This window comes from Grampus griseus, assembly GCF_964374135.1.
Source record: "Grampus griseus genome assembly, chromosome: 4".
In the NCBI taxonomy this organism is placed as follows: domain Eukaryota; kingdom Metazoa; phylum Chordata; class Mammalia; order Artiodactyla; family Delphinidae; genus Grampus; species Grampus griseus.
The window spans coordinates 127,195,497-127,267,585 of NC_138997.1; the positions used below are offsets into that span (position 1 = coordinate 127,195,497).

The 72,089-nt window shown below is 37.0% G+C and overlaps 1 protein-coding gene across 1 annotated transcript; it reads right to left on the minus strand.

Moving 5' to 3' along the window:
- Positions 1-16,207: 16,207 nt before the first annotated feature.
- On the minus strand, positions 16,208-56,718 carry ANKRD50 (ankyrin repeat domain containing 50). The gene is made up of 4 exons (XM_082653517.1): positions 56,009-56,718; positions 29,198-29,427; positions 19,435-22,982; positions 16,208-17,914 (listed from the first exon to the last, which is right to left on the minus strand). Exons 1-3 carry the CDS (start codon positions 56,518-56,520, stop codon positions 19,438-19,440), a joined length of 4,287 nt encoding a protein of 1,428 aa, XP_082509643.1. The 5' UTR covers positions 56,521-56,718; the 3' UTR covers positions 16,208-17,914; positions 19,435-19,437.
- Positions 56,719-72,089: the final 15,371 nt, after the last annotated feature.

A 72,089-nucleotide genomic window follows, 5' to 3' on the forward strand; every position in this document is an offset into this window, starting at 1 on the left:
CTTTTTATAATTGTTTCAATGTCAATTTCCTGGTTTTAATAAGTGTACTATGTTTATGTAATATGTTACCATTGGGAGTATCAGGTAAAGAATACACAGGAACTCTGAACCATTTTTGCAAAAGCAAAATAAAAAGTTTGTTTGTATTTGAGCAAATTCTTGCTCTAATTATTAGATTGATTTCTTCATACAGAAACTTAGACCTCTTAGGTATTTAGATATGATTACAGATAGTAGGAAACTCAATACTACTGTTTAGTCTATGCACATTCAAGGTTCATAATGTATTTCATATGTGTCATGGTTGTATTTTCATATAGCATGGTTATCTCTCTTCACTTGAAAAATTGGATTAAAAAATTGCAGACCACTCTGTTATACACTACTCTTTTCTATACTGATCTCTGACAGGAAAACAGAAGCATCTCTGTTCACAGTGTGACAGGTTGAAAAAGGAAATACGATCCACTGTCGTTTGAAATAATCCAAGTTCACTCTGTATTCCCTTGTGGGGAAGGAAGAATGTCAGAATAATCAATGTGAAAAGTGGAACAAAGAATCTTAGACATTGGGGTGGGGGTGGGAAATCATTCAGCTTGGCTTAAGAAGATCTATCATATGATTGAGACTAAGTTTTCTGAGTCATTCTGTTAAAGGCAGAAGTTGAACTAGATGACCCAAGGCAGTGCTTCACAAGCACAACTGATTTTCAGAAAATATTGGGAAGTTGCTAAAGTGATTCTGATGGCCAACTGGGTTTGGAAATCCTTTGATCCAAGGTAAATTTTACATTAAAAATATTGATTTAAGCAGGATTATAACAACATTAATTTCAGCGATAATGTTCCGAACTAACAACCAATTACTTGAAAAACTGTGAGGGTTTTTAAACCAATCCATACGTGTATTTTCAAAACTTAGAGGAATAGTTATTCTTATTTAAAAATTGTTTTTTATCCATTAGAAATTCTGGATCACGTTCAAATCGTCATTCTCAGATGAAGAATGTATTTGACTGAAATATATACTAAATAGCAGCTTTAGTACAATGAGGTCAAAATTCTCTTTGATATATTACAAAGTACTGTGAGTAATTCATTACTCAAGATTTGAATAGTGTCACTACCAAAAAAGGAGGAAATACTTTGTCATAGGATAAAGCTTCTATATGACTTTATAAGCGATTACACATTTCTTGCTTAATATGTTTTATTTTATATTCTCATTTATTTTATATTCTCATTGCTTAATTTTCAAAATTGAGAATTTTTTTCCATTAAAATATGTTTTAAATTGTTTAGGTAGAACAATTTTAACTTGTTTGGGTAGAAGTATCTACCTTTATGGGGCTAACTGCTTTAAATCCTGACTTTTCAATCTATATTACTGTATGCTTCAGTTAAAAAAAAGTTTACCTTCAGACTGTTTTTTCTTTAATACTAATTTTTACACTTTAAGCTATTGACATATTTTTAAAACAGAAACCAAGAACTGTTTCTTCAAATATTCCTAAGAGGAACATTACAAGAGAGATAATAGGCAGGATAATGAGAGATGTTGCCCACACTTGCCCATCTTCTCCCATTAAGGTTCTAGGGTGTCACTCTTAGTTCAAGGCCCACACTTGCACTCTCATCACTGCCCTGTGGGAAGGACTGGGATCTGCACTGACAGAGAATGGCTTTTTTTCCTCCCAAGAAGTACCTGTAACTTGGACAGAGAAGACATCTGTATCGTACAGAGTTAGGCTCCATGGGGAAAATATTTCAAAGCACAATGGCCACAGTCTTCTTCCTTCTTAGGAAATTATGAAGGGCCCAGGTACTACTCTGGGAATTAACCAAACAACAGCTCATTCAGTGCAGCATCACGGGTTAGAGCTCTGTCATTTGGCGATGGCGTAGAGCTGATCTCGGTTGAATACCAAACTGAGCTCTGCCTGATTTCAACATGTTCCTGTATCTTCTCCATAAATACATTTATATAATTCCTCAAGTTCTACCAAACAGATGGAGGCACAAATTGTCAAAATGCCCACCCTGTTCTTGGTGTTCTAAGCCTGTCTGACCCAAACAAGTGACAATCGGGGGTTGAGGACACCACCAACACCTGCACCGTCACCACCACTTTGGTCTCTCTGAATCTACAAAACCCAAATCTTTCAGCTCTTTGTCCTTAATCTTTATCCTCTAGTCCTTTTGAACTTGAGTTTTAATGTCTTTGACATTGGCTTTCCTTCCATCTTTGATTTGAATCAGACGTTCATCTATCAATGTTTCTTTGCCTCTGTCAGCTCATCCTCTCACCTCGCTGGTAGACAATTCTCCCTAGATCTCTCATGTTTCTGCCTGTCTTGTGACATATTTTGTTCTGCACTAGCTTTTCAAAGATGTTTGTTTAGCAAACAGCCTTGGAGATAGACTATCTCCTTCCAGTTCAGAGGGCAGATTCTTTGCGGCCCAAAATAATAAAGACAATGGCTCTCTCCGGGGTAAGGATTGGGCAAGTTTGCTAGCAGCCCCTTTATAAGAATGAGGGTTTCCCAGGCTCTGAGTTCCTTAACTTTGATGTACAACCACTGTGCATGTAGAATCTTTCTGGACCTGCCTCCCTATCATCCCTGTAGAGCTTAGGGACAGGGAGAACCAAAGCAAACATGAAGCTCATGCTGCCTGCTGTGGTATGCGTAATAAAGTCTTTTGTCTCTGATCCAGAAGTCTTGTGTCTTCTGCTGGCATCTGTGAAACTGTGGCAGGCTTGTGACTTGTGAGCTTGCAAGTAGAGTAAAACCTCAGAGCTTTCACAGTTCTTGATACATCTCAGTTTACATAAGCAGTATAACTGGCATTTTCTAGTTGGGGTTTCCTAGCACTTATTTCCCTTTCCTAATAACACCCTGATTCCCTCTTGAGAATTCTGTATTTCCTATTGGATACTATCTTCAAAAATATAATTAGATGTCCATCTTCTCCCTCTTAAGAGACGGGGATGTGACCCAGGCTAACCTCACTGGAACTTAAACAGAGTAACAAAGACAATGAAAGCAATTGGCATTTATTCATCCCTGCAGTGGCTCCCTAAACAAATATTTCCTGCTATTTCTAAACATCCTTTTTCTAGAATCTAGGGATAACTTGAACTCTGCCTATGTCCAGGCCAGGTTCTTCACATTTCTCATGAATGTTTTTAGTTTCTAATTTCCCCCAAATACATTTCCTTTGGCTTAAGTTGACACATTTTCTTTTACTTTCCACCTTGATACACATTTTCTTCTTCTATTTCACCAATTTTATTTCATTTTTAATGGGCTATATTCCCCACTGATTCAACTATTTCCATTTTAGCTTCTATTGAAATTTACATCAAATGACTTATTACCAGGTCTCAGATCGAATGCCTATATTATTGCACCAAAAGAACTTATGGTGGATTCTCAGAGAAAGGGGTGGTTAGCTGGAGGAGGTGATGTGTTGGCGACGTGGAATGGGGCTGACAACCCACACTTTTTTTTTTTTTTAATATTTTACATAACAAATATCAGGTGAAAATGTAATCTCAGTTCAAAAGTTTAACAATACTAAATTGATATCGTACCAAATAGAATTTTTAAAAATTTTTTTCTGTTAAAAATATAATCTCATATCCAAATTTCACAAGGAACCACTGTAATACGGAGAAAGGATTCCTAGGAGAAGGAGGCAATTTTGCTTGATGGAAAGTATCTGGGTTCTGAGGTTAGCAAGAGCTAAGTTCAAATCTGAATCAACTGTCCACACTTGTTCTTTTGAATCCATGAAAACTGCTGGGTTTCCATGTTTGCTGAATAATTAAAAGGCACACGTATGTTTTCTTGACTTTAGTGACAGCTATTAAGTTCTTCTTAAAATAATTAACTGAATTCAACTTAATAGTCTCCAATACAAAGAGGTCAGGTCAGGTTATCAGCTAAAAGCAATCAAGCAGTCAATCACATATGTTCAAACTAGTAAGTGATGAATAATTGGCTTGTTCTTCTGTGGTATTCAATACAAACTGAGTGACTATAATACAAACAGATGGGAAAGCAGGAATAAGAAAATGCATACTATTTTGTACTGAGTTTGATCCCTCTTTGAGCTTGGTTAAACCAAGAGTGTGTTTTAACAAGTGGCCTAAAATAGCAGGATTGAAATGTTTCTCAGTACCATGCAGCTGTTTCTGAATAAAAAGAAACTGCAATAAAAAGAATAGTAATTGAACGCTTACTATGTACAAGACAATCTAAAAGACACAAAGATGAGTAAGACTCAAGTCCTTTCAAAAAGAAGATTACAGTGGGAGAAAAGAAGACAATTTGTTTAGCATAACGAAGAAAAAGAACAATAAAAAACAAAAAATAAAATACAACAGTAATGAAAAAGAAGTGTTTCCTGGGGCTTCCCTGGTGGCGCAGTGGTTGAGAGTCCGCCTGAATATATTCAGGACGCGGAGGGGACGCGGGTTCGTGCCCCTGGACGCAGGTCCAGGAAGATCCCACATGCCGCGGAGCGGCTGGGCCCGTGAGCCATGGCCGCTGAGCCTGTGCGTCTGGAGCCTGTGCTCCACAACGGGAGAGGCCACAACAGTGAGAGGCCCGTGTACCGCAAAAAAAAAAAAAAAAGTTTGACACCATTGCTAAGTAGTAGTATCATATTAGAAGTTCTCCCTAAAGGAAATTGAGTTCTCCACTTACTTGGAACAAACCAGCCAGTTTCTCAAAATGATTTGAATCTCCTTGAGTGTTAATGATTTGTGTGAGTGGATATATGAGTTTGATCTATCGTTATTGTACCTATGTGGATATACCCTCATGTTGAATGCATGTTTTGTGCACACCATGTATTATTTTCTGAAGTCCATGTATTGAGTTGAACATTCATGCACATATAACTAACTTGTGTTTTTCCTTCATATATAGTTAATCAAAGTAAAGAAAATTACAAAATTCAACTTATCTTGGAAATTCTGATAAAAATGTAATATTAGTATGAGAAATTCTCTTAATTATTATGGCTAATTTATCTCCTTTATCATGTTCTTGAATTCAATTTTTTAAAAAAATGTACCGTATGAGTCAGGATACTTTAGAGAAACAGAATAATAAGAGAAAGACAGACAGAGAGATACAGAGTATTTTAATAAATTGGCTTATACGATTGTGGGACTGGCAAGTTTGAATTCTGCAGATCAGGCCAGCAGGGTAGAGAACAGGAGAGACTGATGTTTCATCTTGAGTCCGGAGGCATCTGGAGGCAGAAATTCTTCTTTCTCAGACGACCTCAGTCTTTTTCTCTTAAAGTCTTCAACTGATTGAATGAGGTCCACCCACATTATGAAGGGTAATCTGCTTTACTCAAAGTCCACTGATTTAAATGTTAATCACATTTAAAAAATATCTTCACAGCAACATCTAAACAGGTGTTTGACCAAACATCTGGGCACTATAGCCTAGCCCAGTTGATACATAAAGTTAATATCATATGTAATAATGGTGCTGTATGTGTCTAATATAAAACTCATCCTCAAATTCTTAAGAGAAAATGTTCAAAGTAATGCGCAAATACCCACTATGCTCCAATTCCTAAACTATTGAACTAGGCTAGATCACAAAGGCTAGGTGTGGTTAAAAGACAAGAATGATGAGTCATCTGTTTACCATTGTTTCCGCTTAGATTTATTACCAAATCAGTAAATAAGCAGTTCTGGAAGTACTCAAATCAAATATGTGAACAGACATGACTCCCAGCATCTCCCTTCCCTCCTACAAAAGCATAACTGATGTGATTTCAGTGAGTAGTGTGTTTGCACTCTCAGTGCTGCTCAGAGCCACACACTCACCTTTCACAATATTGGCCTTGGAGAAAGCCACATCCACATTCAGTGGTCCACCTTATTATAAGGAATTTCTTGCTGTGCCATTTCCATGTGATAATTCTTATAATGTCTGGCCATGGCTGATCTTTACATTTAAAAAGAAATAGTTCGAGATTCAGAGTGGTGATAATAGTCAAAACCTAAGAATCTGTTAATGTTAGATACATATCTAACACTATTATCACTAATGGGATTTTGAATAAGTCCACAAACACTCTTTAAAATTTCCTCCCCCAAATTATGTTATTGTTTTAACATAGTACATTATTAAATAGCAGATTTAAATATGAGTATTTTCATAGAGGTTAAAATTAGGTTCAGAGTGTTGAGTAAAGATAATCAGATGACTGAATGGAATCTTTAGGAAATTTTAAATAGGTTGAAGCAAGCAGGTTATTAGAGAATTATTTATTAAGAATTTTAGCCTAATACACTGAGAAAACATACAATATTCCATTTGCCATAATGAGGCATTTATCAAGTGTTCATTGCAGCACTATTTATAATAACCAGCACATGGAAGCAACCTAAATGTCCATCAACAGATGAATGGATAAAGGAGATGCGACACATATATACAATGGAATATTACTCAACCATAAAAAGAATCGAAATTGAGTTATTTGTAGTGAGGTGGATGGACCTAGAGTCTGTCATACAGAGTGAAGTAAGTCAGAAAGAGAGAAACAAATACCATATATTAACGCATATATATGGAATTTTAAAAAGCGGTACTGATGAACCTAGTAGCAGGGCAGGAATAAAGACGCAGACATAGAGAACAGACTTGAGGGCATGTGGGGGAAGGGGAAGCTGGGATGAAGTGAGAGAGTAGCATTGACATATATACACTACCAAATGTAAAATGGATGGCTAGTGGGAAGCAGCTGCATAGCACAAGGAGATCAGCTCAATGCTTTGTGACCACCTAGAGGGATGGGATAGGGAGCGTGAGAGGGAGGTCAGGGGAGCGGGGGATATGGGGATATATGTATATGTATAGCTGATTCACTTTGTTGCACAGCAGAAACTAACACAACATTGTAAAGCATTTATACTCCAATAAAGATGTGAAAAAAAAAAAACAAAGAAATGAAGAGTGCTAGAAATGGTAAAAAAATGGGTAAATATAAAGTTTTGGGTTTCTTTTAATCTTTAAAAATAGCTGAATGTCTAGAGCAAAAATAGTAAGAATACATTGTGGGGTTTAAGTCATGTGTAGATATAAAATATATGATAACAATAACACAAAGTGTGGGAAAGAGAAAATGGAAACATATTATTATAAGGTTGTTAAACTATATGTAAAGTGTAATCTTATCTGAAGGAACACAGTGATAAGTTAATGATGTATACAGTAGACCCTAGAGCAATCATTAAAAAACAAAATTAAGAGCTATAAATAATAGCTAATAGTTGGAATAACATGGAACCATAAAATGATACTCCAAAATAAAACAGGAAAACAGAGAACAAAGGAACAAAGAACAAAGGAGACAAACATAAAACAAGTAGCAAGACAGTAGACAAACTCAGTTATATTAGCTATATTAAATGTAAATGATCAAATATTCCAATCAGAAGACAGGTTGTTAATTGGATAAAAAGAAGCAAGGACCAGCTACATACCATGTATAAGAAACCCACTTCAAATATAAATAAATAAATAGGTTAAAAGTAAAGGAGATTAGGATTGACATATATACACTACCATGTGTAAAATAGATAGCTAGTGGGAACCTGCTGTATAGCACAGGGAGCTCAGTTTGGTGCTCTGTGATGACCTAGATGGGTGGGATGGTGGGGGAGATCCAAGAGGGAGGGGATATATGTACACGTATAGCTGATTCACTTCATTGTACAGCAGAAACTAACACAACATCCATCATAAAGCAATTATACTCCAATAATAAAAAAGCAGAAAGTAAAAGGATGGAAGAATATACCAGGAAAAAAGACTTTGAAGAAAGTTGTAATGGCTGCATTAATATCAGACAAAAGAGACTTCAGAATAAGGAATTTTGCCAAGGATAAAGGGGTACATTGAATAAGGATAAAGGGGTCAATTCATCAAGAGGGCACAATGGTTTTAAATTCATATACAAAATCTGAAAGATCTGAAAGGAGAAAGACAAATCTGCAATTATAATTAAAGATTTTAGTACTCCTTGTTCATTCAATAGAACAAGTAAACAAGAAAACGTAAGAGCTGAACAATACTTAACCAACTTGACATAATTGATATATATATATAACATTTCATCCAACAACAGTATAAGTGTTTTTTCAGTTGTACATACATGAAACATTACTAAGATAGGTGTATTCTGGGCCATGGAACAACCTCAACAAATGTAAAATGATTGAAGTCATAAAAAGTATGTTCTCTAATGCCAATGGAATAGCCAAGAATGAGTAATCAAAATGTATCTTTCCAGAAAAATCTGAAAGTATACCCAAATATTTAGAAAGCAAACAATACATATCTAAATACACTTGGGTCAAAAAGAGAAATCACAGGGTAATCAGAAGATACTTTTGACTGGATACAAAAGAAAAACAATATGCCATTTGTAGAATGTGGTTAAAGCAGTACTTAGAGGAAATTTTGTAGCATTAAATTATTATATTTGAAAGAAGAGCTCAAATAAATAATGCAATTTTTTTTTCTGTAAATGGAAAGATAGTGAGTAATTTTGGCTTAATGGGTCATACATACAATTTCTGTTGCAACTATTTAACTATATTTTCATAGTGTGAGAGCAGCCATAAGGAATATGTAAAACATGGGTATGACTATGTTCCACCTTATTGGAATAGAAAGTTCTTTGTCAGCCTTTAAAAAATTTTAGCCATTCTTGTGGATATATAGTTAAATCTCATTGTGATTTTAAATTGGTTTCTCCTGCAAATTAATGTTGAGCCTCTTTTCACATGTTTATTTGCCATCTGTATATCTTCTTTAATGTAGTATTTTTGAATATTTTGCCCATTTTTTCAACTAGGATGAAATTAGGTTTTCTTATTATTGTGTAGTACAAGTTCTTTATTTTAGACACAAATATTCATTTGATGAAAATACTATCCTTTCACTATTGAATTACTTTGTCATTTTGTTGAAAGTCAGTGGAACAAATATGTGTAGATCTGTTCATGAACTCATTTCTGTTCCATTGATCTATCTCTATCATTATGCCAATACCATACTATCTTGATAACTTTTACAGTAAATCCAATTTTTTTCTTTTTCAACGATATTTTGACTACCCTAAGTCCTTTGCATTTCCATGTAAATTTTCAAATCATTTTGTTAATATCCACACAAATACCCTGCTGGGACCTTGATTGAATCTATAGATAATTTGGGGAGAATGCACTTCTTATGAATATTGAGTTCTCTGATTCATGAAGACAATATATCACTCTATTTCTCTCAGCAATGTTTTGTAGTTTTCAGTGCATATTTGTTGCACATATTTTGTTAAATTTATCCCTAAGTATTTCAATTTTTTTCTGATGCTTTTGTAAATACTATTTTTAAATTTTCTTTTTCCAGTTTGTTGCTAGTATAAATAATATTTTTGTGTTTGTGTACTGACCTTGCTAAATTCACTTAAATAAAAATGAGTGAATTCTGCAAGATTACCCATAAAAATTAGTACACTAACAAAGAACATGTGTAAACTGAAATTAAAAGCTCAATCTATAATTGCTTCAAAGAACATGAATTTCTTAGATATATACTTAACAAAACATTCACAGGATCTGTAAATGAAAAATTACAAAAGCTGATGAAAGAAATCAAAGATATAAATACATTTACTTAGCTCTAGACTAGCTAAAATTTCCACTGAGAGGCACAGGCCCTAGAAAATCTGAAAAAAAGTAATATGGGAGGAATCATGATACTTTATATTAAGGCTTACTGTATATCTACTGCAATCAAGATAGAGCAGTATTGGCAGAGTAAGAGACACACAATCAAATTCAATCAAATTGAATTCAATCAAATTGACACAATTCAATCAAAAGAACAGAATAGAGAACCCAGAAATAGACCCACACAAAGATGCTGAACTGATTTTTGACAAAGGTGCCAAAGCAAATCAGTGAAGGAAGAATAAACTTTTCAACAAAAGTTGCTGAAAGTAATTGGACTTTCATAGCCAAAAAAAAATGAACTCAACCTAAACCTAAATGTAAAATGTAAAAACTGTAAAACGTTTAGAAAAAAAGGACAAAAGTCTTCAGGGTCTAGGGCTAAGAAAAGAGTTCTTAGATTTGACAGAAAAAGCACAGTCCATAATGAAAAAAATTGATAAATTGGAGTGCACCAAAATTTAAAACTTTTGCTCTGTAAAAGAGTATATGAAAAAAATGAAGACAAGCTACTGACTGTGAGAAAATATTGCAAACCATGTATCTGACAAAGGATTAGTATCTAGAACAAATAAAAAACTCTACATTAAAAAACCCCCAAAAATCCAATTGGAAAATAGGCAAACAACACAAACATTTCACTGAACAGAATATATAGATGGCAAATAGACACATGAAGAGATGTTCCACATCATTAGTCATTAGAGAAATTCAAATTGAAACATGAGCTACTACTATATATTTATCAGAATGGCTGAAATAAAAAACAGTGACAACAAATTCTGGCAAGGATGTGAGGAAATTGGAGCACTCGCACATTGCTGATGAAAATGTAAAATGATATAGTTACTCTGGAAAAGTGTGGCTGTTTCTTAAAAAATTAAACATGCAATTACCATGTGACTCAGCAATTGAAGTCTGGGCATTTATTCTAGAGAAATGAAACCTTATATTCACAAAAAAAAATCTATACACAGATATTGATAGCAGCTTTATTCATAACAGCTCAAAACTGGAAACAGTCCACATGCCTATCAATGGGTGAATCGTCAACTAAACTGTGGCATGTACACACCATGAAATATTCAGCAGTAAAAAGAAAAACAACTACTGACACACGCAACTTAGATAAACCTCAAGGGAACTCTGCTGAGTGAGAAAAGCCAAGCCAAAAACATTACATACGCTATGATTCTATTTATTTAACAATTTCGAAATAATAGAATTATGAAAATGGAGACTGGATTAGTGGTTGCCAGGAATTAAGAATGGAGAGGCTGGACAGGAAGCAGGTGAGTGTAGTTACAAAAGCAACACAAGGGATCCTTGTAGGCACGGAACTGTTTTGTATTTTGACTGTTGTGTTGGATATAGGAACATACACAAATGATAAAACTGAACGGAACTAAATGTGTGCACGTGTGCGTGCGTGCATGCACACACGAGAACGTGTAAAACAGAAATTGGAATAAGATTGGTGGATCTTATCAATGATAATATCTTGCCTGTGATATTGTTCTGTAGTTTCCCCAGATGCTACCATGTGAGGAAATTAGAGAAAGGGTACATAGGGTATCTATTATGTCTTACAACCGCATGTGAGGCTACAGTCATCTCAATGACAATTTCAATTAAAAAGACTGACAATTCCAAGTGTGGGTGAAAATGTGGAGACACTGGAAATCTCATCCACTGTGGGCGAGAATGCAAAATGGTAGAGCCACCGTGTAAAGGGCTTCATTAATTTCTTATAAATGTGAAGGTATACGTACCTCGCAACTCAGCAATCCCACTCTTAAATATTTACCCAAGACAAATGAAATCATATGTTGACACAAATATCTAAATGCAAATAAGATATCTCTAAAAAGGCAAAACTATTAAGAAATCAGACCAGTGGTTGCCAGAGGCTGGGGGTGAGAAGAGAGAATTGATTTCCAAAGGGACAAAGGAACTTTATGAAGTGATGGAAATATTCTATATCTCAATTGTGGTGGTGTTGATATTGTATACATTTGTCAAAACTCATCAAACTAGCCTTAAAAAGGATGAATTTTATTGTATGTGAGTTATACCTCACATTAAAAAATTCAGCAAGACTTATGAATACATGATCAATATACTGAAATGACTTCTATATATAACAAACAGAAAATGAAATAAAAATACCATTTACAACAGCATCAATGAGCAACAAATTATCTAGGAACACATCTAATAGATGCACATACCTCTACACAGAAAACTAAGAGACATTACTGAAAATAATGAAAGATACACAAGTTCATTGATTGGAAGACTAAATGTATAAACAGATCAATTCACCCAGCTCCAAATTGATCTGCAGATTCAATGCAATCTCAGTCGAAATCTCTTGGCAAGTTTCTTTTTGAAATGACAACTGAGAAGCTGATTTTAAAAGTTCATATAGAAACGCAAAAACAATGCTAAGAAGAGCCATGGCAATCTTGAAGAAAAGAGTGGGAGGATTCACACTACTAGATATTAAAACTTCTAAAGCCACAGTAATTAAATGTGTCTGATATTGGCTCAAGGATGGACAAAAAAGATCTACCCATATAAGAATACATGATTTATGACAAAATGATACTAAAATACAATGAGAAATAGATAATGCTGGATTAATTTGATAATTCATCAAGGTAAAACAAAAACCTATTAGAAGAAAACATAGGAGGCTATCATCATGACCTTGGGCCAGGCAAATATTTATACAATAGGACACAAAAAAGCATTAACTTCTAAAAAATATTAAATAAGAACCTCTATTAAAACATGCCATCATGAGAGTGAAAGGGCAAAGCACAGAATCAAGAGAAGATATCTGCATTGTATATATTATAACAAGGATTTATATCCAAAACATAAAAGAATTTCTAAGAACCAAGAAACCCAAGGGGGAAAAAGGGCAAATTTCTTCACAAGTCAGCATATACGAATAGACAAAAATCATATGTAAAATGTCTAATTTCTTTAGTCATCTGGGAAATGCAAATTCAAACCTCAAATGCAATACTAGAATACAATCAAACAGAATGACAAAAAAAAGAGAAAAGAAAAAAGAAGAAAATTAAACAATACCAAGTATTGACAAGGATGTAGAGCAATAAGAGACTATTGTATATGGCTGATGTGTGTAGAAATTGATACAATCACTTGGGAAAATTGTTTGACATTATTAAAGCTAATCATACACATACCATAAGATGCAGTAATTTCACTCATCATGAAAAAGAAATGTACATACATGGACACCAAAAGTATGCACAAAAATGTAACTGCCTGCAGAATTTCCAAGAGCCCCAAACCAAAACAATCCAAATACCCATTAGTAGTAAAATGGATTTTTGAAAGTATGGTAAATTCACACAATGCAATATTATACAACAGTTTTAAAAGACAAACAATACTATAGCAACGAAAAGAGGTACACCACTGTTACACAGTGTGGATAAATTTTAGAAACATAACATTAAGGGAAAGAAAATAGCACAAAAAGGACATATTGTTTGATTCCATTTCTATGAAGCTTAAATAAATAGTCAATACTAATCTGTTGTGAAGAAAGGCAGAATAGTGGTTTTCTTTGTTGGGGGTAATGTCTAGGAAGTGGCAAGGGAGGTTTCTGAGAGTATGGTTACGGCCTACTTCTTGATCAGGGCGATGGTTAAACAGGTCTGTTCACTTTATAAAAATGTATAGGACAGGAACTTAGGATGTGTGTTTCTTGCTGTGTATATTTCAACCTAAGTTTACAAACAAAATAGGAGTAACAGACACTCATTAAAATTGCAGCATCAGTTCTTTTGGGACATACCTTTGTATCAATTTAGAACAAGAGTAAGTAGAAAGCTGGATGTACACAGGGGCTTTTTCTAAACATTAAAAATATATTCTTCTAAGAATATGGTCATTAGAATGTAGCTAAATTTTGCCAGTGTGGTAATGACAGTGTGTATTTAAAAGTAGAAATCTAAATATGCAGTAAATTTCAAATGACTCCATTTTAATATTGGCTAATTCTAATTTTACTATATTAGCAAAACAAGCAAGCAGAGACCCTATCTTAAAGATGAGATTAGTGCATATATTTGCATGATGAATAAAATTTTCCCAGATATTCGGGAATCTGTGCCTTTGATATGTATCTCACTACTATTAGTTGGGTTCCCTCCAACTGTTAGAGCAAAGGAGTGAAAACATTAGTCATTGCCAAGTTCCCAGTGTATTTCCTTGGACCACCAGCTAGAAAATTCCATGTAAGTTTATTTAGTCAACGAGTCTGTTTTAAAATTCCTCTATGTACATCACCCACTTGTGTTTAAAAAAAAATTATTAAAAATTTTTAGAGTAAGACTTTTATTATTCCAACAATTTTATAAAGAATGTGAGGTAATGACTATAGAACCCTGTAATTATTGTAAAATTACCTAACAGAACGTGCCTTGTTGGCCCTTTTAGAAACCTCTGGAGTACAGACACACACACACAACACTGTGTTCTGGTAGAAGAAGCAGAAGTTCTCGAAGAAGTGACATAAGTTTACTGAGTGAAGAATACATAGAAAATTATTTAGAAAATGACCATTGTTTGCAATAAAACCCCAAAATATCAAATTTAAGATGCCCATGATACTCTGAGGATCAAGGAGCACACACACATGCACACAATTTATTGGATTACTGCAATTTCAGAGGCAGGAAACCTGACATGGTGAGATACAGTATGTTTTTGGGGGTGGGAGGAGAATATTAAGTCCTTATAGAAATTTTAGGAAGATACTAAGGCTAGATCTTTTTGTTTTTCTACGTTCCTTTGAAAGGTTTTATATCTCATTTCTTTATGAAATGTTTCCAAAATTCATTTGCTCAGTATGTACTTAAAAGAAGTTAACTTAAAACAACTAGCAGTTGTTTTTACTGCAAGCACGTAAGAATCACTCCAATCACATGGATGTTCTGTTGGTTCAAGGATAAAATTAAAACAAGATATCCTCTGTAAAGCAAATATATTTATTATGCACTTTCATATACATAGGGATTTTTGCTTAATATAATACAAGGAATAAAATAAAACTTTTACAATGTGAAATTCAATGTACATTTTAGGCTATTTACATACCCCAAACCAAGGGAAAAATGAAAAAAGAAAAAGCATTTGTCTGAAACTACATTTGCTGAGAAGTGTAAGTGGAGGACATTAAAGTAAAACAAACATTTGCATAGGCAAACAACATTGGAAAAAGTACTTACTCCTGTTTTTTTAATCAGTGAACTATTATTGGTGAGGATCCCAGTAGGCATGGGGATGAGGGTGAAGGACATGATATAACTGGCTGTACTTTGCAGGACATACTGAGTTCTGGTCAATTTTCCTTCCAAAACCTTTCCTACAAACATGGAGATTTTATTTTTCATTGCTGTATTTTTCATCACTTCCTTTATTATCAACTCATGGCTGTTAGGGAAGCACACAAGGAATGGTATAAAACTGTTACAAGCACATGGTGGCATGGTTGTGTTGTGGCATCAAGTGATTTACAAAATTTAAACATTTTTATTTAAAAAATAGCTCTTTAGGAGTTTTATATTTGTGGGACTATTTTTACTCTCTTAGTGAAGCAGAAGCTATTGTCGGTCATGGTATTAAATAAATCCCCACAGAAACAAATAAGCAAAGCAGGGCATCTTCAGCCCCCTTTTCATCCATATTCTAACTGAAAGCCATTGCTGTTCTATTCCAAAGCTTAATTAATATAAAAACATCCAGAGGAATATTTACTTTTGAAAATCATATTTTTCCAACAGGTTCTCTTCCTACCAACTGTTTCAAGTGTATATAGTATGGATATGAAAACATTTAGCTCTTCAGAAAACATAAATCCCTTATGTAATGAGTCATAACTTTGCCCTTTGGCCACAAGGTGCATTTTTGTAAAAACAATAAAATTAAATAAATATAATTCCAATAATTCAAGGTTTACTAGAAAAACTGGCAGCTTTCAGGGTTCTCTTTCTAAAGAAAAATACACCTAATAAGAAATTGGAGCTTCATCTTCTAAAATTACATAAATGTACTGTATTTGAGATATGAGTAAAGTTGGTTATAATAATAGGATGTGTTCATATTTATTAACAGAATCATTAACACTTTTAAGGCTACTTTGCAAGAGTCCTATTAAGCGTATTTAATAAATGTCCCATAGGGACAAAAATTCAATACTTGAAACATTCACATTCGAGTTATCAATATTGCCATGTCACCTTAATATTAACTGAACTTATCAACTTATCTCCTATTCTTGATTATGACTTACTGATGACATAAACACATAAGTTTTGCTGACTTTAAAAAACAGAAGCAAAAATAAAAGCCTTATAGGAAGATCAAGTGAAACATTTATCACAACCAATTATACATTTCCATTTCTGTGAACAATGTATCATGTATATGTCCTTCATATATGAAGATGACATTACTGACCTCAGTTACTAAGACATTTTCTAAAGATTTTTTCCAGTAGTAGCAATGGTTTTGTGCTGAATCTCCAAATTCTCTTCCCTTATTCCTCCTTATGCACATAGAAAGAACAGAATTTCTGGGTTTTTTTTGTAAGATCCCAGGGCTTTTTCAAAGATCAAACCTACAACCTTGGTTTCTAAACAATAAATTTTAATCTTTCCAGACATGCACACAACCCACTAAGCTAGCTCAACTGGTTTAGAGTCCACCCAGGAGGCTAAAGCTCTGGGTCACATGCTCATGTGAGCGGTCAACTTTGTTTTCCTGGGTTACAGACTTCACCCTTAACCCTGGCATCCATCATTCTGGAAGCGATTGTCCAAAGAGAAAAACAGGAAAGAGTATGTGGACAGAAAAGTGCAAATCCATCACTACCATTTATCAAATAGCAGTTAAAAAAAAAAATACACCTGTGCTATGGCCGATAGGTTAGTGGTGTCATCAGCGAAGGAAAACACGTATTATATTCATCAAGAATATTCATCCAACTAATCACTAAAATTGACCCAATTGATTTTGAGTGGGGGCTATTTTGGTCATGCAGTGATTTACAAAATAGAAACAACTGAGAGAGAAGCTACCATCACAATTTACAGTGGTAGATATTTTATTTAACTGGATGGAAGAGAGAAAGGGTAGTCAATGAATTGTTCAGGGATCAAAAATCTACCCTCAGATAGACAGGTGCATCTCCCTCTACACACATGCCACTGAGGCCTGGCTCTGTCCCTGAGAATTTTCATGCCTCAGGAATGATCATCTGTCTTCTTGGAGGTGGAATGACAAGTGAGTGGAAGGTGAAACTGCATCCCAGTGAACGAAGCAGAACTTTATTCTGCCTATAGTCTGTGTGTGTGTGAGTTTTCTTTTCTTTCTTTTTTCTTTTCTTTTTCTTTTTTCTTTTTTTTTTGACACCTTTAGCCGAAGATTAGGAGGATTCTACTGGGAAATCCAAATATAAACTACTTAGAGCAGATCCCTAAAATACTAGACATTTTAAAAATCTTTCATGAAACTTTTTTCACCTCGATGTGGCATTAAATAGAAACACATTTTTAACCAGTGCTGAAGGTGTAGTGAACATAAAATAGTTGTATGATTTATTTTATTGAGTGACATTTTTAAGGATACAGGAAACAAGCCATACACTACAACAAGGCAAATACAACTGAAACAGTATGCTTAAGTTTTGTTTGCCACAGAAAGAAAAAAATAAATACAAAGAACACTGCCTTTTCATATATATTTGATCATGGCACATGCACATTTATCAAATCTTAACTTAAAATACTTTACTCAAGATCTTTTTCAGCTTTTATCAAGGAACCGCAGTATGTATCTGCATTTAAAAAAAAAAAAGTGCTTACTCTTGGGTAGTTAATACAAAGCACACAAAATGAAATTTTTTAAGTACAGAGGGTTACACTGAGAAGGCAGCCTTACTATTTAGGCACATTACAGTATTTAAGGTAACTGTACTGCAGATATCACATTCTTCATTTTTTTTTTTTTTCAGCAAATCAACAGGCATTTTATGTTTTCATCCAGTAGCTGAAGAATCACTCCAATCACAATGTCCTCTGTTTCACAGAATAGGAAACTAATGCAAAAGTTAAAAAAAAAATTAATTTCTATATTATACTTATTATCTAACTACATCTAGTTTTAAAACCCTACAAAAGAATATATACATATATTTACTATGTAAAGCACAAAAGTAGACCTTTTAGAGATTCATTATTTAACGTATAAATCACTTTTAAAGATTCCACAAAGTGTTTACCTTAATTCATATGTTTTACTGTATAATATATATCTATACTTAACCTTTACAAAAGACAGAATGAGTTGGAGGGCTGTACCATCAGAACTAAATATTTTTAAAATAAATCACATTGGAGAATGTATCCACTACTTTTAGACAAATTACTGTTGAATGAGATTTGACTAGTTGTCTGTAGATTCACAGTGAAGGGTGTTTATTATTAGAAGGTATAGGAAATGTATTTATAATAATGTTTTACCTAAAACATCCCTAAAAATTTATCTCCAAAGACAAAAAAGCAAAAGAAAGATTTCAAGTTTGTTAAAGAAAAGAGTACAATTTTGTTAGAGGATGAAAAATGATTAAGCAAAGTGGGATAAATATAATTGTAGTATAAGTTAGCAAAAATTCCTAGTGAAATCTGCATTTATCCTGAATATGAGAAATGTACTTCAGAAAAAGTATCCATAATATAAAATTATGCATCTGTTTTCCCATTAACCTCCCCTATGTAATTACTGTAGCATCCACTGTAGTGAAAAGGAGAAAAAAAATGTTTTTATTTAATAAATATAACTTTGAGGTTTAAACATTTAATTCTAACGTCTAAATATACTGGGTCCTAAATACCCTCTTGCCAATACATCCATTTATCATCTTTCCACACCTATTCTTGATATGTGTAAATTTTACTTGGAAGATTCTTAAGGGATCTGTCATAATAAAAATTACCTTTCATGATTAAATCTTTTATTTCTTCCAGGGTGGAAAAAGGAAGGAAATTAACCTTCCCTAACTACCTACTAAGCACTATATACACTACCTTATTCAAACCCAAAAGGGAATATTACTGAAATAGCCCCTGCCTCTGTTACCATCAGAGAACTTTTAAGAGGGGAAATGACTGTATAGGAAGGAATTCTTAATCTGAGATCCATAAATAGCATATTCATTCACCCACTCATTCATTCACTTACTCAACACATTTCTACTGAGAAACTACTATAGGTCCAAGCAGTATTCCAAGTACCTGGAATACAGTGGTGAACCAAAGAGATAAAAATCCCTACTCTCACAAAGCTTACATTTCAGTAGAGAGGAGACAAATAATAAACATAATAAATAAAATATATAAAGCATGTTAAATAGTAAGTACTGTGGCTAATGTAAAGCAGGAAAGGGGGAAAGGGAGCGCTGGAGGTGGGAGAATTCAAATTCCAAAGAGTGATGAGGGAGGGTCTTGCTGAGAAGACGACAGGAAGAGTGATGAGGTGGCTGTGTGGGTTAGGGAAGAGTATTCTAAGTAGAGGGAACTACACTTTGGACATTTATTCTTTATGTTGATGAAATGTTACCTTTTATAATGGTGTTTCCTTTTTATAGTTGAAGCTTGGGTCAGAACCCTCAATCTGAAGCTTCAGGGCTTGTTTAAGGCTTAATTCCGTCTCCGAGGAAGGATATCCTTCCAGCACTTCCTGATGCCCTCTATCCTGTACTGTTCGTGGGACTGAAACCCTACCAAGAAAAACCTGGTTGCTCTGAAGATGATAATTTGGATTTGTCATTATTCCGTTTCTCTTCTTCTGTTCCCCACTTTGTTGGTGAATAAGAAACTGCTGTTGCGATCGACCGATTTCTTGCTGAGCTGAAGGTATAATTTTGCACTGCGATTCTGCTGGCATCTGTTTAGATGGTGCACTAGTCCCAGATTTGGCTGTAGGTCCTCTTTTATCAAACTGAGTCATTTCATATTCTAGAACCTTTGGCTGTGAAGAATTATTTTGTTTAGCTTTTTTCCCAGCTGACCCAGATTTGTTGGCATTTTCTGATTTCCCCCCTTTATTTGTTTTAGTTGACTTCAAACTGGGCTTTACTTGACTCCACTCAAACTCACTGCTCGGTGAATGATGGCTCTGTCCCAAGGACTGTGTTGTGGAAGACGGGGAAACAATTGACTGTCGACTTCTACTGCGCGGCAACGAATGCTGCTGAATTTGTTCTGTAAATGACAAGCTGTGAAAGCTGTCAATTGGCACTGTTTGAGCCGTTGCTGTAGATGAAGTAGTTCTCAAAGATGAATTTTTTGAGCTTTTCAGGGAATTATTTGACAATGACGACTTCTGCCGATCAACTGTCGAGTCCGGAGATTCTGAAGGAGAACTGAATGCATGAGCTGGCCCATTCGGTAACCCGCGCAGCGAAGGCTGCACGTCCCCTCCACCAGTACTGCCAGAGCTATTTGATTTAATTGTTAACGACTGCATTTTTGAAGACACTGACTGTAGAGGCTTTTGCTCCATTGTGTGGACAGGGGATGGAGAACAGCCATTCAAACTGGATGCACCATATTTTTCTAATAATTTAATTATCTGAGAATGTCCATTTTTGGCTGCAACACGCATAGCAGTGCGTCCAAATTGATCAGCATGGTTTGGATCAGCACCGTGCTCTAATAAAACCTGCACAACATCAATGTGCCCTTCCTGGGCCGCAATGCAGAGCGCAGTTGCACCTTGATTGCAGGTATGGTCCACCATGGCGCCATGCTCGATCAGAAGCTGCACCACTTTTACGTGGCCCTGCCAGGCTGCAGACTGCAGAGCAGAGCGCTTTTCATTGTCTGCAGCGTTGACGTCAGCATGGTAGGTGATCAGAACCTGCACCATTTCCAAATGGCCTTGCCAGCAGGAAACATGAAGTGCTGTCCTTCCTTCAGCATCACTTGCTTCTACATTTGCACCATTTTCTAAAAAATATTCAGCCATTGTAAGTTGGTTTTCTAAGGCCAAAATATAAAGAGTAGGCCTGCCATCAGCATCTTTGTAGTTCACATCAGCTCCGTGGCTAAAAAGTAATTCAACAATGTCCCTGTGTCCTTCCAATGCAGCAACCCGCAGTGCATTTCTTCCATCATAACCTCTGTGATCAATGTTGGATTTGTTTTCCAGTAATACTTGAACACAATCATAATGACCCTCTTGCGAAGCTAATATGAAAGGTATCCGCCCATCATTATCTATTTCATTTGTTCTAGCACCTTGTTCAATAAGTGCTTCACATATTAATCTGTGACCTTCAAAAGCTGCCATGTGCAAAGGTGTCCATCCCGCATCATCCCTGTGATTTTCATCTAACCCCCTATCCAGTAGAGTACGTACAACTTCAACATTTCCTTGGGCTGAAGCTATGCTGAGGACTGTCCTCCCTTCACTGTCAATGCTGTCCACAGCTGCACCCCAAAACAGAAGTGTGTTTACAACCGAAGCATGACCCATAGAAGCTGCTGCTAACAAGGGTGTACGACCATTGTTATCTGTGTGGTCGACATCTGCTCCCCCCTCTAGAAGCAAGTCAACCACATCGACGTGTCCTTCATAGGCAGCCACCAGCAGTGGAGTCATGCCATCTTTATCACAATGATCCACTTCAGCACCTCGATCGATTAAAAGGCTAACAACCGACGCATGTCCTTTACTTGCAGGAACACAAAGTGCAGCCACAGAGAGTGCAGTCCTGCCATCGACGTCCTCGTGATTCACTTCTGCTCCGTGGTCCAGTAGGTGTTCCACAATCTCTCTATGTCCCATGTAGGCTGCTGCTATCAAAGCAGTTCGACCTTCATTATCAGCTTTGTTGACTTCAGCACCATGTTGTAGCAAGTTAAGTACAATATCCTCATGTCCTCCCCAGGCTGCTGCTCTCAAAGCTGTTCGGCTATCAGCATCTGCACAATCCACTTTGACGCCAGCATACAGTAGTGCAGAAACGACCTCAGTATGACCACCCCAAGCAGCGGATCTTAATGCCGTCCAGCCATCCTGATCAGTATGATTAATATTTGCTCCACAACCAATCAAACAATTAACCACCTTGGTATGTCCTTGTCTAGCAGCTAGGGTAAGTGGCGTGTGCCCGTGAGCATCTTCTATCTCTAAATCTGCTCCCCTAGAGACGAGTAAATTCACCACATCAAGGTTGCCACTGTAAGCAGCATTAGCCAGTAATGTCCTCCCATTTGAATCACACTGGTTTACTGATGCTCCATTATCTAGTAATGTCCGGATGGAATCCTCTCTTTCCAAGGCTTGTCGGACTATGCATGATGTGCGATCATCTTCACTGTTGACGTGAGCACCAGCTTTCACCAACAGCTGTAGCACTTCTTGCTCCTTGGGTATTAGTGTGGACAGGGAGTCTCTGACAGGTGTACCGTTCCATATCATCCACAGAGCTAACTCAGCTGTCTCCAACTGTAAGTTTGAATTAATTAAGTGCAATGCAAATTCTTGTGCTTCCAATGGTGTTAAATTCTTGGCTTGACAGGTATAACTCATAGCCAACATTCGGTGTCCTTCTGCTGCATTACATAAATACTTCTGGGTGCAGTGTTTCACATCCAGGAGCCACTCCGCAAAACTATAGTGAAACAGTATTTTAGTATCTCCTAGTCCATCAACAAGAAGTTTGGAGAGGACATCTAACTTGCGCTGAAAGTCTTCCAAGCTTAATGACATACTTTTGGTCCACACTGCGTGATATAATTCCGTTATGGTCAGAGGTCGGCAGGCTGCAAGAATCACGTTCAAAATAGGCTGAACCTTTGCAAACTGTTTTCTTACAAAAAGTCTCTGACACAGCCAGAGATACAGACCATTTAGAGTTCCTGGGATGTCACGAATCTCTCTTAACATAATAAAATTTTCTACAACTCCATCGAGAACTCGTTCTAGATAAAGAAAGCATCCGCTGCTCTTAATGTGCAGTTGATTTAACATCTCTGCAGTTTCTTTTGTGAGGTGTTGTCGCAAAGCTTCTTCTTGATCTAAGCGATGAAGAATGTACTGCTGAACATCCTTAACGATATATGCCTTCCGAAGGTCATCTAAACTTATTTTTCGAAAACCTAAGGACAAAAAAGTAGATGTCAATTGAAAATGATTATCAAAGTTTCCACATAGTCAAAGAGAATGTCTTCAACATGTGACAAACTGAGAAGCAAATAAATCAATAATAAGTCAATTAATACTAATAAACCAGTCAATAGATACCTAGAAGTATATGAGTCAGTTTTCTTTTCCTTCTGGAGAAACACACTGATGGCAGATAAACGATTTCATTCTCCTATCCACAAATGGAACTATTTCTTATTCGTTTAGTGGCTCAGTGCTCCTCTCAACTTCCATGATAAGAGATACTAAATGAGCATTAGACATCTTACATACATAGCCAAGCACATCGGGAAGATTTTCTGATCCCCCAAATGATTAGGAAAAAAAGTTGCAGGAGACATAAATAAGGTTTGTTTGTTTTTATAAGCTGATTTTTTCCATGTGCAAAATTTACATATTTCTATCCACATAACTGAAGGTACACTAGTCTTAATTATGGAATTGAATATTTGCATACAGTTAGAATATCACCTGTCACTGCCTTTAAATGACATTATTTTACATGTTAACAAGTTAAAATAATTAAATCTTAGATTGTCAATAAACAGCTTGAATCTGAAGATGCAACTTGGTCAAATTATGCTAACAAAATTTCAGCACTGTGAAAATAAAGCAACTTAATAAAATTCAAACCAACCTAAAACCATACTAGTTACAGCTATTCAAAACTCACTTTAAGTTCTTTAAAGGAAACCATATCATTTTCCGAAGCAAGATGATATCCTGTTTTATAGACATGGATATATATTATATTAGACAACTGTGTAATTCATCTTCCAAAAGAAAAAACTGCTAAGTGAATGAACTCTCTTAAGAGGAATAAATCTAGAAATTCAGCAAAGATTAGTGATGGTCAATTAATACTGAGTAAAATACTCTTACTCAATTGAATAAAACAAATGTATATATCACCTACTATATGCCAGGTACTATGTGAGGAAATGAGACTCTCACTTTGTGGTGAGAAGTCAGTGAGGACCAAGGCAGACCCGCATTCTGAAAGACTATTCTAACATCACTAAAGATGAACAGGTGGAGTCAACTCTAGAGGCAAAGCCTCTTATAGAGGCTGTGATAAAGTCTACATAAGAATCACTAGGACTTCACTGGTGGCGCAGTGGCTAAGAATCTGCCTGCCGATGCAGGGGACACGGGTTAGAGCCCTGGTCCGGGAAGATCTCACGTGTCGTGAAGCAACTAAGCCCGTGCGCCACAACCACTGAGCCTGTGCTCTAGAGCCCATGTGCCACAACTACTGAAGCCCACGCACCTAGAGCCCATGCTCCACAACCAGAGAAGCCACCGCAATGAGAAGCCCACGCACTGCAACGAAGAGTAGCCCCCGCTCACCACAACTAGAGAAAGCCCACACGCAGCAACGCAGACCCAATGCAGACAAAAAATAAATAAATAATTAATTTTAAAAAAGGGGGTGGTGGTGGTGGGATGAATTGGGAGATTGGGACTGACATATATACACTAATATGTATAAAACAGATAACTAATAAGAACCTGCTGTATAAAAACATAATAATAAAATAAAATTCAAAAAACAAAAAAGAATCACTGAAAACCTCAACAACCAAAGCAGTAGCAGCAACAGATAAAAATAAAAGTTGGATCTGGAAATTACTAATAAGAGCTAGATGGCGTAGAGCTTAGTAAGTGTGGAGAAGGAAAGAGAACAGGAGTCAAAGCTGAGATTCTTTTGTGGTGTGGCCAAAAGCATGGAAAAAGAGACCGCTAAAGGACAAATAACAGGTTTGGAGAGAAAGTTGAAAAATTCAGTTTTGTGACACTAATCTTGAATTACTTAGATGAAATGGACAAATTTATTGAAAAACACAACCTACCAGGAATGACACATGAAGAAATAACAAATTTGCATACCTCTAAATCTATATAAAATGGAATCTGTAATTATATATATTTACATACATTCAATTGATTGATTAGTCTCAACAGAATTAATTTCAAATGATAAATTTTAATTACGAAAAGACACTCCTGAGCTGAAGAATTTAAAACATGCCTAGAAGTGTATAACATTCTACATTTATCAGTGATATGAGATAACTTGCCTCCAAACCTTTTTTGTGTGTTCATTTGCTTTTGACTTTATAAATTCATTAAAACAATTTAAGCTGGAAAACACCTGGCATGTTGCTAATAAAAAGGATTTTTAAAAATAATAACTACCACCTTACACCGTACAGTGTTTTAAAGTTTCCGAAGTGATCTTGTAGATAATGATTGACATGAAAGATCATATGGCCTATTATGAATAAATATCTGTAATTTAAACCTACATAACTAAGGTACCATGATTGAAACTTGAGGTAACTAAGACAGAATCTAGGCTAACCCTCCACTGTAACAGGTTTGGTTCTTGGTTTGGTTCTGAAAGAAATATAAGAGATCAACATTTATTGACAGTCAATTATTTTTAAAGCAGCACTTCCAGTACTTATCATACATAACACTTCTTATGTCAAGCCTGTGAGATAAGTTGCACCTGACAATTCTAATTTGGAATGCATACATCTCAATTCAAAATCCATATATTTCATTAAAACAACAGTAGAAAGCAGAAACATGTAGGACATAAGGAATGCTGAAAAAATTTTTTAATAAGTGAAAAAAATGCTATGTTCATGGACAGAAGGAAAGCATATTTTAAATGTCAAACTTTTCCTAAATTTTAACCAAATGTAATAATTTTGTTTACATCATTAGTAGTTATAATTTTTAAAAAGCTGTTCAAGTCAATCTAGTGGAATAAAAGTAAAAACACATATTTTAGGATAATATTGATGGCAAGGACGACTGGGAAGTAACCGTACAAGAAAATTTAAAATAGTAAACCAATGTGACAGTTGCATAAAAACGCCAACAGACAGTTTAGAAGAGCAGACAGATGGTTTAGAAATACATCAATAACACACACACACACAATAACACACACACACACACATGCCTACACTTAAGATAAAAGAAGCACTGACAACTAGTGGTACAGGGAGTTAATAAACAGTGCTGAGAAGATCTGTGATTTGATAAAGTATCCAGATAAGAGTCTTATTTCACACCATTCGGTAGAATATATACTATAAGGATAAAAATCACTAAATGTAAAAATAAGAATATACAATAGTAAAGGACAATACATTAGAGTGAATATAAGGGACTTCAAAAGAATTACTACAGTTTTAAAAAGCTGAAGAAAATAGCTGCAAAGAATAAAAAAATATGAAATAAAAGCCCTCTTAATAATCAATAAGAATATCACTAACTTCCTGGAGGAAACCTAGGTAAAGGTGAGAAAGTACTAATTCAAAGGAAAAAAAAGAGACAAATTGATAAATTAAGCATAAGGGGGAAGAATTCAATAGTAAATAAGAAGTATAAATAAAAATGAGATACTATTTTTCACACACTAAATCTGCAAATATGAAAATATATAATTCAATACTGGTGGAAGTTCCGAGAAACCAACACTCTCCGGTAGAAATATATGACATATATCTTTCTGGAAAGCAACTTGAAAATATGTATTCATAACTTTAGTAATATTCTTCAACGTTTACTACCAAATTCCAAACCTATCATCAACAGAGATGTGATCTGATGCTTATTACAGCTCAGCATTTTTAATAAGAAGGAGTATGGTAAGAGAACAAGACCATATTCAGTTCCTCCTTATTCCTTCTTGGTTCACTGCTTTCTCCACCAAGACCTAGTTCAAAGAAACACAAATTCATTTCTTTGCTTTGTTCCAAGGTCTGATCTAGATGTCGAGGAGATACAGTGGTGGACAAGACAAGCAAATTTCCTGTTCTTATGGAGGCTGTATCTTAGTGGAGGAGACACCCAAGTAAGAAAACAAATGTAAAATGTAAACAATTTTAAACAGTAATAAGACATAGGAAGAAAAACGTGTGCCTAAGTAGTTGAGGTGGCAAAAATAGAAATCGGATAGAAGAATATGGAGAAGGCTGCAGGAGACTGGTATTTGAGAAGAGATCGAAATGTTAAGATAGTAAGAAGTTCAGGAGAAGGTCATTCCCGTCAGAGGGAACGTCAAGCGCAAGCCCCTAAGGCAGAAAATGCAGATCTGAAAATAACAAACGTGAACTGACGAAAATATAGAGAAAGGGGAAATCTCATGTGTTGCCGGCAGAAGCATAAATTATTTCAAGCACACCAGATAGCAATTTGGCAAAATTAACTAAAGCTCAAAACGTACACACTCTATTCTCTAGTAATTCTGTCTGGGTTTGTAATGTAAACCTTTAGCACACGTGCACAAGACGTGTTCAAGTACGTTCATGAAGCATTTTTTGTAATAATGAAAAACTGAAATAATTAAATGTCCATGAATAGGATAATGGAAAAATTGGAGATTTATTCATGGGAAGGAATAATATACAGCAGTTAAAACCAATGAACTGGGTTTATAAGTAGTAATAGGAATAGGGCTCAAAAACAATGCTATCAAACAAAAGGATATAGTGATAATAATAATAACAGCAGCAATACACTTATGAAGCACTTATTATGTACTAGGCATTGTTCTAAGTGCTTCACATGTAATTTGTCATTTAGACTCACAAAAACTCTGCGGGGAAAGTAATGGGAATGTGTAAGCCTCATTTTGTAGATAAGGGCACTGAGGCACAGGTCATGTTGGTAAGCTGCATAAGGTCACATAGCCAGTAAATGGGAATAGCTAGGATGGTGTATGCAGTGTTTCATTTATGTGAACTATAAAAATATACAGAATACAAATATGAGTTGAAAGGACAGAAAATAAACTAATAATACTGGTCGTCTCAAATGAGGAAGGGAAAGAAATGGGATGCCATAGACCAAAAGGGGATTTAACTTTATCTGGACCTGACATACTAAGAGCTACATTAAGTATTAGCTGTTATCCTGTTAATCCCCCAACTTTTATCAACTAGATTTTCAATAACAACAGAACAGAATAGTATAACGGAAATCAAATCAAAAGTGCTGTTATTAGTAGCAAGGGAATCTAAAAGAGGGAATAAATCTGGTTAAAGGAAACCATTTTAACAAATTAGTAGGGTTTCACCATTCTGTAAAATGTATAGAACTATTTACAAGTGATATGGCTAATTAACCAATAACTTAATTATCTTTCCAATTACACTATAAATCCTGTGAGTGGTCCTTGTTTTATGCTCCTTTTACTTCCCATAGCACAAAGAAAAAAAGGGCTTTACATAATCTAATAGGAGAAACCACAACTTTATTGTGGTAGTAAAAAAGTAGAGTCAGGAAACAAGAAAAGTAAAGGAAGAAAAAAACCTGATCAGGTAGTTCTATACATTGTATAGACTGTTTTCTCACACATCAGAAAAAGGTTAAAAAAAGGATCTACTTCAAGAGGTATCCTGAATGGCTGTTGACTCTGTCTCTCCTCTTTTTTTTTTTTTTTTTATTTTAACATCTTTATTGGGGTATAATTGCTTTACAATGGTGTGTCTCTCCTCTTAAACCAGGAAAAACGTCTTAGAGAAACTGCCACTGATTTTTAAATACACATATTCACTACTCTCAGTCTAGTTAGAAGAAATATCATAAGCTGATCAGGACACATCAGCATAAAAATTGCAGCCCTACAGATATAAAGCAGCTAATATGGCATGAAATACTCATAACCTTTACTAAAGATGTTAGATAAAGAATCTTGAAAAAAAAAGGTACTATTAAATGATCTTAAAATATTCTATGGCTTGTTTTTTTTTTTTTTTTTTTTTTGCGGTACACGGGCCTCTCACTGTTGCGGCCTCTCCCGTTGCGGAGCATAGGCTCCGGACGCGCAGGCTCAGCGGCCATGGCTCACGGGCCCAGCCACTCCGCAGCATGTGGGATCTTCCCAGACCGGGGCACGAACCCGCGTCCCCTGCATTGGCAGGCAGACTCTCAACCACTGCGCCACCAGGGAAGCCCTATGGCTTGTTTTTAATACAACTTTTAAAAAGTACAGTTGAAAACAGCTGATAGAACAGATAGAACAGCTGACAGAATAGCAGAAGCAATGAGCAGATTTTCAACTGAGTACTCTCCTCTAAGAAAGAAACACATGCATTATTTAGTTCATCAATGAAAAACATTTGAAGATGGCAGGAATTATGCTTACCGGTAAACATTTTAGTAACAGCTTTGCTCTGTTTTCGGGCAGAACAGAGAAGTAACAGCCATGGTGGAAAGAACTCGTGGTGACCAGCTAAAAGCTCTGCCACAGTCCCAGATAAGCTGGTAGACGTCTGTTCACCTTCCGTAACATTACACCCTTCATCCACTGAATCCACAAGCAGATAGAGGCTTTGCTGGGGAGGCTTCATTCCCAAGAGAGGGAGCAGGACACACCTGTGAAACACATCCATATGAGCATTTTGAATGTTACTGGCTATGATATTAAGGTTTATTATCCAAACACTAGAATTACAGGTTATAAATATTGTTTTAAGAAAAAAATTAATGTTTTAGAATAAAACTATTGTACAAGTTTCAATTCCTTACTTTAATGAGAATACTGGTCCTAAATAGTTCACATTTCCAACAACAACAACATTTTCTACAATAAAGTGTGTGTGTGTGTGTGTGTGTGTGTGTGTGTGTGTGTGTGTGTATTATTGATTCAGCATTCTTAAGAAGGGCAGTAGGAACCTGAAACAAGATTTCACTATTCCTTTCCTGAAATTTTTATCAATAATAAAAGCTTGAATTGTTTATCACAAAGCTAAAATGTATTGGAAAGGAAAAAGAAACTGGGGATCACTTCAGTAATAGAAAAGATATCAAGAGTTCTCTAGAATTTAGAAGATTTTATCATTATCATCATGTCTCTCACAAAATGACTGCACTTCATCTAGTTTGTCATACACAAGTTTTATTTTAAAAGACTTTTCAAAGATAAACTACAGTCTAGATTCCATTTGATGTATGTTCAAATTTCAATGTAAAGGATAAATTATTAGGTTTAATCCCAACACATTTCCTACTCAGATAACTTATACTGAAGTTGAATACAACTTTTTCATAACTGAAACAATACTCATTCATTTTCAACAAATATTTACATGAGCATTCCATATGCTGAATGAGGTACTGAAAGATACAACCGTGAAGAGGACAGAATCCATCTAATTATGAACACCAGAAACGTACAGATAATCCTTTCTACAACTCTCTTCTTAATCTTTCAATCCTGATAGCAACCAAGATCCAATGTATCACTAAGTCCTGTCAATGCTTCTTTATAAAAGTCTTCAAACCCACCCTGGTCTGTATCATCACCCTACTCCAAACTGCCGTCATCTCGTTCACCCAGGAACCACACTAATCTACATGCCTCCAGCCACTCCCTCCAGAGCTCCTACTGCAGCAGATCAAACTTTTCACAATGTTCCTCCAGCCATACTAGCTTTTTCCATGACTTTTACTAGATACAATTACACAAGGGCCTTTTGGTTTGCAGTCTCCTCTGCCTGGTCTGTGCTTCCCTTCTCTCTTCATGTAATTAACTCCTCCTTGGTCTTCAATGGTAAGCTTGAGAGTCACTTTCTCAAAACCAAGGCCCTATAATATGCTTTCACAACATCAAGTATTTCTCTTTCACAGCATTATCAAGTTTGTAATGTTAAACTTACTCAATGTCATTAATTCTTATTTCTCTTTAGAGGTTAAGCATCAAAAGAACGGGGACTATGTCAGTCTCGCTCATGAGTATAACCCCAGAACCTAGCAGTGCTGTACCCATAGGAGATCCTAAGTAAAGACTTCACACTGTTGTAGCCTATTCTGGAAAACAAATAACTTCAATGTAGGCTGCTCAGTGCTACCAAAAAAAGCAGTAAAATTACTAACACAGTGGATAAGAAATGATCAACTCAAGGGAAGTAGATAAGAAAGGAAGAAAATGTCAGAGAAACATTCAAATATTAGGTGTTCAAGATGCACTAAGTTTTGAAGGATCAATTAAAATTCTCCAGGAATAGTAATAAATTTGCAATAAATTTTACAATAAAGGGAAGGCAGGGCCATCCTGGCAGAAGGAATGTTATAAATTTAGGAAAATGTCCTTTATTGTACCTTACGTATATAGTTCCTCTACTATGAGAACAAAGAAGGCTGACGTAAAACCAGTGTTATATATTTACCTACGTATACAGTACATATATACATATACAGTATATATATATTTCTATATATAGTACATATAAAATATACTATCATAATATACTATAGTAATATCCTATAATCAGTGCCACTTGAGAGAGACCATAACCTTAACTACTTTTTTTAAAAAATTTTATTAATTTATTTATTTTTGGCTGTGTTGGGTCTTCGTTGCTGCGCGGGTTTTCTCTAGTTGCGGCAAGCGGGGGCTACTCTTCATTGCGGTGCACGGGCTTCTCATTGCAGTGGCTTCTCTTGTGGAGCACGTACTCTAGGCGTGCAGGCTTCAGTAGTTGTGGCATGTGGGCTCAGTGGTTGTGGCTCATGGGCTCTAGAGCACAGGCTCAGTAGTTGTGGTGCACGGGCTTAGTTGCTCCACAGCATGTGGGATCTTCCCAGACCAGGGCTCGAACCCGTGTCCCCTACATTGGCAGGCGGATTCTTAACCGCTGCGCCACCAGGGGGGAGCCCCCACCTAACCTGTTTTTGATCAGGATAGGGTAAGGGGAGAGGTCAGCAAAGTTAGGAGAGGAGCTTAGTCAGGAGAAAGTTCGAGACTAAGGCAACAGACACAGGAAAAAAAAGATCTAGTTAAGGCAGTAGGACACGCACAGGCTGGGGGAAGAGAAGGACCAGTGAACAACATACTGAAGAAAATTACTGAAAGAGTAAATGCTGGGACTTACAAAGTATTCTGAAATGTGAACTCTGACCTAAGGGTACTAAGGAGCCAGTGAAGTACTTTAAGCACAGAACTGATATGTTTATATCTGTGTTTAGAACGATAACTGGCTACAGTTGAAGGAAAGCCTGAAACAGAGTAAGTCTAGAAGGAAAGAGTGCGATAGGAGGCCACTGCTCAGAATTTAAGGGAAAAAAAAGAAAAACAATCTCCATCCTGAACTACTGTTACCAAGGCCATCACTGCTAACTTTAATTCAGTGCTTTACTGCATTTAAGTACTTCACATCTGCATCAACTCACTTGATTCTCACATTAAGTCTTTAAGATGGGTACTACTGTAATACCCATTTCCAGATGAGGAAAACAAGGCACACAAGGAGAAGTCACTTATCCAAAGCTCAAGGAAGGGTCTGAAGTTCAGGGTCTGGCTCTAGAACCTACACAAGGGTAGAACATTCAGCCTGGTTTGCCTAGGACTTTACCAGTTCTAAGTGCTGAGAACCAGCCATTCCTCCTCCCTGTCCATGCCCCCCACGCCCCACTCCTGGGCAAACCAGGATGGTCAGTCACCCCCTAGTCTACACTCTTACCCACGACGGTCTACTGTCTATCTAAAACCAATGTTATAAATAAGGTAGTAAGCAGCAAGGTCAGAATGAAGTAGACAGATCTGAGGGAAATTTGGTGGGTGAAATTGATAGGATTTGATGATTATTCCCCGTCTTTTGCTTACTCCAGGTTATGTGTTCTTCTTTTCCTAGTTCCTTATAATACAAACTGAAATCATTGTTTCATACTTCTAATATAATCCTTTAATGTCATGAATTTCCCTCAAGTATTTTCACTATCATCCAATTCAAAATAATTTCCCTTTGATTTCTTCTTTGAAACAGGTTACTGAGAGGTGAGTGGTATAGTTTTTAAATATTTGGGGACCTCCCAGGTATTTTATGTTCCTGCGTTACCATTATTTAAATTCAATTGTGATCAGATAACATACTTTGTATAACTTGCACACCTTTAAATTTATTAAGCATTGTTCTATGGTCCAGAATGTCTAACTTAGTAAATGTGTAAGCATTTGAAAAGACTGTGTGTGCTATTGTTGGATGGACTATTCTATAAATGTCCATTAGGTCAAGTGGTGATAGTGTTGTTCAATTGTTCTATATACAACTGACCCTTGAGCAACTTGGGGGTTAGGGGCACCGAGCCCCTGTGCAGTTAAAAATCAGGATACTGCTTAGAGAGGGTATGGAGAAAAGGGAACCCTCTTGCACTGTTGGTGGGAATATAAATTGGTACAGCCACTATGGAGAACAGTATGGAGGTTCCTTAAAAAACTAAAAATAGAATTACCATATGATCCAGCAATCCCACAGCGGGGCATATACCCAGAGAAAACCATAATTCAAAGAGACACATGCACCCCAATGTTCATTGCAGCACTATTTACAATAGCCAGGACAGGGAAGCAACCTAAATGCCCATCGACAGATGAATGGATAAAGAAGATGTGGTACATATATACAATGGAATATTACTCAGCCATAAAAAGGAATGAAATTGGGTCATTTGCAGAGACGTGGATGGATCTAGAGACTGTCATACAGAGTGAAATAAGTCAGCAAGAGAAAAACAAATATCGTATATTAACGCATATACGTGGAACCTAGAAAAATGGTACAGATGAACCGGTTTGCAGGGCAGAAATAGAGACACAGATGTAGAGAACAAACATATGGATACCAAGGGGGGAAAGTGGCAAGGAGTGGGGGTGGTGGTGTGATGAATTGGGCAATTGGGATTGACATATATACACTAATATGTATAAAATGGATAACTAATAAGAACCTGCTGTATAAAAAAATAAATATAATAAAATTCAAAAAAAAAATCAGCATACTGCTATCTCTGCCTCAAAAACAAAGGAACCCAAGGGCAGTAAGCTAAAACAGTCAGGTATATATTTTTTCATTTTTTTTAATTAAGCTATATGTCTCTTTATGTATATTTGTCTTAGGTAACATATAATTAGATCTTACATTTTTGTCTAAATCAGACAAACTGCCATTTATACTAGTGTATTTACCATTTACATTTAATGTGATTATTCATATGATTCAGTTTAAATTTACTATATTCTTATACATACCATTTTAAAATATACAAGTATATCTGTAGGACATATTACTAGGATTAGAGTTGCTAGGTTAAGGGCCATATCTGTGTATATCTTCACAGATATTGTCAAAATACCCTCTAGAAATTATATAACCATACCCTCCCAACAGTTGCGTAAGAGTGCCTGTTTCCCTAGCCCCTCCATTATAGCAATTAACATTATTTTCCACAGATATGCAGAAAATGGCATCATTATGCTTTTAGTTGACATTTCCTTATCATGAGGTCAATCTTATTTACAAATGTCTAGGAGTTTTATTTCTTTTTCTTTAAACTGTGTCTTCATATCCTTTATCCATTTTCCAAAAGATTAATGTTTCTCTTTTTTGGACAGTATTAAGAAAATGATTTTGTTGCTAATATTTTCCATCATTTGTTACTTTTCTTTTGACTTTTAAAGGGTTTTTTTTTTTAAATGTACAATTTCTCTGTTTTTTTACTTTTATATAATATATCAGTCTTTTTTCTTTTATGAATTCTGAGTTTTATATGTTAACACATCAGTCTTTTTTCTTTTATGAATTCTGATTTTATATGTTTCATTTCTGAGGGGACTTCCCTACTCTAAAGGTTAAAAGAAACACTTCCTCATGTTTTCTTCAAAAGCTTTGAAAATTTTATTTTTTAATCACATTAGTTTTGACATAAGATGTGAACTAGGTTTCCAATTTTTTTCCCCACATGGTTCCACAATTATCCCCAAACTATTTACTAAATTATCTTTCTCTTATTGACTTGATTTGAAATATCTCTCTTTTCACAGACAGAGTAAATCCCCATATATATTTTGGCTAAGTTTCATCTCATTCTGTTGTCTCACCATCTCTTTTCCAAGCACTTATATCTCTGCCTCATGCAACTGTTGAAGTCAGGCAATTGCTCATTAATTATGTTTTCATTTAAGACAATATGTTTGGCTACGGTTTTCTTTTTGTTCCATGGCAATATTTTTCTGGTGAGCATTTCTGGTGCTGTTTTTTTTTTTTTTTTTGGGAGGAAGAGTAAAATGTAGAGCTTTATTATGCCTTCAAACTTAAGTTGTTATTCACTTAAAATAGACTGTTAAAAACATAAGATTTTTTTTTTACTAGATCTTTATTAGAGTATAGTTGCTTCACAATACTGTGTTAGTTTCTGTTGCACAGCAAAGCAAATCATTTTTTACTAGCTCTTTATTAGAGTATAGTTGCTTCACAATACTGTGTTAGTTTCTGTTGCACAGCAAAGCAAATCATCCATGTGCATACACATGTCGCCATATCCCCTCCCTCCCATCCTCCCTATCCCACCCCTCTAGGTCATCGCAAAGCACCGAGCCAATTTCCACTAGCCAACTATTTTACATTCTGTAGTGTATATATGTTGATGCTATTCTCACTTCACCCCAGCTTCGCCCTCCCACCCCACATCCTCAAGTCCATTCTCTATGTCTACCTCTTTATTTCTGCCCTGCAACTAGGTTCATCAGTACCATGTTTTTTAATTCCATATATATGTGTTAGCATATGGTATTTGCTTTTCTCTTTCTGACTTACTTCACTCTGTATGACAGACTCTAGGTCCATCTACCTCATTACAAATAATTTCATTTCTTTTTATGGCTGAGTAACATTCCATTGTATATATGTGCCTTCTTTATCCATTACCAAAACCAGAAAAAGATGTCACAAAAAAAGAAAATTATAGACCAATATCACTGATGAACATAGATGCAAAAATCCTGAACAAAACATTAGCAAACAGAAGCCAACAGCACATTAAAAGGATCATACACCATGATAAAGTGGGGTTTATCCCAGGGATGCAAGGATTCTTCAAGATATGCAAATCAATCAATGTGATACACCATATTAACACACTGAACAATAAAAACCATATGATCATCTCAGTAGATGCAGAAAAAGCTTATGACACAATTCAACACCCATTTATGATAAAAAACTCTCCAGAAAATGGGCAATAGAGGAAACTACCTCAACATAATAAAGGCCATATACGACAAACCCACAGCCAACATCGTCCTCAATGGTGAAAAACTAAAAGCATTTCCTCTAAGATCAGAAACAAGACAAGGATGTCCACCCTCGCCACTCTTATTCAACATAGTTTTGGAAGTCCTAGTCTGGTGCTGTTTTTTAGACCCCTTCTCCCTACTGGTTTTGAGATATATTTTTACATATCTTGTGACAGCTCTTCAGTAAGGTAACTTCTTTCTGGATCAGCAATTGCAGGTTAGTGTGTCCAGTGTACAGGCTTCTAAGAATCTCCTTATGACTCAGAGTTATGGGCATGAACAACTTCTTTGCGCTTCTACTTCTCCCCAACCAATTAAGCTGAGAAGCTGTGGGGATGTACACAAGGCCTTTCTCACCACAGCCCCCTCGCCATTACCCCCAGATGTCTGACTCCTGCACAGAGCTCATCTGTGAGACTCATTCTTCCCAGCACTCTTTGTTCTTCCATTCTGCTTAACTGGGTCCAGGGAAACTTCTAGCATAAGTCTATAACCTGTCTCTGTGGTTCCAAATGAGGGTCTTTATGCTCTTGATGATGTTCAGGGTATACATTTATTTCAAAGAGTAAATGTTGTGTCAGTTTTGTCTGCATCTCAGTTTGGTATTAACTTCCACATTTATCTTGAGGCTGGGGTTTACAGGTCTCTCATAGTTTCACTTTCTTGCTATTAGACTATTTCCCAGGCCTTAGTCAGTCATGTCAAAACCAGAAGCCAAACTATGGCTTTAAAAATGTTGAGTAATTTTTTCTAGTCTTGACATCACCTCTAAACTCAAAACTGTCTGCTACCATCTCCATGTGGATGTCCTACAGGCGTCTCAAATTTAACATGTTTAAAGAAGCATTCTCTCAATTTACCCCCAATAAGTTCCTCCCCACCCATTTTCCCCATGTCAGTTAGTGGTATCCCATCACCCCTCTAGTTTCTTAAGTCAAAATCCTAGGACTAATTCCTGAGTCCTCCCTTTTATTCCAGCCACTGGTCCCCCTTTCAGTCCTAACAGCAAGCTTTCCTCCAGTCAGGGCCTATGTACTTGGTACTCCCTCTGCCTAGAAAGCTCCCTGAGGCCGAACTTCTCTTCCTTCAGATTTCAACACAAAGTTTATCCCTGAAGAGGTTTTCCTTGGTCACCGTGTCTTAAATGGCCTTCATCGTGTATTACTGTTCCTCTAACAACTCATCCTGTTTTCTTCGTAGTGTTGATCCCATCCTCAAAGTAATTTATTGCGTTATCTCGTGTACCGCTTTCACTGTAAGGCTGGGGTGAAGCTCCTCCACTTCCGTGCTGCCTCCCCCGGGATGGCGCCTGTCCTGTGCACTGCTAGATTCCCAGCACTCAAAACCATTATTTGCACATCACAAACACTCAGTAAAATCTGCTTCATGAATGAATGGTAATTAATAGGAAAACTGCTACTCTGAAACACTAGATAAAAAATTTTCTAGACTCAGAATTCCCATATTCAGTTTCCCTTTATTTATTCCATCAAAAGCACCATATGGGGATACCTACACCACCAAGTGACACACAGATCCACATCTCTACCAGATTACGTTTTATCATTTTATAAATGACAATCCCATCAAAGTATACACACACAAAGCAAGAGTGCTTTAGAAGTCTAAAACAGATTTTCCTCTGTTTGTGAATATATATGTATATATTATCTTCAAAATGAGATCATGTGATAGTATTAGATTATCACATTCAGACAAAGATAACCACCATCTTTAAAACCAGCAGTGTGCCGCAGGATTTTACCTGTGTAGGTACGTTATTAAATGTTATTAAATGTCTTACATTTCTTAGGTGCATTATTAAAATTCAGGCAATATATATTACATTAATACTTTTATGAATTTAATTTAAAGTCCTTGAGCTAGCTCTCCCCCCATTTTCAATTCTATGTTGAAAATAAGCGCTGGCAGCATCATGCTTCTGCAGCTGGCCTTCTGATTTTCAGGCAGAAAGGCAGCTAAAAGACCATTAGGGCAATTATGAAATGAAATCCATTTTTTTTTTAATACAGTGAATTTACTTACTGCCTCTTTCTCAAGAGGCTAATTAACTTTTAAAAGCTCCTACAAGTATTGTAAGGAGTATACTATTAGACAGATACTTAATTTCTTAGTTTTCTTAGATACTTAATACTTAGTTTCTTAAGGTTTTCACTGTTGAACATTGAGTTTCATCTCATTCTCTGGCTCACTCCCTCAGGAGTAGAGAACTAGTTAAGAGCCTCCCTCCCAGTCTTACAACAAAATAAGCCAGGCAAACTGCAAGTTCAAGACTTTTCATGAACCTACGAGAGTGCTTAGGTCACAGGGCAACCAACTAGCCCAAAATCTAAGGTGACACAGACATCTGCAGGCAGACACAGAATGCAAGCACTTACTTACCTGGGGCAGATAACCTGGACACTGGAAAACAAACTGAATAAAAAATAGGCAAAAGACCTGAACAGACACCTCACCAAAGAAGCTACAGATAGCAGGTAAGCGTATGAAAAGAAGTTCAACATCATATGTCATTAGGGAATTGCAAATTAAGACAAGCTGCGACATATAAGTTAGAATGGCCAAAATCCAAGCGCTGACAACACCAAATACTGGCAAGGATGTGGAGCAATGGGAACTCTCATTCGTTGCTGGTGGGAATGCAAAATGGTACACAGCAAGTTTGGAAGACAGTTTGGCAGTTTCATAGAAAACTAAACATACTCTTCCCATACAAAACAGCAATTGTGTCCCTGGTATTTACCTAAATGAACTGAAAAAGTATGTCCATGCAAACACCTGCACACATGGTGTATATAACAGCTTTATTCATAACTGCCAAACTTCGGAAGCAACCAAGATGTCCTTCAGTAGGTGAATGTTAATAAACTATGGTACATCCAGACAATGGAAAATCATTCAGCACTAAAAAGATATGAGCTATCAGGCCATGAAAAGACATGGAGGAATCAAATGTATATTACCCAGTGAAAAAAGCCAATATGAAAAGGCTACATACTATATGATTCTGACTGTCAAACATTCTTAAGGCAAAACTATGGAAATGGTGACAAGATCAGTGGTTGCTACGAGGAGGGAGTGATGAATAGGCAGAGCATAGAGGATTTTTAGGGCAGTAAAACTACTGTGTATGATACAATAATGGTGGATACATTTATTATATATTTCTTAAAACCCATAGGATGTACAACACCAAGAGAGAACGCTAATGTCAACTATGGACTTTGGGTATTAATGATATGTCAATGCAGGTTCATCACTTGTAACAAATGCACCACTGTGATGCAGGATGTCGATAGTGGAGGAGGCTGTGTGTGTGCAGGGATGGGATTAAATGGAAACTCTCTACACGTTCCCCTTAAAAGCAGTGAACCTAAAAAAATAAAGTCTGTAAATTTAAAAAAATAGTACGGTATTTGCAAAAGACAGACACATCAAAGTCTAGAAACAGACCAGTATAAATACAGGAAGCTGATTTTTCACAAAGTTGCAAAGGGAATTCAATTGAGAAAGGAAAGTTTTTTCAACCAAAAAAAAAATTATACATAATATTACCAGATTACCCACTTTGAATTCTGCCGTCTAAAATCTCACTACTATCTGGTGAAATTCAGCATCAAAATATTATACATTTGAAGTTTACCTAGAAGGGTAATAATCCTAAATACCTAGCACTTTCCAAAACCATCTGGAAGTACAATGCTGACATACTGGCCCATCATTTTATTAATGAAATGATTAAATTCTTTCGAAAGGCTATGCTTTAAAATAAATGTGTTTTAAAAAGATGAGAAGTAGAAAAACTAAATCTCTAATAATTCTTACTTAATATATCTTGTCTTAGGAAAACAAACACAGGTTTTACTTTTCTCTTTTTCTCCCATTTCGTTAAGATATATATTGACATATTACATTGTATAAGTTTAAGGTATACAACACATATGTACATATTGTAAAATGTCACCACAATAAGCTTAGTTAATATCCATCATCTCACAGTTAATAATTTTTTTTCCCAACTTTTAAGATCTAGTCTCCTAGCACCTTTCAAATATACAATACAGTACCGCTAACTATAGTTGCCATGCTGTACATTACACCTCTTATAACTGGAAGTTTGTACCTTTTGACCACCTTCACCTAATGCCCCCACCTCCTAACCCCTGCCTCTGGGAACTGCAAAGCTGATCTCCATTTCAATGAGTTGGGTTTTTTAGATTCCAAACACAAGTGAAATCATACAGCATTTGTCTCTATGTCTGACTTATTTCACTCAGCATAATGCCCTCAAGATCCATCCATGCTGCCAGAAATGGCAGAATTTCCTTCTTTTACTATGGCTGAATTATGTGTATATATGCATATCAAAATTTCTTTATCAATTTATCTAAGTCAGTGGACACTTAGGTTGTTTCCCTATTTTGTTTCCTTAGGAATGAAATTACCCTCCAGTAAATTAAAGCATGTGAAAATGTGGAACAGGGTATAAGATACCTCAAACCAGTTAGGGATCAAATTTATATACTCAATAAAAAAAATCTAATAAGTACAACTGATAATTAAAATCAGGTAAGGAGCTTGGCCAAAATGTAGGGTAAAATTTCCCTCTAAACTTTGACCAAGATATTGTTGTAACTTCATGCTTTTATGCACTGTTTCCCCTTTGCTAAAATATAGCAGGGAATGATGGAATATAAAAACAAAATGAAATAAGAAAAACATAACCAGAGTCAAAAATAAAATAAACATTTCAAAGTATCAGAAACAGAAAAGAAGCATAATGCTGTGAGTGAACCGAAAACTTCAGCTTGTCAAACTTGTCTGCAATGGCAGCCTGGGGGTTAGATGGTGGAAGTAAAAGGGGCGAGGTAGTAGTCCTGCCTCTACTAACAGGACTCAGACTCACTGTATGAAACTAGGGGCTGGAACAGGGGCTTTCCTTATTACTAATGAAAGAAGGAAACAAAAAGCACAGACTACTGCCTAGGGCTATGGCTTTTAAGAAGCAGCAGGGAGGGCAAAAAATCAGCCTCCTTGGAGACAGGAACTGAACCTAAAATGATCATGGGTCAGTGACTAAATCTACAAGATCACTTGTATCGGCTTGGAGTGTGAGCTTTGTATCTCAATTATTGGCCCTCATCCTAGACTGCACTGAGGGTGGGGAGTGGTGGAGGCAATCAGCAATCAGAGCAAGGAGAGCAGAGGTAGAAGTGTTCGTGAACCAAACAGGAGAGTGAAAAAAAAAATTACAAAATTTATAGTGCTCAGAGAGAAAGCAGCAAACTCAACAATCGGAATACGTGTTCATGTCCAAATGAAAGTAACTTATAAAACTGCCAGAGAACGCAAAGAAAATGTAGTTGTGATATTCAGGTAAAGAAAAGAGGGAATAAAATCCAATTTTGAAAAAAGGAATTATTTAACAAGCAAAGCCACAAATCAAATACAACAGGAGAGAACCAGAGAAATCTTCCTCATAGGGACTTCCACTGCCAGATAAAATGCAGTAGGTGGCAGCAGCCCAAAACTCCCGCTGCAATAGCTAGAAAAAAAATGTTATCCGTTACAAAATTTACGTTTTTAAAGATAGGAGAAAGCTGTTGAAGCAAGAGAACAAAATGAATTAGAACTCCAGAGGATGGGAGTTGATCCAAAATGAGCAAAACAAAAACAAAAAACCAAACCACCTGCTGCTTTCTCCTCAGGGGTCATTTGCTGATTTGAGGCATACAGTGATTTTAAGTATGGACTGAGAATCAGGCTTGGGCCACCCTGAGGGACTCTACCAGAGGAATAAAATCAGCACAACTTTCAGAGGTCAGCTATGTCTCTTTCAGAGAAAGTGCAAATCTGAGGTGTCCCTAACAAGAGGCTGATTTTCTCCAAGGTACATTTGCTAAATTCTGGGTTGTATTTAAAAAGCTAGGGAACTAGGATGAGTGTGTCTAAAAGCCAGCATGAAATCTCCCATAGTCTGTATGTTGGAGACAAAATTCTGCTAATGGGAGGGTACTTGCTTTAAACACAAAACCCATCCCCTTCAAGACACTTGTTAGAATTTGAAGGTATAAGGGGCAGGAAGTCAAAGGACTAAATAAATATTTCTTGGGGAAGAACTGAATTATCAAGTCCTTTTGGAACTCTCAATCAAAAGCTTAGAAGGTCCACACCAAAATAATAGGAATAAACTAGCAGTCTTACTAAGACTACAAAGGAGCCCCAGCCCACCTCCATCCCTGATTATATCAGCCCCTCAGTCTCTCTGCCCAAATGAGAAAAACGAAAACCTTCTCTGATGAAAGATATTATCTGGAGCTCTAGTCATTTAACACACTGTCTGACATACGATCAAAAATTATCAGACAGAAAAAGGGCAGAAATACATGATTGGTAATTTAGAGGAAAAAGACAATAAATACAGACTTAAATAATCTAGATACTATTGTTAGCATGATATTCATGGATTAAGAGATTCAACACTGAATTAGGAGATATATTCATGGGTTAGGAGATTCAACACTGCAAACAGGTCAATTCCCACAAATTCACCTAAAGATTCAATGCAACCCTCATCAAAATCTCAGCCAGAGTATTCGTGCACTCAGTCTCTCATGTGGCCTCCACTATACCCTCAAAAGAGAACAAGAGTGAAAAAACAAATACTGTGTGATGTGTTAGTATTATTTTAAAAATAACTTTGACCTTGCAGGGGCCTACACCGCACTTGGAGAAACACTAAACCATCCATGCCCCACTTGCCTAGATGATATTTTACACTTCGTTCTTCTCAAACCTCCATGATTTCCTTACTCCCCACATTCACTTGCAACTATCGACCTGGTTTCCTAGATAATAAAAAATTATTTAAATACGTATAAGTAACATTTAATATAAAAATGTGTGCATGCACACACACACACACACACACCCTTCTAGGCATATATAATTAGAAGAGAACTTCCACAAACTCACTGGAACATCTACTCTCCCAACCCACCTGCACTTTGATCTACATACACTGCCTTCCCTCCTCTAACCATGGATGAACCATCTGTGCTCCTATCCCACCCACTCTAATAACAGATCCTTCCTTATCTTACCTTCTCAATGATTTATTTCCAGCACTTTACCCTTTCTTTCTCGAATCATCAATCTCATCTCTTCTTTATCACCCTCAAACACATATCCTTCTCCAGCTATTATTCAACTTTGCTGCTCCCCTTCCTTACAGCAAAATGCCTCAAAAATTCTGCCGATATTTACTGCCTATTTACTCCTCTCACTTATTCATGATCTTATTATAATCAAGGTTTATTTTCCACTCCACCTATACCCCAAGAACTCCATGTTACTAAAATCAATCCTCAACTCAGCAAATACCTGACTTAGCTTATCACTTCCTCCTTCTGAAGACACTGTCTTCACTTTGTCACCTGGCTTTCTGCTCCTTTCATACTAGCTACTTTTTCTTCATATATTCTCAACCTTTGAAGTTGGAAGTACACTAAGGTTCAGATCTTGGATCTTCTCTCTTCTCTATTTACATTCATTCCTTACATAAGCTACTTAATGCTCTTAAATACCATCTATATTCCATTGAAACCAAACTGATATATAGAGACAGCACCTCTCTTTTGAATCTAGCCTCGTAAATCTAACTGCTTACCTAACTTCAGACGTCTAATGCTGAACATATGCAGAACGAAACTTCTGACCTCAAACTCCACCTTGCTCCTGTCAGTCTTCTTCTTTTCAGTAAAAGACAACTCCATCCTTACAACTTCTCAAGCCAAGTATCTTAGAACCATCCTTTACTCTGTTTTTCTCATATTCCACCTTCCAGTGTGCTATCAGGTCAATCTTAGAAATAATCAGAATACAACACTTCTCACCACCTCTACTTCACCTTAGTCCAAGTACACTGTCTCTCACCTTGACTGCTGCACTGGCCACTTACTGGTTTCCTTGCTTCCACATTTACCACCCCAGTTCTCAACACAGTAGCTAGTGTGATCCTTTAAAATCATGTCATATGATGTTTCATTCACTACTCTGTTTAAAAGACTTAATGGCTTCCAATCTCCTCAAAGGAAAAATGAATGTCCTTACAATGGCCTCCAAGTCCATACATTATGTGACTCCTAACTACATCTCGACTTGTCTCATATACTCAACTACTTGCTCACTCTGTTCCAGCCACACAGGCTCCCCCTTGTTTCTCTTGGATAATATTAAGCCAACTCCCACCTCAAGACTTTGCACTTGATATATCCTCAGTCTGGATACCTCCTTCAGGATGCCCTAACCTCCCCTACATAAATAGCAACACTCCTCCCCCAACCTACTCAGCGCACCACTCCTACCATCCTAACTCTGCTTTGATTTTCCACGTAGCACTTATTGCGTAGTGATATGCTACGTATTATATACTATCTTCTTAACTTTTCATTTTTCTACTAACCACCCACCCCAACCCTCAAAATTTAAGCTCCATAAACACAGAGGATATTTGCCACTTCTTTTTTACTAATACATCTCAGTATTAAGAATGGCATCTGGCGCATTCCTGGTATCTAATACATATATGATAAATCAATGAATGAACAAATAAACCAAAGTAAAATAGAGAACTCGGAAATACATGCGTGTGTGTGTGTGTGTGTGTGTGTGTGTGTGTGTGTGTGTCTCACCGCAGTGGTATTACAAATCAATAGTGAAAGATGAGCCATTCAACAAATGCTGCTAGAATAATCAAGTAGAAAACAAGTTTTTAAATATTAAGACCCAAAAAGGCCAAAGTGTAAAGGAAATCATAAAAAGAAAAGATTGAGGGACTTCCCTGGTGGCGAAGTGGTTAAGAATCCACCTGCCAATGCAGGGGACAAGGGTTCAATCCCTGGTCCAGGAAGATCCCACACGCCATGGAGCAACCAAGCCCGTGCGCCACAACTACTGAGCCTGCGCTCTAGAGCCCACGGGCCACAACTACTGAGCCACGTGCCACAACTACTGAAGCCAGCGCGCCTAGAGCCCGTGCTCTGCAACAAGAGAAGCCACCACAATGAGAAGCCCATGCACCACAACGAAGAGTAGCCCTCTCTCGCTGCAACTAGAGAAAGCCCGCAGGCAGCAATGAAGACCCAACGCAGCCAAAATAAATAAAATAAATAAATTTATAAATGAATAAATAAAATTATTAAAGTTACGAGAACTAAAACAATTTTAAAAAAGAAAAGACTGATATATTTGACTCTATTCTTTTTTGTACCTTTCAAAACAAAAATTTCACAAGCAAAATGACGAGCCACAGGATCAAGGAAATAAGGTACCATTTCACATTCACTTTCCAGAACATAAAGAACTCTGACATTATGGCAAGTATTGGTGACCTAGTAGAGTAATGGAAACTCAAATTACACAGTACTACAAGAGGATACACTGATGTAATTTTAAAGGGTAGTTGGTACTATCTCCTCAGAGTTGAAGATGGATATACACACCTTATGATCCAAAATTTCACTTCTAAGTATTCAACCTCGAATCACCCTTCGCTATTTTATTCCTAGTGTATGCACATCAGAATACCCAAGAATGTTCGTAACTGTTTTGTAAAGTTGAAAAAGTTGAATACATCTTAAATGAGTATCAACGTGACAACAAATGAATTATAGTATAAAGGATGACATTATATACCATATGGTAAAGTGAATCATGTAGATCCACATATAAAAACTTGGCTAAACATAAAAAAAAAGTGTTACACAGAAAATGTTGCAGAATAGTGCCAGCAACACAGTACTATGTATACAGAACAATGGTTTCCACATTGTAGTCTGGGGATCCCTTGGAGTCCCCTATTCAGTGTCATAATAAAACTAAGATGTCATTTGCCTTTTTCACTCTTGTTCTCTCTCAAGGATAAAGTGGAGTTTTCTAGAGACTGCATGCAGAAACAGAACCACGATAATCCAGCTGTCTTTTATTAAGCCTAATATTAAAAAGATTTGCAAAACAATGTAAAACAACGCCACTCTTTAAGTGGTTTTTTTTTTTTTTTGGTCTTGGACAGTATATTCTTTCATTAAAATGTTATTTATGTTAAATAAAAATGTTATTTAGATGTTATTTAGATAAATAAAGATTTATTATTAAATATATTAATACATATTTAAATATCAGTTTAAATTTTAAATAAGCAAATATTTATAAATACAACCCACATAAACAAATTCTTTGGTGTGTGCAATAATCTTCAAGAGTATAAAGGGGACCTAGAATAAAAAAGTTTGAGAATTGCTGATGTGGAATCAAAAATGTACAGAACTAGAGCATGTAACAAGTATGTGTATATACATATATATCTCCCTATGTATATAAACTGGTCAAACTACATAGGCATAAAAAGTGAACTCACAGGAGGGGTCACCTACGGGGTATGAGTAGATCAGACTTAACGGGATACCTAGGTGGCTTCAAATGTGGATTATTTTTTCTTTAAAACAGAAACAGGAAACCCAGATTTAGAGCAAATATGGCAAAATGAGGAAGTACATGCATCTTTGTTTTTCAATTTTATTAACTTTGCTGTATAACTGAACCTTTGGCGGTAGGAGCAATCTATCATTTCCTCTGTAAATTTATTTTCTACAATTTCTTCCCCTTTAGTACCATTATTTTTTCCCTTTAAATTCCTGTGAAGGTCTCTGTTTGCAAGTTGCTTCTCTCCCTAAAGTAGCAATTTAACAAACATATTAGCTGAGATTTAAACTACAAAAGTTTTTTTCTCCTTTCTAAGTGAATATGAAATTTAAATGACAATGGCTGAAAGAATGATAAGAATTCTACAGATGAAACTATGGATTTATGACCTCATATGACTCACGTCACATAACATAAATCTGATGCTATTAAAAAGATTTTCCATTGATAAAAATTAATTTCAATATGAATTGTTGACACTAATGAAATCATCAAAAATACTGGTTTTAGATACTTTTCATCTATAACTATATAATCTATATGTATAGTATTATTCCACAGGAAAATAGAATATTTCAAAGCTGAATGTGGTTGAGCAATACAAATTATCAATGTGACAAAATTATAACGTTTTAACGTAAAATACAGTTACTCATTAATTCAGGAAATACTGAGTCTCTGCTATATTCTAAGCCCTGGAGATATAAAGACACAAGACAGACAAGTACTCTGCTCATTCCAGAAGGTAGACAGAAAGTCAAAGTGAACAAATGCACAAAATAATTTCCAATCATGATAGACACTAAAAATTAAGAAATAAAGAAAACACAGTGGGATGTTGTGATTTAAGAAAATGACCGGGTGGGGAGACTTGTAAAGATTCAGTGGAGAAGGGAAGACCTCAGAGGAGGTAACATTAAAGCTGGTGCACTAAGTGATACCAGAGCAAGTAGCCATACAAAAATCTGCTGGCCAGAAGGTGACCTATTTCAGAACAATAATAAGAACAATGTGGATGAAGAACCAATGAACAAGGCTGAAAACAGTACAGACTGAAGTCAAAGGCTAGGTAAGGACTAGACCATGTAAAGCTTAGATTTTATTCTGAAGGTAGTGAGAAGCTAACTGCAGGTTTTAAGCAGACAGTTAACAAGATCTGATTATCCTTAACTGCTTTGTGAAGATAAGAGGGACAACAATAGCAAGAAGAAGACCAGTTAGGACACCACTGAAAGGGATAATGGGAATGGCAGCAATGGAGATGAAGAAAAGTTGAGGTATTTGTTTTATCTTGGAAACAGAACAAAAGTACCTGACGGATTGAGTGTAGGGGGTGAGTGAAATTGAAGAATCAATGAGGACTCCTAGATTTTTGATGAAAATTAACGATTTCCTATTTGAAATGTTATTTCCTTAATTTTTGTATTGTTAGCTATTTCCACAACAGTGATGTACCACAACCACCCCAAAACGCAGTGGCTTGAAATAACAATCATTTATACTTCTGTGTCTATGACTTTGTTGTACTCCAGGCGTGGAGTCAAGCTTCCAGTTGGGTATGGTTTACTCCACATCTCCCTCATCTTCTTTGGACCAACAAGCTCGCCAGAACATGTTCTTCTGAAGGTAATGAGACACAAAAAGGACAAGCCCAATCACTCACGCACATGTTAAGCCTCTGTTTGGGTCACGTCTACTAACATCCCACTGGCCAAAGCAAATCTCATGGCTGAGCCGAAATCAAAAGGCAGAGAAGTACGCTTCTCCTCTAGCAGAAGGACTGCAATGTCACATGGCAAAGACCAAGGATACATGGAGAGAAGAAGAACAAAAGCAGATAATTCAATCCACACCAGTGTCTATATATTCAAATCATGAGTCACAACTGTAAAAGGTCACCAGTTTTTGGAATGTTCCAAATCATTGCTCAAGATAACCACAAGTAAGATGTAATTAGTTCTCTTAATTAATACCTATTTTTATTAAGTAATTACATGAACATTTTCAAATTCTACTTTATTACCAAAGACTATATTTAGCTACATTACATGTGTTATAGAAAAAAAATGACATTAGGCATATTTCTGAGATTAAGATAACATGAAAGAAAGAAACTGGTTTGAAATTTATTTTATTTATTTATTTTTTTTGCGGTACGCGGGCCTCTCACTGTCGTGGCCGCTCCCGTTGCAGAGCACAGGCTCCAGACGCGCAGGCTCAGCGGCCATGGCTCACGGGCCCAGTCGCTCCGCGGCATGTGGGATCCTCCCGGACCGGGGCACGAACCCGGTTCCCCTGCATCGGCAGGCGGACTCTCAACCACTGCGCCACCAGGGAAGCCCTGGTTTGAAATTTAAAACAATTGTATAGTATGGTCAAAGACATCACTAGAACAACTAGACAGTAAAGACAGGCCACCAATCAGAATACACTTCAAAGATTATTTTTAAGGGGAGAAAAATAAGAATTTACTTATTTTACTTTATAAAATCAAACCATTTCATTGTATAGAAGTCATTATACTTTATAGATATTTCCTAAAAAGCAAAACTGCTAAAAGCAAAGTTGCTAAAAACAAAGTTAAGGGCTAAAAAACAAACTAAAAAAAAATCTGCAAAATATATAACAAACAAAAGGTCCATATCCTTACTATGTATATCAAGTTCTTACTAAACACTAAGAAAAATAAGACTATTCTTATCCATATCTCTTGTCGACTTTAACATTGTCTCATATGCTTAAAAATATTTCTTGAAAGAATAAATGAGCTTAATGTGTTCTGGTGAAGTTTGGAAACATGATACATACTTTAGATGGAAGAGAACCAAATTATGAAGAGCTTTTAAAGCCAAGCAGAGAAATTTAAATTTGTTGTAGAGGTTATCACAGGCTCAGAGGAATGACCTAAAGAAAGCACTGTTTTACTACAGTTAATTGGCCAACTGTTACCAAAATGAATTACATATAGAGAGGCTAAGGTTAAGTAAAGCACCCAGGACGTGATGAACAAAAATTCTAGATTAGGGGAAAAGAATTCAAGAACCATTCCAAGAAAAAGATTAAATACCGTAGAATAGAGAAATATAATAGAAAATAATCAAAGAAAACTCTAGAATCTAGCCTGGGCAGTGCTTCTCAAACTTCAATGTGCACAGAATTCACTTAGGAATCTTGTTAAAAGGCAGATTCAGTTCAGTGGATTCAAGATTCTGCATTTATAATAACCTCCCAGGTGGTGCCACTATTGTTGATCTTAAGATCATACTTTTAAGTAGAAAGGGTCTAGGAAATAAGAGTAATTATGGAACAACGTAGATAAGAGAGTCAGTTTTCCCAGAACCCAAGACAACGATCAAGCCTCATATTACATGCTTTCTTATCAGCCTGTGTCCCTCCTTCTTAGCACTTACTAAAGCTCCATTTTTACATTTATTTTTGTGATTATTTGTTCAATGTATTTCCCCCCACTGAGCTCAGTGTCCTGTTTGGCTCACCACTTTAGTCCTGTTATCTGGACATTAGCACACATCTGGCGCATAGCAGGTGCTGATTATTTGTTTAAGAAATGAATGCGGCTTCCCTGGTGGCGCAGTGGTTAAGAATCTGCCTGCCAATGCAGGGGACACGGGTTCGAGCCCTGGTCCAGGAGGATCCCACATGCCGCGGGGCAACTAAGCGCGTGTGCTACAACTACTGAGCCTGTGCTCTAGAGCCTGCGAGGCACAACTACTGAGCCTGCGTGCCACAACTCCTGAAGCCCACATGCCTAGAGCCCGTGCTCCGTAATAAGAGAAGCCACAGCAACGAGAAGCCCACGCACCGCAACGAAGAGTAGCCCCCGCTCACTGCAACTACAGAAAGCCGCTCACAGCAACAAGGAACCAAAGTAGCCGAAAATAAATAAATAAAATAATAAATAAATTTATATATAAAAAAAGAAATGAATGAATGAGTCAACGAAGAGAAATGCTAAAAGAGACGCTGGATTGAACAGAGGAAGGTGACAGACACTCCAGTGAAAAGATACATGTTGATCAGAATGAAGACAAAGGCTGTTGATGTAGATCTGATTGCTATCACATTAGACATGAGCATTGGTAGCCATGTAAGTAAATAAAATTACTGAAGGAGCGTATATACAAAGAGAGAAGATCTAAGGAAGCTTTGTTGGACAAATGGCCAGAGACAACCTACAGGAAGGGCCACCAAAGAATACAGTCAGACAGGAGATTCTGAATGCAAGAAAGCACAAATAATGAAGAAAGTCCTAACATATATCATCTAAGGCTAAAGATCGACTGAGTAGTGGATTCAGAAGCTATTATGCTTAAACATCTTTCTGTGAACATGTAGACGTAGAAGTCAGATTTTAGTACGCTAAGATAAAATGAGGTGATAGGGAAGAAGTAGTAGTACTTGCATGTACAAATTCAAGATAATATAATAGCAAATTTGGGGGGAGATAAAAATTATAGTGTTTCTCTACTCAGAGAAATAGAAAACATGTTCACGTTTGCAAATGCCCACAGGAGCCAGGCTGGCATATATAAACAAACGAAGTAGTCTTGGGATAGAATAATAGAGAGTGGAGGAGACGGAATCAAATTAGAATGTGTAGGCCCCACATAAAGACAGCAGCTGACACAGTGCCACCAGATTATTGCTTCAAAAAAAATGAAAAGCTAATACCGTCAAAATTTCCAATTTTTTTTCAAGAAAACCCCCAAATCTGGATAGGTGTGTGAAATTTCCTGAAGTGGATAAAAAATATATTCAACCTATAGGGCACTACTTTACTCTTTCTGATCCAAAATAAAGTCTGAGTTATCAAGAAGTAAATAAAAAAATGGCCAAGCAGAATTAAGAACGTGGCTGATGTTAAACAGTATAAATACGGAGCAATATGTTATGCCACTACAGAACTGATTAAATGCTGAGGACTAGTTCAGCAAATGATAAAGGTACCAGGAACCAAAGGAAGCAGCACTTAGACATGAAGTATAAAAGAGAGAGAAAGGCTAGGGTAAAAGGAAAAGATTTTAGGAAGGGAAAGTGCAAGGGTTTGAATGCATGGAAGTCCATATCAAAGTCAAAATAACATAAGAGCTAGAAGCAACAGACAACTCAGTGGAAACTGACACTATTACACTAAAAGAAATGTAGAATTTTGATTATGAAAATTATATTTTCATTTATTTTATTCAAAATGTGAACTGTAAAGACACCTTTACAAGACCTTTTAATCCAACAATGTTTAAGAATAGATAATGATGGTTATCTTAAATAGTCTTAGATATTCAAGACAGATAATGGAAAGGAAATATTTTGCCTTGAAAATACCCCACAACTGAGGGTAAGAAGGAAGCACACGTTCCAGTCCCATTCTGTTCTCTGCCCCTTTGTTGAGTTTGCCAAAAATACTTGGAGTATACTCTTAATACTACAGTTAAGACAGAAGACAGACATCTGGCCACGTAAAACTATCTGGACCAATCCACATTCATACATGCTAAAGAGCAGACAGCAGGTTAATAAATTAATAATCACTGTACCAGTCTGGTCTGCATTTAAAACTGACCTAAATGATATAACATTTCAATTTCCTTTCTTATGCAAGCACTTCAGCTGTCCTTCAATCAGGTTCAAGCACATTCTAGATAGGTAAGTAGTATTATTCACTCCTTCAAATGATAATCATTTAGCACTTACGATATGCAAAGTGCTGTTCAAAGCGCTATGGTAAGCATAAAATATTAATCAGTCATGAATAATGTCACGAAGAAACATATGCCTAATAGAGGAGATTACAGAACATGTATGCATAAATAATTACAAAAGAAGTTAAAAATCTAAAGAGATACCAGTGAAGAACTATAAAATGTTCAAGAGGGAGATAAAAAGATTAGAAAGAAAATTTCACCATTCAAGGATTCTTTTTTTGTTTTTGTTTTTTTTTTTTTTGGTACGCGGGCCTCTCACTGCTGTGGCCTCTCCCGTTGCGGAGCACAGGCTCCGGACGCGCAGGCTCAGCAGCCATGGCTCACGCGCCCAGCCGCTCTGCGGCATGTGGGATCTTCCCGGACCGACCGGGGAACGAACCGGTGTCCCCTGCATCAGCAGGCGGACTCTCAACCACTGTGCCACCAGGGAAGCCCAAGGATTCTTATTCAACATAAAAACAAAGGTCACAGTCCAGTCTTCCAACTTCCAATCCTTTTCTAACAAGCCATTGTTGTCTTTCACCACTTCTCAGATGACTTTTCTACTAAACGCTCAAAGTTTAGAGTCATTCATCCTTAATTCTTCATCATGATTTTATTCCATTTACACTTAATTTGTGGTACCACTGAAGATGTTTAATTAATTCCTATCAACATTACACAGAACAAAATCTTTTTACTCGACTCAGAAAAATTGACGTCACACACAGAATTGACTCTCACCTGGCCTTGCAGATTGTGAACCAGAAATAAAAGAGAATGATATCCACTAGGAACAAAGCTTTGTACTTCCATTCCACATCCGTCTAACTCTCCAAAAAAGACCCTTGGGGGTTCAAGGACCATGATAGTAAAGTTCAGAAAGAAGTTTCTGGTTGAAAAAATAACCATCTTCAGTTGTGCTTCTAAACCAATCACAGGATCTAAAACCACTAGCCCCTCCCTCATTCCATAACTTAGGTGCCTTGATCCTTCTGTCAAAAACAACTGGAATTTGTTTTACAGTTAGAGGACTACTAGGAAACTCTACCTCTGACATTAACTCTAGAAAAGACAATTCAACACAAAAGGCAAAGTTTTGCAATAAAAGCCTGAAGTGGGAGGCAGAATGAAAGAAATCAGCATTTGGTTCTCAAAACAAGTAAAAATGTAATTGTCATCAACTTAGTTCCACCAACAGAAACAGATAAAATATATATATTCTAAAGGTAGTAACAATAGCTTTTCACTTTAACCAGCGAAGAAAAATGGAAAAGAACAAAAATAAGAAATTAATGTGTCTTCATTCATCATTCTCTTCAACAGATGATCTAATTCCATTTGTGTTAAAATGTTCACGTGCTGCATCTACAGCAAGTATCTATATATTGATACCCGAAGTATCAATATTATTTCTTTTTATAGAAATAAGATAAATATTAGCGTAAGAACTTAAAGCTCCATGAAGACAGGGTATTTTGTCTGTTCGGTTCACTGATTTATCCACATCTGAATTCCACGTAACACACAGACAGTTCTCAATAAATATCTCCAGCTGAACTGTGCTTAAAACACAAAAGGCTCTCAATAAACATTTGCTGTAAGAATGAATGGATGTCAGAAGAAATTTGACAACTAAATCTCAGAATCAACAGACTATACCATGTCAGAAGAAAAAGAAGTAGCAATATTTAACATGAAGTTTAAGATTAACATAAAGTTCCTTTCAGTCTTTAATTATCGTGAAGAAAATGTGATTTCAAAAAACTGGTAATTAACAAGTTACCACTTAGCTACGTGACTTCATGTAAGAAGTTAGCTTGCCGCACTACATACTGTATCTAGTATCATTAAGGGGAAAAAAAATAGGGATAAAAAATTAGGAAGTAAAACTGAAGAAAAGCAGATAAAAAGCATTAATTACTGAATCACTCTGAAATTTCCCCAACTTTGTGGACCTGTGAAGAACTAAGATTTACCTTTATCAATTTTCTATTTCTACTAAATTGTTTCACACATGAATATATGAAGCCATCAATATTATCAACTGTTAGATGTTAAGAAAGTAACAATACACAAACTGGTTTGGGAGGTTGTTTTTGTCAAAAATGAAAAAAAAAATACTTTTCTTTGTTTATATTTCATCTCCCATCATGTTATAATTACCTCCAGCTCTGTCTCCCTCAAAATATTGCAACTTTTTGAAAATAATTACCTTTTGCTCCATTGTCTACTTGTTGAATTACATCTAACCCTGCCTAAATAAAATTCCTATCAAAAATACATTCCTATCAAAACTCTCTAAAGGACTTATCTAACAAGTCAATCAGTCACTAATAAAACCCACAATGAAATCTTAACTATTTGTCCAAAAGCAGAGGCCTAGATCATCTAATGCCATACACTATGTAAAAATATTTCTTTTCAACTTTTAATTGTGATCTCATGTCTGCATTCGACTATGGTTATCTTACTGCTTCGCAGTCTTGAAGGAAATGTAGCTCTGTGAATTATCAGAAACAGCTTCTCCAATATCAAAGTTACCTAATTTATTTAATGATTCATTACTTTAATGAAAAAGAAAGTGACCCAAGTTTTTGAAAGATCCAGTGGAAGATTAGTAAGAGCACCAAAATGGTCCAAGTGGAAAGACTAGGTTTTCCCTAACCAAGTACAGACTGGGAATATAAAGTGATTAGCTCCTTCTGTCAATCAGAAAATCAAAATTAATAAAAATCAATTTACACACAGCTCTATTTGCTTGTTATTCCCCTTCAATGAGTAACTAAAATTACAGAAAAAAAATTACAGAAAATCCATCTGAGTAGAAGGATCTTTTTCAAGAAAATCTGATACTATAGAGAAAGATTTGCTTAGAATCAGTATATATCAAAAATATAGTTATCAGACTTGATTTTAAATATTTAAAGGTATTAGAAATTTACATAGCTAATTCCAATAAGACAAATTGCATAATTACATAATTTAGTTAGACTAAGTTCAACTTAGACTATAAGCTCTTTGAAACATTTTCTAAGGTGTCAATAAATGCAGTTTATGAAATTACTTATAAGAAATGAAAACTCAGCTCTTCAACTAGTGATAGTATCTCCAGAAAAAGCAGTAAGTCAAGAGGAAAAGAGCTGTTTATGTACAGAGACTTAAGTCTCTTAAAAGTTAAGTTTAATATTAAAGACTGCATTATTGATTCCATACACAGTGATTCCATATTGAACACTGTCCATCAAACCTGGCATCTCATACTTGTGATACAGGTATTGCCTAACCTATTTCCTCATTAATTTAAGAATGATATAACAATTCTAACGCTGATTTTGATGGCTCACAGCAAAAGATAACAGATTTGCCCTGAGTTTTACTGGACAGCACTTACACATTAAAAAGTCTGCAAGAATACCACACCTCTCAAATTAAGTTTCTTCAGTGCTTCACATTCTGTTATTAAACAAGTAAAAGATATACTTTTAATCCATAACCTTACAATACAAAGCTTAAATTTTATTTCCTTCAACAAAGTAAACAGGTGTATTCATAACCACAGATTATCCCCAAATATACAGCGGTAGTAAAAGCACTGGCAAAGTTAAGAAACAAACACAAAAAAACTAAAAAAAACTTTAATTTTTGCACAGAAACCAGAACACCATGACATACTTATTGTTACCTTTTAAATGCTTCAGCTGGGTTTCTCTCACATTCCCCGGGCTGTAGGAGGCTTTGAACTGCTGGATCCCTTAGCTTGTCCTCATATCCTTGGAGAAGTCCACTGCGGCAGATCTGGGCAACCAGACCTCTAATAAACCCTCCAACACACAAAGTATCAGAGTCCTGGGCTTTGCAGAAATGAAAGGCCAAAGCCTGGCGATGTAAACCTCTCTGCAAGCTTGTAGGTGAACTTGGCCACAAGAGCTCAGTGCATAAGGCTGTCTTGCCACTGCCAGGCCCTCCTACCAATAACACACCCCAGGCAGCTCCTTTTCCAGAGACAACACTAGCATTATTCCCAGAATTCACTACAAGGGGTGGTGTGTTGACAGCACTGTTGCAGCAGTTAGTTTTCTCCTGGAGGCAATGCTGAAGCTTGTGGAAAACCCACTCCCTACAGTAAAACTGCTTCCCCTGCAGTAAACTCGTTTGAGCCATTTTGCAGACTTTCTCTTCCCAAGGATTAGTCATAATAGGTTTCTTAGCATCAACATTTGCTAGAATCTGGGTACATCAACACAGGTCTTTACATCCATTAGGACGTAACTTGCATATTAAGTTGACTTTGAATGACAAGAGTAACCAGTTACAGTAAAATTCAACAGCCACATAGTCCATCTGCCAACAGAATGTGCATGACTTTATCTGGCTCTTTATTCCTGATCATCAGCAGAGAATATATTAGTTTATATGAATTGTTGAACTGATGGAAAACTGCCTGGTTCCGAACCTTGGCCAACACTTTTCCTATATCTTGATGGGTCACAAAACTCCATGGTTACATCTGGAGTTTATGTGATTGTGGATGTTTCAAGTATGCAGATGAGACAATACATCTGGAAAACTGAAGAGAAAGCCCAATCTTTCAATTTGTACAAAATGCTTTTCCAGATCGCAAGCGTTAAGTCTGTATCTGAAAATTAGATGCAGAAAAGGTGTCCATTATAGTAAATGCTACCAAAGAGATTACATTTATACAGTAGATTGTTAGTGCTCTACTCCTTGTTGAAGTATAGTCACTCAAAGTACTAGACCCTGCCAGTTTTAAGTATATGGGCAACTGCCAGGGAGGGAACTGTTTCAGATTACTGTCTCTTATGTGGCAAAAATGGCAAACCACTGTTAACACCTCCTTAATTCAAAGTATTCATAAAATGCATTTTTCAAGATAGATTCTTAATGAACCTGTTCACACGCTTCTCGGTTTAAGATGTCCAGGTAATCAATAATTCCCACCAGTAACTAAAATAAAACAAAAATATCTCAGTGCGAAATATCACATGCTAAAAGCTTACTTATCAAAGAATACAATTTACCAGTTACAGTAATCTCAAAAATCCATTCACTTCATCTTTGGCAGTTTCAAAAAGTTGGACAACTACCCCAAAATCATAACTACATTTTCCTTTCTGTATTTTTCTGCCTCTATAGTTAGGCTTCCCAAACAGCTACACTTTAATCAAGTTACCCTGGATTTTTAAAACCTCACTGTAGAAAGGAGAAAAAAAAAAAAAAGACTTTAGGCACATGCAGTAACATCCTTAACTCTAGCCAAAAAGGTCTTTCCAACCAGCTTGGTAGAACAGCGCCAGTTCAGGAAGCTCCATTAACTTGCACAGCCCAGCCAGTCAAGGACTCTGTTTACGCGACTAGCCACACTTCTTTGTTGATAGTTTGCAAAAAACCTAGGGGATGATTATCAGGGTTGTGGCTAGATGGGAATGGATTGGAAAGAAAAAAAGGCGGGTGAGCTTACATGAAAGATAAATCCAAACACACGTACTATGGGAATCCTTCCTTCCTCTGAGCCGAAGGGGGGAACGTTTCGGAGGGGGGTTAGGAATGAAATCTACTACTGTGGCCGGAGAAAAGGCTGCATGCCCTCCAGGCAGGAAAGGGATAAGGAGCAGAGGGCTTCAGGACTGGTGGGTGTTCGCCTACAGTTCCGGCCTCTAGTTTCAGCTGATAGACAAAAGGAACTCCGGGATTCCCAGCGACAGGAACCACCTTTGGTTTCAACAGCCCCAAGGAGCCACAGGGGGGCCACCTTGGAGAGGCCACGGACGGAGGTGCTGCCTGCACACCGAGGTCTTCCTTCCAGAAGGCTGGGAACGCCTCGACACCCCGCCCCGCCCCGAGATCGGGGTGTGTCTTTTGAAGGGGGAGGGGGTGCCCGACGTCCTTGCCAATCCTTGAGGAGGGGTCGCCTCCGGTCGGCGTCCAGCTCCGCGCCCCTACCCCGGGCGCCGCTCCCGCCCCCGCCCGGCCCGCGACGGAACGACGGGAGAAGTCGGGTCTGGGGCCGGAGGCTGGACAGGGTGGCTGGGTGGGTCAGGTCGTAGCCCCAGGCACATGCCCCCAAGAATCCGACCTGAGCGTGGGGCCTCGCTTCCACCGCCGCCGCCGCCGCCCCTCGGTTACCTCGGTCCCGGTCGCCGCCGCCGCCGCCGCCGCCGAGGACTCTCAGCTTCAGACACTTGCTTCGCTGAGAAGCCGCCGCCGCCGCCAGCGCTCCCCAGACTCCAACTGCAGCCGCTTCCTCCACCCGGCCCGGAGCACGCTCCGGGTTCCTGATCCTCCTCTTGGCCCCCGGCAACTGCCAGTTCCAGCTGCCCCAGCAGCCTTGGCTGTGCTCCTCCCAGCCCCCAATGGCCAACCGCCGCCGCCGCCGCCGCCGCCGTCGTCGTCAGGGCAGTGACTGTCTCAGGCAGCCCCGGACCGGCCGGCTCCGCCCCGCCCAGCAGCCCCGCCCCTTCGGCACAAGCCCCGCCCCTCCCGGCCGCCAGGCCTTTCTTCGGCCGCCGGCTCCGCCCCCTTGCCTCGCCCCTCCCCCACCGCGCCGTCCAGTCGCCAACCGTGCCTGGGCGTGTGCAGCCGCCTGGGACCCGCTGCCTGCGCCGCGGGGAGACCTTTCTGGGGGCGGCCTCGGGGCTCCGCCTTTCTCGGGGACGGGGCGGAGAAGGGGGCGGGGGCTGCGTTCTCGCGTCCCCGAGCTCACGCGAGTCGCTGCCCCCCCTTCACCAGTCGGCCCTGAGCCTTCCTTTGTCTTCCAGGCTGAGGGACTCCGCTGGCTTTGGGGGCCGTGTCCGATGCTAGGAGGGGCAGTTGAGCTGGGAGAGTTGCCCCTTGCCACTCCCTTAACCCTCTTGTCCCCAAAAGCCACTCCAGGCCCGTTGTATTCCTGTCATCCGGGTCCCCTTTCAATCTATTAAATTCCAATTTGTACAAAATGATGCTTTAACTTTCTCAGTCTGGGGCTAAGAGAAGCAAGTAAAGACCGGGTAGAAGGTTGTAAAACTAAAAATCGTAGGGGTGTGGGGCGATGTTCCCACCTGCCTCATGTGAAGGACATGGCCAGATGGAGGTTGAAAGCAATCACGATTGGGTCTCAGGCCCCTGCCCTTCTGGACCGATTGATTACCCACAGAGGCCACTATATGAGAAAAAGACCATGGTCGAGGTCAGAATGCAGAATAACATGAACTGCCCTAGAGGACCTGACCACAGGGCAGTTACTTTTGAACTAGACAAGCCAGTTGTTTGCATTCACGTGGACCTGGATTAGATTCCAAATTACTGCTGGGAAAGTACTGTCAACTGATGGAGTAGGAAATGTATCTTTATTATGTTATTATTTATGCTAAAACCATGAGCTTTCCTCCCATTCTCCATTAATTTAAATGTGCTTATTTCTTAAATGTTGAGCCAGTCTCCCATCTGTTTTTAGGAATTCCAAAGTTTAGTTCTCACTCTTAACTAGAAAAATGGATTGTGCTTGTGCTTACTCTTCCATTCTGTTTATTCCCTGGCTATCCATGGCATTTGAGGTTTGTTGATCTTAATCTTTAACTTTAACACATTTGTTGCAAATTCTGAGGTTCTTTTCCAAAACACAAGCAAAAAAGGCAGAAGAGTATAAATCCTCAAGAATTAGAGTGATGAAAATTGATTTTTAAAAAGATACAATTTTGATATTAGTTTGCTTAAGCAATTTTAATTACCACTTAACTTGTTTGCCATACATTATTGTCATTGGAAAAGTTGACTCCTTCAGTTTCATGGTTGTAAAATTATATGCTTAGAGAAAATTGTAAATAAGAGATATGTACATCGTTTAATCATTTCCATTAAACTATTTGCTAATACAATAATTAAAATAATTTCTGCCCAATAGGGAGACAAGTTACAGAAACTTGATTTAGTGAGCCTATTTTTTTTAAGGTAACTAACCGTCATGGAAAGCTGTTCTAAATAACTTCAGCAATAACTAAGCTGTAATTAATCTTCAGACCCATTTAGAATTTTTTTTACTTTAAAGTTTATTTCACGTTTCATTTTTATGGCTTTTTGCTTTCCCTAATAGAAGAACTTCTGAAAAGCAGGGACTGTGCCCTTCATACCCCTGTAGGTATGTAGCAAGTTTCCTTGCATGTAAAGCATGTCTGTTCCTTTTTGTCACACTCACTTACTTAGAGGCTTACTACAGGTATGGTATTATGCTGGGCATAGTGCTAGGTTATAAAGATGGATGGACACAGATGGCAAAAGAAACTTGGGACTGCTATAGCCATTCTTTCTTTTCAGAATATCCATTTATCTCACCAGTTTTTGATATGAAGCAATGATATTTTGTAAGCTCTTTCCAACTCCTCTCGGCCAAATTACTGTCTCTCTCACCAAAAGTCTGAAATCTCCACTGTTTTTTAAAAAAAAAAAAAGTCTGGCTTAGTGGGCCTATTTATTGACCAAACCAGGGCATTTTTGAGAACAAAAAGGAGACAATAAAAACAATTAAAATTGTATAATTCTTAGATATACTTATTTATTGACTGAAAACTTGGTTCTATTGTATTTGACAGAGATATTCTATTTAAACATTATTTTTCAAAAAATAACAATAAAATATATATTAAAACATAAATATATATTTACATACCAAATTTTACAAAACATCTTTTTACCAATTACCTGAATGCTAAAAATGACATAGGCAGAGTATTTACGTATTTACTCTCAGTGCATTTTCACATACTTTACTCAATTTCTTAGTATATTTTCTCCACCATCAAGTACTGGTATTTTTCTAAAGAATGCATTTTCTTAAATATGATTTTCCTTATTTTTAATTTGTTCATAAAATTGCCTGAAATCTTCTTCACGGTTGCGTAAATTTGAAATTATTGACGCCTTCAACTAATGCTTCTCGGTGGACCATAATAATTCTAATTGAAAAATTTTCCTGTAAGTACTGAGGTACGTAGTAAGTTCAAAGCAAACTCTGATAAAGAAAATATATTCTTATAAAATACATTCTAATTTCTGTTTTTCAGCTCAAATGTACAATTTTTTCAGCTCAAATCTTTTTTGAGGTGTGTGTTTTTTAAAACAGAGTAACATCTTTCAACAAAAATTTTTACAAAACAAAGCGCCTCATATAAATTTTCTTTATGTATGTTGATGTTGATGGTTTCAATTAAATTTAGATACTGCAAAATTATATGTCTTCTGATTTTTAACCCATTTGGATACAAAATATCATTTTATCCAATTAAAAACAGCAGCTCCATCAAGATTCTCCCCACAAGGTGAGATAATCCAAAGCCCAATTATAAATTTGAAAATGGGGTCTTTTATAATATTTGTACTCTCATCAAGTGATACATTTAATTCCGTCTTTGATTGGTAGAGATAAATTTCAGTATCTTCTCTTTGAAGCCTTTGTTTTCAGTAATTACGATACTTTAAAAATCTGCAGAAGACAGAACACTTTGATTTTGGAGTTTCAGTGATTCTCAATGAAATGCTGTGAAAATTTAGAGGACTCATTTTAGTCCTCTAGTTTAACTAGTGTAGGTCACTCAGGTTTATTTACAGAGTAATTCATCTCTTTTAATTGAAGTAGAGTTGATTTACAATATTATATTAGTTTAAGTGTACAACATTCAATATTTTTATAGATTATACTTCATTTAAAGTTATTACAGAACAATGGCTATATTTCCCTGTGCTGTACAGTATATCCTTGTTACTTATCTATTTTTTACATAGTAGTTTGTGACAAAGTAATTCTTTAAGTAGTTATCACTGGCAGTCTTTCAGATTATGTCACAAATTTAAAGAACGCTGTTCATTGTAAAATCATTCAGCCTACTTGATATGTGCTCTATTACAGGGTGACTCAGCCTCTGTTTCATGTATTTCAGATATACCTTACCTTTAACTTTCCGCGTTTGCCACTGATTCTCAGAAGTGGCAGCCTGGTGAGTTCATGTGTGTCAAAGGCAGCAGCAGCAGGCCAGGTCACACCTGACTAGCACACCAAGGACCTGGTAGGATCAGCAAGCTTGAAAGTTTCACTGACTACTACCAAGACCAGGAGTTGGCTATACCTAGCCTCTCATATCAAGCTGAATTTTGTTTTTTCAGCTAGTATCCTGCACACTATCCTTGAGAGGAAGGGGTTAGTTACTTTGCATCTGGAAAGAGTCTGGAAAAGAGTTATTGCTGGCAGTCTTTCAGGTTTCCCTGCAAATTTAAAGAACTCTGTTCATTGCTAATGTGTCTCACACACTATGAAACACGACCATGGTAGAAGCTGGAAATAAATATGAAGGAAGGTCTACTAAACCTATTCCAAATTATTTTAATACTACTAATAGTAACAGTGCTTGGTTTACACAAACATGCACAAGTTATGTTAGTTATGTTAATTGGACTTGATGTGGTCCTAGACTATAGAAAGCCTTTGATTGACAAAGTAAGCATAATGATAGGAACATCCAGCTGTGGCTGCCCTCTTAAATACCCTTTTTAAAAGAATGCTTATTTAAGCCTTACATGTTAAAATTACTGTTGCCAGCTGTATTTGTTCCTGTTCTTGAAGACAAGCCTAAAAAGCGTTTTTTACTTACAAAATGTGTAAGGTATAGGCCTTTCTTTCAAAGAATTAAACAAACTCCAAAATAAGATCTATTTTGCAGAATTACCAGCCAAGGGGAATTCAGACACACTAGCTGTGGTTACTGAGTAGCTGCTTACAAGGCTCCCCACCTTATCTACAATCTTTTAGAACAAAAACTCTCCATAGACTCCAAAATTACACCTACGGTACACATGACAGAATGAATCCGGAATTCATCTTCTGGTCCACCTCTCAAATACAGCGAGGAATTTAAAGAAGCAAATTAGGATCCTCTAAAATGTGTCCCTCCAATGGATTCTTATACTTGCGTTTTCCTACTTTTTCTTCTATGAGCCCATACCCAACCACAGAGCCGCCATCATCCTTTTATCAAATCTTTCATCCTAATAAAAGTCGTTCATGAAGTAGTCGCTGAACCTCATTTTAAACATAGGAGGACAATCGAAACTGATTTAGCAATATTACCTTCCTGACTCCTATGTCACATGGTTATATGTAAAAATAGCAATAATTAGATATAATTATAGTAACTTGAAACTAATGCTAGATGTCATTGATCAAAGTAGACTTGCATAACTTTATTATGTCCACTATGCATTCTTTGACCAAATTACAGTGAAATATTAATATAATTAATCTCGATTTGCTGTACATAGTTATTAACTTGATAGGTTCCCAGATAAATGAGAGATATTATTGTCCTCTGCTCTTCTAGAAGCATTCCTTATTTTGTCTTTTTCCAGGTCTGTTACTCACTAGGCCAACATGCCGTGGTATTAGCAACCTCTGAGAGATAGGTTTGTATTAATTTGGAAGATAAGTATTATATACTAGAAAGCATAAAAATAAGCTGAACGAAGTGTCTGTGGGAGTAACTCATCTTGGAAGGCATTTTTCGAAGGTCACAGAGGCTCCTGGGAATCCCACGCTTCCTATCCCACACACGTTACCAGGGAACTCGTTTATATTAATGGTGATGGTGCAGGCAGAGACAGTTGTACAATATAGCAGTGCAGCGCCAAGAGGCCCATGGCAGGGCAGTTAACTTCTCAGAAAGCTCGTTTGTTTTATTAGGCTAGATGTCAAATGACCTCCGAAAGGTAATTGATAATTTCCTTAAAAGTCAGTTTTATCTGGGTGACTATATTTCTTATTAGCACTCTTCAGTTACCCTAAAATGTGATCATTCCTTTAGCTCATCCCTTACACGTTCATTTAATTTTGAGTAAGCCCTCTCTGTTTTTAAGAATTCTTCTGACTGAAAAATGTGACTAAAATCCCAAGTCTGGAACTGAATTGTTTGAGGTCCGCCATCTGCCAAGTCTTTTAACCATGAAACACAGCAAGCACCCTATCAGAGATGATCGCTATTCTAGAACCATACTGAAAATACCATCCCAAATTATTTTCCGAAAGGCACATGTATAGATCCCCATGCTCCTGAAAAAGGAAGCAATGTTTTTATGCCTTTCTTCCAACTGTTAATGCTACCAGTCCAGAGTATGTAGGACAGAGACACCCCCAAGGAACCATACCTGATGAAATTTACACGCTTAAGCAGTTGTCTCACCACTGTACCTGGTCTGACCTGTGACTTGCATTAACCAATGGAATGTGGCAGAAGTGATGTTATATTCACTCCAAACCTAGATCTGAAAAGGACGGGCAGCTTCTGTGTCCCGTCTTGGAATGCTCAACTTTGGGAATCACTATTGAAGAAGTCTGGCTACCCTGCTGAAGAGACCATGTGGAGAGACCACACAAGAAGACCACATGGAGAGGACTTGAGGTCAGATGGAGATGTGGAGAGGTCCAGCCAGCCCAGCATCTTAGTTGGGCCTCCTGATGACTCCAGCCCCAGCTACCATTAAATGCAACCTCACGAAGAGGTGAGCCCACTGGCAGCATTGTCCAGCTGAGCCCAGTCGAACCACAGAACCATAAGAGATATCAAAATGATTGCTATTTTAAGCCTCTAAGTTGTGGAGTCATTTGTTATATAGTAATAAATAACTAAAACACTACCTGATGGAAATAAGAAATATCCTAGTGTTCTGCAATTATTACGTTATTTCTCTGTCTCTCTCTTCATCTAGTCTTTTGGGCAATTGAAGTAGTTCTGAAGAACTGAAACATTATTTATACCATCCTAGTTTTCTATCCATTTGAGAACTAGAGAAATGAGACAGAAGTGAACTTTTTAAAATTTTATAGACTGAATGAGAATTTATATTTATTTCCAAGTTTCTTTTCTCCCCACTGCATATTTCTTATCATATTAGAAACCTTTACTCAACAAGAACATCTCTGATTCTAGCCTGTCAGACAGCCATATGATATTTTCAAACAAAAAACATCTGGTTCTAGCAAAGTGCCTTAAAATAAATGAGAATCAGAAGCTGCCCTCTCAATTTGCCAACATAGTTTTATATATAACTGGGATGGTGTGTCAGGGGGTAATCTAAATCAGAAGCACATAATCTCAATAATGTTGATTTAATTTCTGAATGCCTAGAGATTGACTACTTCAAAATTTAAAAAGAATAAAACATTTTGGTTTAGCATTAGCCTTAAGTAATAAAAAGGTTTTGTTTCATTTCTGTTTCTTTTTTCTTAGGGGTTTCTATATTTTGCTAAGAACACATAATTAAGAAACTTATGCAGATAAAAGATAGATCTAAATTATGGGTGAACAAACTCATTAAAAATCAAAATTTTACTTTTAATACTAGAATATCTAACATGGGGACAAACTGGTTTACCCAAGGATCATACCTTTATGTGAGAATCTCATCAAATTGGTTGTTATAATCAAAAAAGGATAATAAAACTGAATATTTTTCAATCAAATCAGGTGAACTGAGAGCCCAGAGGAGGTGGGAAGAGAAATGACCAACTTTATCCTGGGAGAGGTGCACTTTGAGAAGGAGAAGTAATCCTTTTTTCTAAGAGTCCACATGGAAGAAAGAAAGGGAAATGGTTTGGAGATATTTTGAGAAGGAGTGTATCTGAAAAAGAGGATTGTCTGTAAGGTCAAATCGTGGTTGAAACATTAGGAGGTTCATGGCTTTAGGGAAGTATAGTTTGGGTAAGGGTCACCAGATACAGCTGCATAGGCTGTTCACTGCACAACTGCAGGTTACACCATTCAAATGAACTATGATCCACTTCAAACGGACCAGATTGTATCAAGGTAGTGAGTGCGGTTAGAGATTGTGTCTGAGCAAGTGTAACAGAACCCACACCCAATGGCTTAATACATAAGGGCTTGTTTCTCTTGTGTAATAAAAAGCCTGATGGCATGGCTTATATAGTAGCTCAACAGAACTCAGGAAGCCCCCTTCATCTTTCTCTCTGCCATCCTAAGTATCTTTCACTTCATTGTCAGCTCATGGTAGGATGACCAACCTGTCCTAGTTTTAAAACTGAAAGTAACACACTGAGAAACCTCCTTAGTCCCTGGTAAACCAGGACAGTTGGTGACCCTACATAGTCTCAAGATGACATTCTACCTCCAGCTTCTCATATCCATTGGGGCCAGGAAGAAGATGAGGGAAGAATTAGGGAATAAGAAATGGGTGGCACCTTTATCAGGAAAGTAAAACTTTCCCAGTAATTCTCAGCACACATCTAATTTACCAGAACTACAGAAAGTAGGCTGGGAAATAGATTGTATGAGCTAGACACATTGCTGCCCTGAAAAAAAATCAGGGTTCTATTGTAAGAAGTAGAGACAGTTCATTGTGAAGACACTTAGCAATATCTGAATAGCTTTGTGACTTTCTCTAGGACTGCTCAGCATCCTTGGAGCAAGAATGAAGAAAGCAGACAAGGAGGGGCAAACCAGGGCTGGGGATTGTCAAAGAAAAATAGCAGAAGGCTAAGGAAACGCATTATTTTGGTACATGCATGTCATTATTGAAATGGCCCATTGTGCAGTGCATACTGGGGAAGAAGTTCAATAAAGCTAGGAAGGACATCACCTATTAAGAAAAATGATAGAAGACTAGAAGTTTATAATAAAATATCAAGATTCTTTTTAAATCCTAGGAAAAAAATTGACATGAGAAAGTCAATAATTTCTTTCATTTTATTGGCATCAGATTATTTCCCTTCAACTTAATATTCACCAAGTAGTTCTATTTTATTTATTTTAACATTCTGAAACTTAGGGAGGAAATTTTACTTGAATTTGTCTTAAAATTATGATATTTCTGTTACACTAATAATAAATAAAGACATTAACAATGAAAATCTAATATAAAAACAGGTGGTGAGTTGATAACTGAAAGATTTTTTAAAATTTTATTTTAATGAAAATGCATGAGGAAAGCTAAGCATTTTAATGTCACGTGACAACTGAATAAATCATGGATTGAAGAGCAACACCATTTATCTGTAAACCATCAGTGACAAGTGAATTGAGATCACCTTCTATTTAAGTTAGACCACATTTAAATTCATATTCTATGCACTCATTCAGACAGGGGATAAACAGGTCAAAGAAGGTATAGAATAAATGATCTAAATATATAATTATTTTTGAGTCAAGACACAGTGAATGTAAAGTGATCAATTTCTCAGAGGGAGAATTCTCCCCTAAGAGAGCTTTTAAAAGTTCAAATTGGAGATTCTATATGTTTGCATAAAGAAGGTCAAGAAATTCCACTGACAGTGTTGTAAGAGTTTGGGCTGAAGAAAAATAACAAGGTAAGCTTACTAGGCCCCTTAAAGAAAGCAATTGTCCGTCAACGTAATACGTGTATCCTGGTTTGCAGTCTGCTGAGGCAGGTAACCCTTTTGCTTCTCAATCTAGAGAACAAGATTTCCTAGATTGGGGCTCTATTTCCTACATTGGCATAGATCAATTTTACCCCCACAGAATTTCTTACTTCTCTGTGCCAAGGAGGAAAAATCAAGAAAAAAGAGAAATCAGGGAATAATAGGGCAGAGCAAATATTACCTGCAAAAGTGGCTACCTAACCCTGAGAAGCTGAATATGAATTTAGGCCTGTGAACTCTTGTATTGATAAAATAATCCTGGAAACTTTGACTTCTTCAAAGGAAACAAAATCTATATATAATTTTTACTTAATAAAATTTATTTTTAAAATATATCTATATATATTTTGCAAAGGAAGGAAGGAAGGAAGGAAAGAAGGAAAAAAGAGGGCCCTTGCTGAGAACAAGTGATTTCTGACCATAATCTACTCCATTATTTGTTTCCAATATGGGCAGTAGGGTGGTTTCCATTTCCCATTAAATATATTTTTATTACAAAATATTGTAAAATAATACATTTTTCTGAAACTCAATGTTAAGTCCTTTTGACTTCGAGAGCAGAAGAGAGATATCATCAAATGTTGATAAATAGTCTCCTTTTTTAACACATTTGTCCAAAAGTCTCTGTAGTAAAGGGAAAAGTATTTCAAGGTGAACTCGCTTTTTGTCTCTAAACCAGTTTTTTGTGGAGTGTTAGATTTTGACCTAACAGTTATCTGTTGCTACATCACATACCCTAACCTAAGAAGTGGCTTAAAACCACACTAATTTATTATTTCTCACAATTCTCTGGATCAGCTGAGTGGTTCCTCTGCTGGTGTCCCCTGGGCTCCCTCATTTAGGTGCATTCAGCTGATTTCACTCCCATGTTTCGGTCATCATTCTTTGGCTGCAGAGAATGAGGTGGCTTTCTCGCCAGGCTTCTTCATAGCAAGGTGGCCTTGGAGTACAGTGAGAGCTAAGGCAGAATCTGGAAAGCCTCTGAGGCCTTGCTCTGGAACTCACCCAGCATCCCTTGTGCCAAATTTTCTAGGTCAAAGAAATTCACAAGGACTGATTCAAGAGGGGGGAAAGACTCTACCTGTTGATGGGATGGTCCTGTTTCTTTAAGTATGACAAATAGAAATCTTTAAGAATTTGACAAATGACATAAACTCTCCAGCAGAAGAAAAAAAATGTACACATACACAAAGTCTGTGTTAATTTTAAAGGAATGATACCCTTCTATGTCCTAGGACTCCAGATTAAGAAACTAAGAAATTCTGATTTAAACAGCTTCCCCTAAATTCAGTGTGCCACCTAACAGGAATACAGTCAAAACAATTTTTTAAAGTATGTCCATCTGCACTGACATTTTTCTCAGTGTTAGGGTTTGTATTTATAAAAAATTATGTTTTTACTCAGTAGGACTTTGGGGAGTTAAGGCGCAGAAAACGTGAATATCATAGTTGAACAGAGACTGATAATTTGTTTGACTTCGAATGGAATGTCACTTATATAAATTAATACATAACAAAAGACAATATGCTCTTTTCTAGTTCTATAGAGATGTTCTTATTTTAATCAATTTGTCATTCTATCTCTAAATTATTTTACTCTAAAAATGTTAAAAGCAACTTAATTTTATCTTCTTTAGTCATTGGTGGTTGAAGTCCCCTCAAACAGGAAAGTGAAGTAGAATTTTTGCTCAGTATCAGTCTTTGCTTAGTTTTAGTTAATTATTAAAGAATTAACTGGTGTGTGTTAAAAGATACATCAACGTGAACATTTTTCAAAAATAACTTCACACTAAATAACTGACATCAGCAATATCTTCTCAAGATATTGAGAAATATTTCTTATTTAACATAACCTTTGTAATGTTAACAAGTACTATAATACATGGTAGTTTAATTTGGCTAACTTCCAATTAAAGTGAATAAAGAATATTTTATTTTTTACTTGTATTTGTTTGTATACATTCATTATTTGCTTCCAGAATAATTTAGAAATGTTACATAAGTAAGTACCTGGCATTCAGTCTATAATCTGTAATTGATAAGATAAAAGCAAGACTTTCAGATAGGTACACAGGTTACATAAAGGAAATTCTCACACAGTTCCTGAAATTCAAGAGGAACAGGGTGCTGGTTATTTGATAACAAGAGTAAGAGGTTGGAGAGAAGAACATATTTTAATCAAGGTATGTGCTCAGGCCAAGGCAGAAATGATTATTGAAAAGTTCATGTGGGGAGGTTACATTAGAACTAAAGTCCACAAATTATACACTAAATAAAAATGAAACATCACAGTTGAAGCCTCACAGTAGAACTAAACCCAACCATAGGTGATTATTTTAAGGTAGAACCTTTTTTTTTTTTGATACAAAAAGATTGAAGTAGAAAAGGGTTTAATACACCATTGTTGCCTTTGGAGATGGACAGGGCCATGTTCAAGGATTTAGAGAGTGGCTGCAAGAAGCTGAGAGTGACTCCTGGCCAACTGCCAACAAAGAAATGGGGATCTTAGTCCTGTAAGTGCAAGGAACTGCATTCTGCCAATAACAAGGAGGCTGGAGGAGAACTTTGAATTCCAGATGAAAACACAGCCACTCGACATCTTGAGTTTAGCCTTGAATTCCTGGAACCAACTTGAGGCTGCCTGGACTTCTCATGTACAGAAATTGTGAGGTAATAAGTGTATGTTGTTTTAAGCTCCTAAGTTTGTGATCATTTATTTTGGAGCAATAGAAAACTAATACAGATTTTGGTACCAAGGGTGCCACCATAACAAATGCCCAAAAGTGTGGAAGGGATTTTGAAAGCAGGCAGTGAACTGAGGCTGTTAGAATTGCGAGGGGCATGATAGAAAAAGCCTAGACTGCTTGAAAAGACTGTTCATAGAAATATGGACACTAAAAACGCTGCTGGTGAGCGCTCAGCAGAGAATGAGGAACGCGTTACTGGAAACTGGAGGAAAAGAGATCCTTGTTATATAGTAGTGGGAAGTTTAGGAAAATTGTTTCCTGCAGTTATATAGAAAGCAGAACTCGTAAATAATAAACTTGGATATTGAATTGAGATGGTTAAGCAAAAAGGAACCAGGACATGCTGATTTAGGACATTCTAAGCCTATAGAGATGGCAAAAGATGCTAAAATTAAGAGGTTACTCCTGGAAGTGTGTACAGAGTAAAAACTGTAGGTGTGGCTATACAACCTTTTGCTGCAACCCTGAAAAGATCAAAAGTTCAGGGTGTTCAATCACCCGAGGTTAAAGGTGTGCTTCATAGATCTCAATCAAGCCAGAAGACCTCTAAGAAGCTTTACTGGCAGTGTGCTTCAGCAATCTCAGCTGAAGCCAAAAATAGAAAAGAATTATCTCAGGAAAAACATCTGTGGATGAGCCTTTATGTGGAAAGCCACATAAAGCCACAAGGTACTTGGGAATATTTTATCAGCAGGGGTGCTGCCAACTGAGACTGTAAGGGACAGAAAGAGCATGAAATAAAAGGAGACTCTCAGCATCCCCAAATTCTCCTGGCAGGAAGCAGGGTTACTACTCAGCTGCAAATAGCATCTATCTTTCATGATAAAGGAAGGATGACTCACAGCTAAGATCTCAGAAGGCAGGGAGGAAAGCCACTGAGGATATTCCCGGGCCTTGAAACCTAATGGAGCCTTCCCAAGACTTCCAAGCAAGACTGATTCCCTTTTCCCTAATTGGGGGGCAGAATGTTTATAACTGTATTCGTTTTCTATAGCCATGTCACAAATTACCTCTAATGCAGTAACCTAAAAAACTCAAATCTATTGTCTCCCACTTCTCTAGGTCAGAAGTTTGGTATGGCTATTCTGGTCTTGCTTTTTAGCGTCTCACAAAGACAAAATCAAGACGTCAGCCAGGCTTGCTCATGTAGAGCTCTGAGGAAGAATCTACTTTCAAGCTCCTTCAGATGGTGGGCTGACTTCAGTTCCTTGCAGGCCCTCATTTCCTTGCTAGCTGTCAGCTGGGGCCCTGTCTTATCTCCCAAAGACCACCCACATTCCTTTGTATATGACCCGCTCTTGCTTCATCAAGTCCTCCTTGTGCTTTGAATCTCTGTGCCTGCCTCTTCCTGATTGCAAATTTTGTCCTGTTATTTGAGTGTATGAGCCCATTTTAATTGTAGACAATCAGAAGCTCTCAATACCTCAAGGATACATGTAAAATCTGCCCCCTCAGTTGAAGTCCGGAGCACAAGCCAATATCTCTGCAGGAACCACCCTTTGATTTTGTGTGTCCTTTCCCACAGACACACCTTCTTTACTGAATGTAATTTGAAGAGAATTGATGAAATGAAGTGGCAGAGTTAAGTTG

Bases quoted from the DNA above. Each gene is read 5' to 3' on its own strand.
- ANKRD50 (XM_082653517.1), bottom strand. From the start codon at position 56,520: ATGACTAATCCTTGGGAAGAGAAAGTCTGCAAAATGGCTCAAACGAGT. The intron at 29,428-56,008 runs GTAACAATAAGT...TGTGTTTCACAG, and splicing joins CCAGCTGAAGCATTTAAAAG to GTGTGTCCTGCTCCCTCTCT. The intron at 22,983-29,197 runs GTAAGCATAATT...TTTTGTCCTTAG, and splicing joins TGTTACTAAAATGTTTACCG to GTTTTCGAAAAATAAGTTTA.